At 44.4% G+C, this 70,173-nt stretch overlaps 3 protein-coding genes across 4 annotated transcripts in view; 2 read left to right on the plus strand and 1 right to left on the minus strand.

Moving 5' to 3' along the window:
* The window catches only part of LOC311121046 (pirin-like), a 12,179-nt gene extending 10,041 nt beyond the window's left edge, over positions 1-2,138 (plus strand). Inside the window, exons 7-10 of one of the 2 annotated variants that reach the window (XR_014612227.1) lie at positions 625-669; positions 774-1,574; positions 1,666-1,732; positions 1,832-2,025. Coding sequence is in view for 1 of the 2 variants with exons in the window: in XM_084195585.1 (XP_084051711.1) it covers positions 625-669; positions 1,492-1,574; positions 1,666-1,732; positions 1,832-1,950 (314 nt within the window). In the remaining variant the exon portion in view is untranslated. Of the gene's footprint in view, positions 1-624; positions 670-773; positions 1,575-1,665; positions 1,733-1,831 lie in introns of both variants that reach the window. The other variant, XM_084195585.1, reaches the window with a different exon arrangement.
* Positions 2,139-4,553: 2,415 nt separating this feature from the next.
* LOC311121052 (vascular endothelial growth factor D-like) lies at positions 4,554-13,661 on the plus strand (the record flags this gene model as incomplete). Its single annotated transcript, XM_084195590.1, has 6 exons — positions 4,554-4,655; positions 8,572-8,833; positions 11,017-11,207; positions 12,039-12,172; positions 12,653-12,771; positions 13,522-13,661. Coding segments are annotated over 6 exons (948 nt in total), but the record flags the coding sequence as incomplete, so codon positions are not given.
* Positions 13,662-61,848: 48,187 nt separating this feature from the next.
* LOC311121047 (gastrin-releasing peptide receptor-like) lies at positions 61,849-67,081 on the minus strand (the record flags this gene model as incomplete). Its single annotated transcript, XM_084195586.1, has 3 exons — positions 61,849-62,247; positions 62,401-62,752; positions 66,879-67,081. 3 exons carry the CDS (start codon positions 67,079-67,081, stop codon positions 61,849-61,851), a joined length of 954 nt encoding a protein of 317 aa, XP_084051712.1.
* Positions 67,082-70,173: the final 3,092 nt, after the last annotated feature.

The following is a 70,173-nucleotide window of genomic DNA, read 5'->3' on the forward strand; positions in this document are numbered from 1 at the left end:
AGCTAAGTGCTGTGTGGTTTGTATGACACAAGCTTTCTCATTCTGGGAACTGTACTGTACCTGACGTTGGTTTGTGGTGGGAGAGAGATGCTATCTACTGTCCGTGACAAACAGAAGTCCTCCAGGGGTTGGGAGTCTCCAGGGGTTGGTCACTCTGCCTGATCTCTATGGAGTCAGTGGTGCTGCGTGATTCTCTATGGAGTTAGTGGTGCTGTGTGGTTGTCTATGGAGTCAGTGGTGCTGTGTGGTTGTCTATGGAATCTGGTCACACTATACGTAAGGCGTTAAGTAGTCCTTTACTCAGTGTGTGTGTGTGTGTGTGTGTTGGTGTGTTGAATGGATGGCTCCCACGTCATCGTACTACAGGGCCATGTGGTGGATTAGATATTAGACAATCTCACTGTTACGGCCCACAGCTCACATGGCAAGACATTGGTGTACCAGACTCCCCCACCAAGAATATAACAGATTATAGATGTCATGACTGTGGCAGTTAACTTGTTAATGAGGCGACAAAATGCATTAGCAATGCCAGCCCAAAACAGCGTAAGGTCAGGGAAGATATGTTGCCCTTTGGTGTTTGAGTCTCTAGTTTTCTCTGTTTTTTTTAATCATCTCTGCTAGGATGGACCACGTTTATCTACACACTGGCAGGATCTGTATGTGTTGGTGAGTTACCTCTCTTTAGTTTCTCTTCAACAGTTTTCCATTAGGTCCTAACTGCCCTAAAGCCTCGTGTTGATGGTCATCCAGAACAGTGTTGTGTTTGGTAGTGTTTCAGAAACACTGCGTCTCGTTGCTGTCTCTCGTCCAGAGAGGGGGACAATCAAACAGAGCAGGTGCATTTATTTCATTATTTTCCCTTTCCTCCTCTCCTCCGTCCTCTCTGGGATGTCATGTCAAAGTTGGGAGTAGCCTTGTGATCTGAAGCCAATAGCAACTCTAGGAATGCATTAGGAATGGGACAAAATCACACTGGAACTCAGAATTTATTTCTACAGGAAGTTGCATTATGATCTGATTAAAGTGAATCGTTGCTTTGTAGGATCTCACGTAAAGCTCCTTTTAATTATAGTCAGATGTTTTTTCAAAACAGAAGAAAGTTGAACCGTTCGCTTTAACTAAGATTAAAGTGGGTTTGAACCGAGATGCCACTGAATCGACAGAGTGTAGTCTGAAAGGCAAATCAAGCACAGATGTGTCTGATAAATATATCCACCACAACTTGAAGCGTTTGGCATTTCAGCATTTCTTTTGAACATATTATTCAGACGAAGGAAGCAGACTTAACCAGGTCAGAAACGTATACGGAGAGAAAATGCACATTTTCTTTGGTTCTTGATTTCAGTTTTTCCCCTCAGGTTAAAATCTGAATTAAAGTTGCATTGTTTGCCATTTCATTTGAGGTAATAATCAATTTTTTCATCCCAAGCCATTTTCAGCCAGGGGCCATGTGTAGAGTTGTATTCTGTTTTTCCATTGCTCTTTCAGGCCCAGAAGCAGAGCAGCAGAAGGTGGAGTCACATCACACCATAGTGTTTGATGATGGAGACTGTATAGCAGTAGAAAACAAGGTAGGGTATCTGAGCTCCTTACAGTGGGTCTGACTCTTAACACAGTTTTCAGGAATTGCAAATTCACTACAACTCAAATTCCTTTCTCCAGACATCAGAGGTCTCCCATTTTGTCTTGATTGCGGGACAGCCGATCAATGAACCGGTGGTCCAACATGGTAAAGTCCTTCATTTTTTTACGTTACTGAACTCAGTTACCACAATATTGTATTGTTCTTGTGTGATGTGACACACTACACCTTCCTCTTTCTCTCCAGGTCCGTTTGTGATGAACACAGAAGAGGAGATCAACCAGGCAATCAGGGACTACAGCACAGGGACCAATGGGTTTGAGAGGGCTAAGGCTTGGAGGTCTAAGATCAGGGATTCCTTCTAAGAATCAGCAGGCACTTCTAATCATGTTATAGGTCATGTCTTGTTATGGTCACGTGACTAAAGTGTATTTTAATCATGAACTAGCTTGTTGTGTGTTTGTCTCTTTTTAAATCATTAAATTAAACTGAAATGTAAATGATGAAAAATACACTTTAATTGAACCTCAGTAAAACTATCCTGCCGTGATGTCTCCAGAAGATATTTAATGGAACCACTGATTAGTTCCTGATAGTTCCAGTCATTATGTCTTTAGACAGACCTCAGAGGAGATGCAAGTATCCATTACGGGAAGGAGGGGAAACCAACCACGTCTCACATTTCAAGGTCATTTGCATCTGGCAGAATGACGCCTCATACTGCGAAACAGTAGATCTCTCTCTCTCTCTCTCTCTCTCTCTCTCTCTCTCTCTCTCTCTCTCTCTCTCTCTCTCTCTCTCTCTCTCTCTCTCTCTCTCTCTCTCTCTCTCTCTCTCTCTCTCTCTCTCTCTCTCTCTCTCTCTCTATCACATCTCCCCTCCCTCCCTCCCTCCCTCCCTCCCTCCCTCCCTCCCTCCCTCCCTCCCTCCCTCCCTCCCTCCCTCCCTCCCTCCCTCCCTCCCTCCCTCTCTCTCTCTATCACATCTCCCCTCCCTCTCTCTCTATCACATCTCCCCTCCCTCCCTCCCTCCCTCCCTCCCTCCCTCCCTCCCTCCCTCCCTCCCTCCCTCTCTCTCTATCACATCTCCCCTCCCTCTCTCTCTATCACATCCTCCCTCCCTCCCTATCACATCTCCCCTCCCTCCCTCCTCCCTCTCTCACTCTATCACATCTCCTCTCTCCCTCCCTCCCTCCTCCCTCTCTCTATCACATCTCCTCTCCCTCCCTCCCTCCTCCTCTCTCTCTATCACATCTCCTCTCCCTCCCTCCTCCTCCCTCTCTCTCTATCACATCTCCTCTCCCTCCCTCCTCCCTCTCTCTCTCTATCACATCTCCCCCTCCCTCCTCCCTCTCTCTCTATCACATCTCCCCTCCCTCTCTCTCTATCACATCTCCCCTCCCTCCCTCCCTCCCTCCCTCCCTCCCTCCCTCCCTCCCTCCCTCCCTCCCTCCCTCCCTCCCCCTCCCTCCCTCCCTCTCTCTCTATCACATCTCCCCTCCCTCTCTCTCTATCACATCTCCCCTCCCTCTCTCTCTATCACATCCTCCCTCCCTCCCTCCCTATCACATCTCCCCTCCCTCCCTCCTCTCCCTCCCTCCTCCCTCTCTCACTCTATCACATCTCCTCTCCCTCCTCCCTCCTCCCTCTCTCTATCACATCTCCCTCCCTCCCTCCCTCCCTCCCTCCCTCCCTCCCTCCCTCTCTCTCTATCACATCTCCTCTCCCTCCCTCCTCCCTCTCTCTCTCTATCACATCTCCTCTCTCTCTATCACATCTCCTCCTCCCTCCCTCCTCCCTCTCTCTATCACATCTCCTCTCTCTCTATCACATCTCTCCATCCCTCCCTCCTTCCTCCCTCCCTCTCTCTATCACATGTCCTCTTTCTCCCCTCCCTCCTCCCTCCATCCCTCCATCCCTCCCTCCGCAGACAATCAACCCGCTGGGAACACACTGGTTGAATCAATGTTGTTTCCACGTAAATAGACGTTGAAATGACGTCTGTGCCCAGTGGGAAGTGAGTTTTGGATGGGATAGGGGTGGGGTGGGGTGGGAGGGTGGGAGCTTCAGTCCATTTTCCCTCCCTGGCCCATGTATCCATGCTGCGTAGCTGAGGTCTGGATCACATTTAAAACACATGTTCATACTGCTCCAGCTGAACTCTGTGGAAATACAGAGGCATTGGATTTAACAGCCAAGGCAGGGGCAGACAGAACAGACTTACAGACAGACAGAGCCAGGCAACAACAGACAGACAGACAGAACCAGGCAGCAACAGACAGACAGACAGAACCAGGCAGCAACAGACAGACAGACAGAACCAGGCAGCAAAGGTAGGGACAGAGAGACAGACAGACAGCGCCAGGGAGACAAGGCAGGGTCAGACAGACAAACAGCCCTCTCAACCCTGAAGGACAGGAACTAAGTGTGGGGCTGTGCTCGCTCGCTGTGACAAGCAGGCCCTTTATCACAGAGGCTGAGACACACAGTGGATAATGAGATCTGAAGAGGTCTGGACTAACTGGAGAGAAGAGAAGAGTGGGGATAGTCAAGACAGGCAACAGATAGAGAGACAGTCTTAAGAGTCGTTGCTTGTAGTTGGACCAATAGAGAGACAGTCTTAAGAATCCTTGAGGCAGTCTCAAGTGACTGAGTGAAACTTTGCTGTGTGTAGTTGGGGGGAGAGAGAGAGAGGGAGAGAGAGAGAGGTGTCTGTGACCAGGGGGACTGTGACAGGAGCTTGTGTGTGGTCTGAGGAGTCAGCGCCAGTCTGTCTCCTTCCTCTGGCACTACTCTCTATTATAGAGGATTACCCAATACAGAAACTGCTCTCTGTTATAGAGGATTACCCAATACAGAAACTGCTCTCTGTTATAGAACTTCTGTCCAGAGGCTGAAAATTGACCATAAAGAGACAGAAGGAGAACTTTGAACATAAAAGAGATTGAGATACAGCATTGAAACAGAGGATGCGGAGTATGCTTGCTGCCGGTGTTGGAATGATGCTGGTGTTGGTGAAGTTGAACTTGGGAATGTCAAAAAAGGTTCAAGATGATCCCAGCTCTCTCAGGGTAAGTGTACACTGTCTATGCACTTAATTCCTGTATGGCTTCAATGTCCAGATCAGGCACTGTTTCATCTGCAAGTCATGTTCTGCCTCTATATTCTGTGGATTCAATGTCCAGATCAGGCACTGTTTCATCTGCAAGTCATGTTCTGCCCAGGCGCTTATTCTGTGGATTCATCATGAAGAGGATATTTATTAATGACGACAAGTATGTCATGAAATGTGGACACGTGTCTCCCACTGCAGACACCAGATTTGAGTCCATCTTTCTGTTCTTATAAACTGAATCAACTCTTCTTACAACTCACCATGTGAGCTGATAAAACTAGCACTGACCAGTTGTCAGGGGGCGTAGAGAAACCTCACACACACCACCTGTGATCTGTCCATGAAGATCAGAGCTGACATGGTCTAATGAGCAGTGTGTGTGTGTGTGCAGTGTGTGTGTGTGTGTGTGTGTGCGTGTGTGCCTCTTACGTAGACAGTGCAAATTTATTGGAAGCGGAAGCACGCGTCGGCGGTAACAAGATCTCACTGACCTGGGGAGAGGAGCGTTTGAACTTCCTAAATGATCAATCACTTCTCTCTCTCTCTCTCTCTCTTTCTCTCGCTCTTTTTCTCTCTCTCTCCTCTCTCTTGTTCCCTGTCTGTCTCTCTCTCTCTCTCTCTCTCTCTCTCTCTCTCTCTCTCTCTCTCTCTCCTCTCTCTCTCTCTCTCTCTCTCTCTCTCTCTCTCTTCTCTCTCTCTCTCTCACTGTCTCGCTCCCTCCCCTCACTCACTCACTCACTCTCTCAATCTCCCGATCTCTCTCCCCTTGGGGCCCTGCTTTCCCCTGGGTCTAAAATGCAGAAGAACGAAAAGAAAACTTCCTGTCTGTCTGGTTTAAGAGGAAGTAGCCAGCTACACCCTAACATCAGAATCCTCACATAGAGGAAGCAGCCAGCTACACCCTAACATCAGAATCCTCACATAGAGGAAGCAGCCAGCTACACCCTAACATCAGAATCCTCACATAGAGGAAACAGCCAGCTACACCCTAACATCATAGTCCTCACATTGAAGAAGCAGCCAGCTACACCCTAACATCAGAATCCTCACATAGAGGAAGCAGCCAGCTACACCCTAACATCATAGTCCTCACATAGAGGAAGCAGCCAGCTACACCCTAACATCATAGTCCTCACGTTGAGGAAGCAGCCAGCTACACCCTAACATCATAGTCCTCACGTTGAGGAAGCAGCCAGCTACACCCTAACATCATAGTCCTCACGTTGAGGAAGCAGCCAGCTACACCCTAACATCACAGTCCTCACATATTGAACAGATCAGTGGCGGCTCATGTCGTTACAATGACTGGAAGAAATCAAAGCAAGCAGTTTCTGTTTGTCTGACAAGTTTTATATTGCATGACAGTCCTTTTCTCTGCCCCAGCCCTGGCCCGGGCCTCTCCTCTCCTCCTCTCTCCCCTCCTCTCCTCCTTCTCCTCTCCTCTCCTCTCCTCTCCTCTCCTCTCCTCTCCTCTCCTCTCCTCTCTCCTCTCCTCTCCTCTCTCTCCTCTCCTCTCCTCTCCTCTCCTCTCCTCTCCTCTCTCCTCTCCTCTCCTCTCCTCTCCTCTCCTCTCCTCTCCTCTCTCCTCTCCTCCTCCTCCTCTCCTCTCCGCTGTTTATTAAACTTTCCATCCGTTCTGTGGGTTTCCCTTCCCATCTTAGAAATGAATGGAAGTCCCTCATTCCCTCGCTTTTTGTCTTTCTCACTCAATCTGACCGCACCCTTTTATATTGTAAATGTTTAAAAGGCTGTTATGATTTTGAACTTTTACAATTGGCAACAATGGACAATTTAAATTGCGACACTTGGTAGTTATATTTACATTACACCAACACAGTCATAATGTAATGTCTTAGTTTTTTGGGGTAAGAGCGTGCAGAGAGTGAATTTAGTGTTAAAAATGATTTGAAGGCTATGAGTGGAGGCAGGGAAGAAGCCACAGCACCACAGGACTGGTCAGCTCTAATACCAGAGAGGCTTCCTCCAATGTGTTTGGAGTTGTACACGTGACTGTTCCCATTCTCCATGTCGGCCTGCAGGGCACTGAGAGAGATCACACAACACAAGTTTATGAATGATTGGGGATAGACAGAAAATGTGGTCAGATTTTCCTACCTGCTTGTTATCTGCAGTAGTACTGTATATTTGTTATTATAAACTGGATGGTTTGAGCCCTGAATGCTGACAGCTGTGGTATATCAGACCGTATACCACAGGTATGACAAAACATTTATTTTTACTGCTCTAATTACATTGGTAACCAGTTTATAATAGCAATAAGGCACCTCAGCAGTTTGTGATATATGGCCAATATACCACGGCTAAGGACTGTATCCAGGCACTCCGCATTGCGTCGTGCTTAAGAACAGCCCTTTGCCGTAGTATATTGGTCATATACCACACCCCCTTGGGCCTTATGGCTTATGTGACCTACCTGCTTGTTCTCTGCAGTAGTACTGTATATTTGTTAGTGACCTACCTGCTTGTTATCTGCAGTAGTATTGTATATTTGTTAGTGACCTACCTGCTTGTTCTCTACAGTAGTACTCTATATTTGTTAGTGACCTACCTGCTTGTTCTCTGCAGTAGTACTGTATATTTGTTAGTGACCTACCTACTTGTTATCTGTAGTAGTACTGTATATTTGTTAGTGACCTACCTGCTTGTTCTCTGCAGTAGTACTGTATATTTGTTAGTGACCTACCTGCTTGTTATCTGCAGTAGTACTTTATGTTGGTTAGTGACCTACCTGCTTGTTCTCTGCAGTAGTACTTTATGTTGGTTAGTTGGTGACCTACCTGCTTGTTATCTGTAGTAGTACTTTATGTTGGTTAGTTGGTGACCTACCTGCTTGTTATCTGTAGTAGTACTGTATATTTGTTAGTGACCTACCTGCTTGTTATCTGTAGTAGTACTTTATGTTGGTTAGTTGGTGACCTACCTGCTTGTTATCTGTAGTAGTACTGTATATTTGTTAGTGACCTACCTGCTTGTTATCTGCAGTAGTACTTTATGTTGGTTAGTGACCTACCTGCTTGTTCTCTGCAGTAGTACTGTATATTTGTTAGTGACCTACCTGCTTGTTATCTGCAGTAGTACTGAATGTTTGTTAGTGACCTACCTACTTGTTATCTACAGTAGTATTTGCAGCAGCAGTTGTAAGATTGTCTCTGTGGGAAACAGTAGCTAGCTCTCCTAATATTCTGTGGCTCTCCTGCATCCTCTGCTCCATGGGAAGGAGGAAGCTTGTCTTCTCAGAGCTCCTCAACAGTTGGTCCCTGGGAACCCCTGCCCCCCATTATCCCCCACTACCTCCTAATGCCACCCCAGCCAACTCCACATTCCCAGCTGTTATGTTGTCTGTGGGCTGATGCCAGGGGATCTACTGTGCATGTGGGGTACAATGGGTCTCTTCTCATCCAGCTATAAACAGTCATGGGAATGAGAAGAAGTAATGATTACACACGTAGTAATATAGTACTATAATACGCAGAAGCACCAAATGTTTTTGTATCTGTTGTGATCTAAATCATGATAGTCTTAAATCCCAGGACAGCTGTTGATGGTCTGTGTGACCTGGCCTTGGCCAATAATAGCCCAGTCAGAGGTGGATATGCGTGTGGAGAATCAGACTGACTTGCATATATCATCAACTCAGTCCAGTCCTTGTATGCCAGCCTCAATAGCATCTAAAGTTTATCCTGATTTGGATGTAAGAGTGCTGCCCTCTTGTGGTGAGACTTTTGACTCACAAACCGACTAACAATGTTTTCCAGCACTTTACCAGATGTGTTGGAGCTTATTTTCTCTCCTGTCTTTAAAACAACATATATCACTCTAAAGTCTTTGTCCTCCTCCTCTCCTCCCTGCAGGTGATCAACCAGGAGAAGTGGGAGAGGGATGTGCGTTCGGCCTCCAGTCTGGACGAGCTGCTCATGCTGACAGACTTCCCTGACTGGAAGCTGTGGAAGTGTCGTCTAAAACTCAAACACCTGGAGACGTCTCCCTCATCCTCTTCCTCTCAGCAGCCCGACCACCGTTCCTCCTCCTCCTCCTCCTCCTCCTCCGCTGGGTCTGGGTCACACCGCTCCACGCGCTACGCTGCAGCATCCTACAGCCTGGAGATACTCAAAGGTATATGGGTTCGAAACCTGGGTCTCCTCAAAACTGTGTTGGCTCTCTAAGCTAAAGCTTTGGTATTGTTCCTTGAGATATGCTGCTGGCTCCTACAGCCTGGGGATATTCAAAGGTATGTGGGTTCAAAATCTGCATCTACTGTGCGTTAGCCCTCTGAGCTAAAGGCTGGGCATTAGTTAATGCGCTACCTGAAGATAGTCATAAATTATGGGACAGACTGGTTTGAACACTGGGTCTTCTCAAGACTGTGTTAACCCTCCGAGCTAAAGCCTAGGCATTAATTCCAGGTAGCTAATGCATGTTTTGAGGTTAGAATGTGAGTGTACCCAGACGGTACCCAAAGCAAGTCTCTATAGTGGCTATTAGTTTTGTTCTGTGTGTAACTGGTGGTGTTGTGTGTAACTGATGGTGTTGTGTGTAACTGGTGGTGTTGTGTGTAACTGGTGGTGTTGTGTGTAACTGGTGGTGTTGTGTATAACTGGTGGTGTTGTGTGTAACTGGTGGTGTTGTGTATAACTGGTGGTGTTGTGTATAACTGGTGGTGTTGTGTGTAACTGGTGGTGTTGTGTGTAACTGGTGGTGTTGTGTATAACTGGTGGTGTTGTGTGTAACTGGTGGTGTTGTGTGTAACTGGTGGTGTTGTGTGTAACTGGTGGTGTTGTGTGTAACTGGTGGTGTTGTGTATAACTGGTGGTGTTGTGTGTAACTGGTGGTGTTGTGTGTAACTGGTGGTGTTGTGTATAACTGGTGGTGTTGTGTATAACTGGTGGTGTTGTGTGTAACTGGTTGTGTTGTGTGTAACTGGTGGTGTTGTGTGTAACTGGTGGTGTTGTGTATAACTGGTGGTGTTGTGTGTAACTGGTGGTGTTGTGTATAACTGGTGGTGTTGTATATAACTGGTGGTGTTGTGTGTAACTGGTGGTGTTGTGTGTAACTGGTGGTGTTGTATGTAACTGGTGGTGTTGTGTGTAACTGTTGGTGTTGTGTGTAACTGGTGGTGTTGTGTATAACTGGTGGTGTTGTGTATAACTGGTGGTGTTGTGTGTAACTGGTGGTGTTGTGTGTAACTGGTGGTGTTGTGTGTAACTGGTGGTGTTGTGTATAACTGGTGGTGTTGTGTGTAACTGGTGGTGTTGTGTATAACTGGTGGTGTTGTGTGTAACTGGTGGTGTTGTGTGTAACTGGTGGTGTTGTGTGTAACTGGTGGTGTTGTGTGTAACTGGTGGTGTTGTGTATAACTGGTGGTGTTGTGTGTAACTGGTGGTGTTGTGTGTAACTGGTGGTGTTGTGTATAACTGGTGGTGTTGTGTGTAACTGGTGGTGTTGTGTATAACTGGTGGTGTTGTGTATAACTGGTGGTGTTGTGTGTAACTGGTGGTGTTGTGTGTAACTGGTGGTGTTGTGTATAACTGGTGGTGTTGTGTATAACTGGTGGTGTTGTGTGTAACTGGTGGTGTTGTGTATAACTGGTGGTGTTGTGTATAACTGGTGGTGTTGTGTGTAACTGGTGGTGTTGTGTATAACTGGTGGTGTTGTGTATAACTGGTGGTGTTGTGTATAACTGGTGGTGTTGTGTGTAACTGGTGGTGCTGTGTATAACTGGTGGTGTTGTGTATAACTGGTGGTGTTGTGTGTAACTGGTGGTGTTGTGTATAACTGGTGGTGTTGTGTGTAACTGGTGGTGTTGTGTGTAACTGGTGGTGTTGTGTATAACTGGTGGTGTTGTGTGTAACTGGTGGTGTTGTGTATAACTGGTGGTGTTGTGTATAACTGTTGGTGTTGTGTGTAACTGGTGGTGTTGTGTATAACTGGTGGTGTTGTGTATAACTGGTGGTGTTGTGTGTAACTGGTGGTGTTGTGTGTAACTGGTGGTGTTGTGTATAACTGGTGGTGTTGTGTATAACTGGTGGTGTTGTGTGTAACTGGTGGTGTTGTGTGTAACTGGTGGTGTTGTGTGTAACTGGTGGTGTTGTGTATAACTGGTGGTGTTGTGTATAACTGGTGGTGTTGTGTATAACTGGTGGTGTTGTGTGTAACTGGTGGTGTTGTGTGTAACTGGTGGTGTTGTGTATAACTGGTGGTGTTGTGTGTAACTGGTGGTGTTGTGTGTAACTGGTGGTGTTGTGTATAACTGGTGGTGTTGTGTATAACTGGTGGTGTTGTGTGTATGTCTTCATCAGCCATAGACGATGAGTGGCAGAAGACCCAGTGCATGCCCAGAGAGACGTGTGTAGACGTGGCAAAGGAACTGGGCACCACGACCTCCATGTTCTTCAAGCCCCCCTGCGTGTCCGTCTTCAGGTGTAACGGATGCTGCAACACAGAGGGTGTCTCATGCAGAAACACAAGTACAACCTATATTAATAAAACAGTGAGCATTTCCTCTTTAAGTACCCTAAATATCTGCATTATTAGTATTATTATTAATAAATGACTGATTTATGGCAGGGGTCAGCAACAGTCGGCCCACGGCCAAAACTGACCCACAAGTTACTTTTTTGGGCCCCCCAATTATTTTTGTAAATAAATATATATTTTGGGGTCTAAAAAAAGACCGTAAAATCACCAGGTATTCAGCAAAAAATTGTTTAAATTTAGGAAATCTGTTCCCAATTATTCCCACTAATAGAAAAAGATGCATATTTAATCGTGTCTCAATATAATCAAGGTATGAAATTACTGTTATTTTCAAATGAAACCTCTTTTTGGTCTTAGTTGTGGTCAATTTGCAGTGTACAAATTATTATAATTATGTTCCGGCACCCCGACCATCCGCTCCAACAAAAATCGTCCTGCGGCTGAATCTAGTTTGGGACCCCTGATTTATGTTTTAAGACAATTGTAATTATTGATAAGTGCTCCTAAATGACAAGCACTTTGGAGAGTGTGAATATACAGTACGTACAGACCAGAGGAGGCTGGTGAGGGGAGGACGGCTCATAATAATGGCTGGCATGGAGTCAATGGAGTGGAATCAAACACATCAAAGACGGGGTCTCCATGTGTTTGATACCATTCCATTGACTCCGTTCTAGCCATTATTATGAGCCGTCCTCCCCTCACTAGCCTCCACTGGTACGTACTGTACATGCATGCACATCGTTGGGCCAACAATGAGTCAAATAAAATACAGCTCTCTCCACCAAGTGGATCACTGACTCCAGAAACGGACTAATGTGTTCTGACACTTTTCGTCCTGCAGCTGCTGAGTGTGATACCGTTCAAATACGGACCTGAGCCGGTGTTGATAAAGGTAGCCAATCACACAGTGTGTAAGTGTATGGAACCGCCCCTGATCCGACGGCAAGCCCATATACGCTCTCACAGGAGGAACGGGTGAGTCCAGAGATACAGATACACACTCAGATACACACAGATACACACAGATACACACAGATACACACAGACTCAGATACACACAGATACACACAGACTCAGATACACACAGATACACACAGACTCAGATACACACAGATACACACAGATACACACAGATACACACACTAACATAAACACACACACACTAACACACACACACACTAACAGAAACAGAAACACACACACACACACTAACATAAACAGAAACACACACACACACTAACACAAACCGGAACAAACACACAATAACATAAACACTAACACACACACACTAACACAAACTGAAACACACACACACACACTAACATAAACAGAAACACACACATATACACACACACACACACATTGACCCAAACAGACCCAAACAGACACACACACACACACACACACCCTCTAGTCATACCCTTAGCACTAACCAGCCTGTGTGTTTGGTTGCAGGTGCTCTCCGATGCGCCAGCTCTCTAAATCAGAGGACTCCAGGCGTCTGTGTGCCAGTGGGTTGATCTGGGACTGCATGGCCGACCGCTGTGTGCCCTACCCCTCCACTAAACAACCAGGTTAGTACCACTGTGTCCTACCCCTCCACTAAACAACCAGGTTAGTACCACTGTGTCCTATACCTCCACTAAACAACCAGGTTAGTACCACTGTGTCCTACCCCTCCACTAAACAACCAGGTTAGTACCACTGTGTCCTACCCCTCCACTAAACAACCCGGTTAGTACCACTGTGTCCTACCCCTCCACTAAACAACCAGGTTAGTACCACTGTGTCCTACCCCTCCACTAAACAACCAGGTTAGTACCACTGTGTCCTACCCCTCCACTAAACAACCAGGTTAGTACTACTGGTAGATATATCAGCTATCCAGCCCAGTAGATGCACACTGAGTTTGGGCAGTGTTTGCACTTTTAGGACCATTCCATTGTAATGCGCTGGGGATGCTAAATCAGGGTGTTATTCAGGATATTGTATAGCCTCTGTAGGAAGAAGTTATTCAGGATATTTTATAGCCTCTGTAGGAAGAAGTTATTCAGGATATTGTATAGCCTCTGTAGGAAGAAGTTATTCAGGATATTTTATAGCCTCTGTAGGAAGAAGTTATTCAGGATATTGTATAGCCTCTGTAGGAAGAAGTTATTCAGGATATTGTATAGCCTCTGTAGGAAGAAGTTATTCAGGATATTGTATAGCCTCTGTAGGAAGAAGTTATTCTGATGTTTTCTTTAGTTCTCTCTCCATTTTCTCTGGTCTGGCCCCTGTAGTAATATTAAGTCATTCCTATGTTTTCTCTCTGTTTGTTCCAGACTTTTCTACCAGTATGAGGCCGGAGGACTGTGAAATAGATGTTGACAGGTGTGACTGTGTCCCAGACCATGCTACCCTGTCCCCACGGCCCACCCTAACCCAGGACCCAGACCGCGATACCCTGTCCCCACGGCCCACCCTAACCCAGGACCCAGACCGCGCTACCCTGTCCCCACGGCCCACCCTAACCCAGGACCCAGACCATGCTACCCTGCATGTCACCTAAACCATACTGCATGTACTACCAACAAACAGCACTTCAACCATGGCTCTTGCAGGTAGATTGCAACTTGAGACACACCCCTTTTGACTAGTTAGTTAGATGGTTTGATAGTTTCGATAGTAGTTCATTGATCAATTTATGCCATTACTTGGCCAGAGAGTCCACTCACCTGATGTGAATGAATCAGTCCCTGATTAGAATGATGTAAATCAGAAATGTTTGGGCCTCATAGACCGTAGTTGAACAGCCATTTTACAACACATGTAATAACACATTTTCATTCTTTGATCCACAGATGCCAGTGACACTAAGAAGAAGAATATAACCTTTGACATCTGCTTGGCTTTGAAGTTTGAAAGCAGAGAAAAAGTTCATAATATATTTATATCGCTATTTATATATCTAACTTCAAATAAAATAGTTTCCCTTTCTAACCTACATACATGACCCTGTTAAGTTTTTAAAAAACGCTTTACAATTTTTATTTACATATGTAAATTATTAGTATTTCTATGCACTGAACAGTGTATTTCACGCTAAAGAATGATATTTTTGTAATTGCTTCAACATTTTTGTAAATATAATCAAAGTTTGTCTTTTTGTTGTATATCCTTCATATTTATATTGAAAGTTTTAACAGTTTTGTCCAAAGTTCTATCTCACCTTGTTGACACCAGTTATTTTGTTGTTTATTTAGAGATGACATAACAACCATTCAATGGTGTTGTTCACACCTCCGTGATACAGCGTTTATTATCTTTTATTAAATAAAAGGTTTTTTAAAAATTGAAGAAACATTTTGGTATTTGCTGTTGCTACGGCAACCAATAATTTCACAGAGACCTTGGGGTGCGTTCGTAAATTCACTCTGGCTATCTACTCCGATTTCAGAGCACTCTCGTCTGAGCGTGCCAGAGCGCAGAATAACTGATGAATTTACGAATGCTCAACACCCTTTGAATATGGCCGGTGTCAGCAAAGAAGCATAATAAAATTGTTGCCAGCAGCACAGTTACAGTCACCAACACTATAGATAACATGAAAACAGCCAAACCAGCTCTGCTAGGGTGAGTAAAACGGTCAGAGTGAGGTGTTCTCTGATTTGTGTCTGGAAGTAGCTAGCAAGCTAGCCAACGTTAGCCAGTTAGCTTGGGTGCTTGACTGCATTTACGAACACACCCCTTCTCTGAACAAATGTATGGAATGTTGCTCCAGGTATCTAGAAACTAGCCTGGGTACCAGTCTGTTTGTGCTAACATTCCACTCCTTGTACTCTTTGTCCTATGTCAAACATGGCTAGCTAGAAACCGAGGATCAGTCATCTCAATTGTTCAAATATAGTTCTAATGTCCCCCTCTGTTCAAATATAGGTCTATTGTCCTAGCCTGGGTACAAGACTCTAGGTAATCCACTCACTGTACTCCATGTCATGTGCCAAAGAGAACGGCCTTTCTGACATCTTGAAATATCAGCATTTTATCCTAATGAGCTCGAGGAGAACAGAGGACTTGATCCTGATTTGAACAGAAACGGACTCACAGCTATCCTCCAATCACAAAGATTATGCAAATATTGCGACCATATATTGCGACCAACCTGTCTGTCAAACTAAATACATACTACAATTCCAACCACAAAACATCTTAGTTTAAATTATTAAGCCTCAAAATACAACAACTTGCCTAGCTAATGGCTAAATGTTTGTTTTTGAATTTGTTATAAATTCTAATTCTATTTTCAAAGAAAATATGTATGTTATTTAAAACAACCAATGAGCAACTCTGCGGTAAATCCAGCACATATTGAACGCTGAGATTGCTGAAAGGCCAGTCTCTTTGCCAATGACAAGGAGTGGAAGGAGTGGAACGTTAGCTAAAGAGACTGGTACTCAGACTTCTAATATCCCCCACCCACTCAGTTCAAATATAGGTCAAATCAAATAAAATGTTACTTGTGTAGACTAACAGTGAAATGCTGACTTACAGGTCCTTTTCCAACAATGCAGAGTTAAAGATAACAACAAAAACAAATAAAAAAGCTAAATAGTGACGAGAAGTAAATACACACTGAATAACAATAACGAGTAAAAATAACATGGCTATATACAGGAAGTACCAGGTAATAACATGGCTATTTACAGGAAGTACCAGTATCAAGTCGATGTGCAGGGGTACCAGGTAATAACACGGCTATATACAGGAAGTACCAGTATCAAGTCGATGTGCAGGGGTACCAGGTAATAACATGGCTATATACAGGAAGTACCAGTACCGAGTCGATGTGCAGGGGTACCAGGTAATAACATGGCTATATACAGGAAGTACCAGTACAGAGTCGATGTGCAGGGGTACCAGGTAATAACATGTCTATATACAGGAAGTACCAGTATCAAGTCGATGTGCAGGGGTACCAGGTAATAACATGGCTATATACAGGAAGTACCAGTACCGAGTCGATGTGCAGGGGTACCAGGTAATAACATGGCTATATACAGGAAGTACCAGTACAGAGTCGATGTGCAGGGGTACCAGGTAATAACACGGCTATATACAGGAAGTACCAGTATCAAGTCGATGTGCAGGGGTACCAGGTAATAACATGGCTATATACAGGAAGTACCAGTACCGAGTCGATGTGCAGTGGTACCAGGTAATAACATGGCTATATACAGGAAGTACCAGTACAGAGTCGATGTGCAGGGGTACCAGGTAATAACATGGCTATATACAGGAAGTACCAGTACCGAGTCGATGTGCAGGGGTACCAGGTAATAACATGGCTATATACAGGAAGTACCAGTACAGAGTCGATGTGCAGGGGTACCAGGTAATAACATGGCTATATACAGGAAGTACCAGTACATAGTCGATGTGCAGGGGTACCAGGTAATAACATGGCTATATACAGGGAGTACCAGTATCAAGTCGATGTGCAGGGGTACCAGGTAATAACACGGCTATATACAGGGAGTACCAGTATCAAGTCGATGTGCAGGGGTACCAGGTAATAACATGGCTATATACAGGAAGTACCAGTACAGAGTCGATGTGCAGGGGTACCAGGTAATAACATGTCTATATACAGGAAGTACCAGTACCAAGTCGATGTGCAGAGGTACCAGGTAATAACACGGCTATATACAGGGAGCACCAGTACCGAGTCGATGTGTTAAACTATTTAAAGGTCTTACTCACATGTTGGAGTCAGTCCTGGTATTCCGTCGGGCCCCACGGCCTTGCGAATGTTAACCTGCTTAAAGGTCTTACTCACATCGGCTACGGAGAGCGAGATCACAGTCGTCCGGAACAGCTGGTGCTCTCATGCATGATTCAGTATTGCTTGCCTCGAAGTGAGCATAGAAGGAATTTAGCTTGTCTGGTTGCTGTGCAGCTCGCGTCACTGGGTTTCCCTTTGTAATCTATGATAGTTTGCAAACCCTGCCACATCCTTTGAGCATCATAGCCGTCGTAGTAGGATTCGAGGTTTGCCTGTTTGATGGCTCGTTGGAGGTTGTAGTGTGTTTCTTTTAAGCGTCCAAATTAATGTCCCCCTCCTTGAAAGTGGCAGCTCTAGCCTTTAGCTCAGTGTGGATGTTGCCTGTAATCGTTGGTTTCTGGTTGAGGTATATACTTATGGTCACTGTGGGAACGTCGTCATTGATGCACTTATTAATGAAGCCGGTGACTGATGTGGTAAACTCCTCAATGTTATCGGATGAATCCCGGAACATATTCCAGTCTGTGCTAGCGAAACAGTCCTGTAGCTTAGCATCCGCTTAATCGGACCACCCTCCGTATGTCACGCCCTGGCTCTGGGACTCTGTTATGTTGAGCCAGGGTGTGTTGTTTCTTTGTGTTTTGTGTGCTAGGGTGATAGTCTAGTTTTGTATTTCTATGTTGGCCAGGGTGGCTCCCAATCAGAGACGGCTGTAGCTCGTTATCTCTGATTGGGAGCCATACTTAGGTAGCCGTTAGGCATTCATTTGGTGTGGTTTCTTGTTCCGTATGGTGTGTATTGTAACCAAGGACTTCACGTTTCGTATCGTTTGTTGTTTTGTTCGTTCAATAAATAAGTATGTTCACATTCCACGCTGCGCATTGGTCCTCTCTTCCCGACGATCGTGACACCGTATTGAGTGTGTCACTGGTTTTTCTTGTTTGAGTTTTTGCTTATAAGCAGTAGTTATGATCTGATTTGCCAAAGGGAGGGCGAGGGAGTGCCTTGTATGCGTTTCTGTGTGTGGAGTAAAGAGATCTAGAGTTTTTCCGCCTCTAGTTGCACAACTGACATGCTGGTCAAAAAGAGGTTAAACGGATATCAGTTTACCTGCATTAAAATCACTGGCCACGTGTGTGTTTATGTGTGTGTCTGTGTGTGTGTGCTCAGTCGCACCTATTACAAATGTCTGTGATAGCTTAGAGAAACCACTGACCTTCCAGCATCCATTGCTGCTAAGGGTGTTTGCAGTTATAATGGGGGGGTAGCAGACATACATGTATGTACTGTATAGATTGTAGATATGTTCCTATACATTACTGATGTGTTCAGCTGTCTAAACCAGGTAACACATGGATTTCTAGGCCTACTGTATAGATTGTGTGTATTGTACCACATACGACTGATGTGTTTTAGTTGTCTGAACCAGATGAGACCTTTATGTTTACGGTAGCATTCTCTCTTTTCCTTAGATTCCTGGTAAGGAGATTCATGTTTAAGTCATAATCATGTCTTAATTACAGTATGTCATAAATTGACATCATTTGGGAAGCTAATTTCTTGTTTTTCGCAGTGTTTTCACCAGTCTTGGAAAATTAAAGCTTTACCCGGACCAGTCATTCTTATAACCTCCTAGAGTCAATTGACGCACTGGTGCGTTAATCTAAGTTACATAACAAAAAAATCACCATTAAAATCTGTCAGTTTAAACTAGTGATGTCACACCCTGATCTGTTTCACCTGTCTTGTGATTGTCTCCAACCCCCACCAAGTGTCTCCCATTACCTCATGTGTATTTATACCTGCGTTTTCTGCTTGTCTGTTGCCAGTTCGTCTTGTCCCATCAAGTCCTCCCAGCGTGTTCCTGTGTTTCCTGTGCTCTAGTTTTTGTTTTTCCTAGTCTTCCCAGTTCTGACCTTTCTGCCTGTCCTGACCCTGATCCTGCCTGTCCTGACCCTGATCCTGCCTGTCCTGACCCTGATCCTGCCTGTCCTGACCCTGATCCTGCCTGTCCTGACCCTGATCCTGCCTGCCGTCCTGTACCTGCCTGACTCTGATTTGGATTACGACTCTTTGCCTGCCTTGATTTACCTTTTGCCTGCCCTTTGTACTGTAATACACTCTGAGACTCGTACTATCTGCCTCCTGTGTCTGCATCTCGGTCTTAGCCTGAGCCCTGATAAGTGATATGTTTTTTGCATTGGATGCGTCTCAATCCACCGCGTCCGCCAGTATCGCACTTCCGTATCTGCGGTGAAAGGTGGCAGAGCTAGAGCGGTGTTTGTCAGACCATGAGACATCCCGAAAATCGTTCTTGTCATGTAAACGTCTGTAGCGTCCGAACGGTTTGACCTAGAAACTATTATGGAAAGGGACGACTCTCACGAACACGGTGGTGTTCTCCGTTTTGATCTACAAATCCCACAAGTGTCAGGAGACTCGTCTGAAGTCAGTACCGTCGATGTGCCAACTTCTGTTTGGTATCGTCCGAACCGTCTGGGCTGCAAACTAATTGGGCTACAATCCCCACTGTGGAAAGTTGTTCTCAGTTTTGCTCTACGACCCCCACAAGTGTCACGGGACTCGTCTGAAGGTAACCGGTACCGGATCAAAAAAACGAATGGAAATATAAAGGTAGTTTTGTGCCTACCCCAAAAAAGGGTTTAAATATGTGTAAAATAAATCCTAGATGTAGGACAGACACTTCAAAACCTTGTTTCTTATGATTTATTTTTTTACTGTCCTTTTTGCCATTTATGAATGTTATTCAATGTGTTTCTATGGGCTTTTGCCAAAATCAATATTTTATCCCCCCCCAAATATTTTGTTTTATACCTAAAGGGGTCCTAAAATTCAAAATGAAATAGCTAAATGATCCATAGTATGACCATCTTAAAACAATTCCATATGTCAGCTTAGCATCCCCGTGACCGGACCATCTAAAATAGTACTTGAGTACCCCTGGTGGACTCACTCTGTGTCAGCCAACATTAACACCACGTGGCAATTAATATGTTTCTGCTGTAACCAAACAAAGACACTGTCTACGTCCCAAATTACTCCCTATTCCTTATATAGTGCACTACTTTTGACCAGAGCCCCTCTCTCTATCTATCTCTCTCTCTCTCTCTCTCTCTCTCTCTCTCTCTCTCTCTCTCTCTCTCTCTCTCTCTCGCTCTCGCTCTCGCTCTCGTTCTCGCTCTCGCTCTCGCTCTCGCTCTCTCTCTCTCTCTCTTTCTCTCTCTCTCACACATTGTTCTGAGACCAGCTGTCAGCCAATGAGCAGTGACCTTCTCCTAACAAGCCCCTGCTCCTCTGCCCGGAGACCCCTACTGGCCATGGGAGGGTGCTTGGAGGTCACCAGTCAGACTGAAGGACAGACAGCACTGATGTACCGGGAGCTGAGGGCAGTGGAGATGGTGTGAGGGCAGTGAGACTTCACACCACTACCACCAACACTGTCAGATCCTTCACGTCAAACCCTCCATCCATGCATCTGAGTCACCCCATAAGCAATATGCTAGGTTTGAGGTGTGGGCTATGATACATTCAGCTAGGTTTGGGGTGTGGGTTATGATACATTCAGCTAGGTTTAAGGTGTGGGCTATGATACATTCAGCTAGGTTTGGGGTGTGGGCTATGATACATTCAGCTAGGTTTGGGGTGTGGGCTATGATACATTCAGCTAGGTTTGAGGTGTGGGCTATGTTACATTCAGCTAGGTTCGGGGTGTGGGCTATGATACATTCAGCTAGGTTTGGGGTGTGGGCTATGATACATTCAGCTAGGTTTGGGGTGTGGGCTATGATACATTCAGCTAGGTTTGAGGTGTGGGCTATGTTACATTCAGCTAGGTTCGGGGTGTGGGCTATGATACATTCAGCTAGGTTCGGGGTGTGGGCTATGATACATTCAGCTAGGTTCGGGGTGTGGGCTATGATACATTCAGCTAGGTTCGGGGTGTGGGCTATGATACATTCAGCTAGGTTTGGGGTGTGGGCTATGATACATTCAGCTAGGTTTGGGGTGTGGGCTATGATACATTCAGCTAGGTTCGGGGTGTGGGCTATGATACATTCAGCTAGGTTTGGGGTGTGGGCTATGATACATTCAGCTAGGTTCGGGGTGTGGGCTATGATACATTCAGCTAGGTTTGAGGTGTGTGAGATGTGTGCCTGCTGTTGCTAAAGGAGTGTGAGGTGTGATGAGATGTTTGCCTGCTGTTGCTAAAGGAGTGTGAGGTGTGATGAGATGTGTACCACCTTCCTCTCTTGGTTCCTGACCAGAGATGATACGATGTGGGCTGTAGCAGAGGTCACTTTCGAAGGATGGAAGGAAGGAGGGAGGGCGGGAAGCTGTGACAAGGGACTATGTGATCTTTATTCTCTGTCACACTGTAACAAGAGACTGGGTCTTTAGCCCCCACTCCTCCAGTCATCATAACCCCAGTTGTCAAAGAGAAAGTGAAAAGGTCATCGTCCAGTGTTTCTTCATTCTGGTGCTGAGGCAGTTGAGCACCATGGACAACATCAAATCAAATCAAATGTTATTGGCCACATGGGCCGAATACAACAGGTGCAGACATTACAGTGAAATGCTTACTTACAGCCCTTAACCAACAGTGCATTTATTTTTTTATAAAAAAGTAAAATAAAACAACAATAAAAAAGTGTTGAGAAAAAAAGAGCAGAAGTAAAATGAAATAACAGTAGGGAGGCTGTATATACAGAGGGGTACCAGTGCAGAGTCAATGTGCGGGGGCACCGGCTAGTTGAGGTAGTTGAATTAATATGTACATGTGGGTAGAGTTAAAGTGACTATGCATAAACAATTAACAGAGTAGCAGCAGCGTAAAAAGATGGGGTGGGGGGTGGGGGGTGGGGGTGGGGGGGGCAGTGCAAATAGTCCGGGTAGCCATGATTAGCTGTTCAGGAGTCTTATTGCTTGGGGGTAGAAGCTGTTGAGAAGTCTTTTGGACCTAGACTTGGCACTCCGGTACCGCTTGCCGTGCGGTAGCAGAGAGAACAGTCTATGACTAGGGTGGCTGGAGTCTTTGACAATTTTGAGGGCCTTCCTCTGACACCGCCTGGTATAGAGGTCCTGGATGGCTGGAAGCTTGGCCCCAGTGATGTACTGGGCCGTACGCACTACCCTCTGTAGTGCCTTGCGGTCGGAGGCCGAGCAGTTGCCATACCAGGCGGTGATGCAACCAGTCAGGATGCTCTCGATGGTGCAGCTGTATACTTTTTTGAGGATCTGAGTACATGTGCCAAATCTTTTCAGTCTCCTGAGGGGGAATAGGCTTTGTCGTGCCCTCTTCATCTGTAATACTGTTGCAATTGTCATTTTATATTTGCTCCTCCAGTGCATTTAATCAGCCAATAGAATTCAAGCTGAGATTCAAAGGACAAGAGAGTCATTTGTTTGCTGAGATGATTCTGTACCCTAGGTTGGTTAAAGGAAGTCCATCTGCTGAGATGATTCTGTACCCTAGGTTGGTTAAAGGAAGTCCATCTGCTGAGATGATTCTGTACCCTAGGTTGGTTAAAGGAAGTCCATCTGCTGAGATGATTCTGTACCCTAGGTTGGTTAAAGGAAGTTCAGACATGAAAATGAGTCATCCTCGTCAAGTAAAATGGCATTCAATTCATTTTCAGTTTCATTTCTTTTTGTAGGTTTTCTGTGCTTGAAAACCACTAGACCCTGACCTATTTCCATGAACAGCCCAGCAGTGCATTCCATTTGAAGTCATTTATTGACAGGATAGATTCATTCTTGGAAAACCTGTAGCTATAGCAACATACCTTTCTTTTTACAAATGGTACCGAATCAAAGAGACGTTGTTCCATTAATCATTCTCTTTGAGGGAAACTGTAGGGGTGGCCCAAATGTCTACCATGACGACAAATCCCAAATGGATGTAATCACCATAGGTGTAGGTTCTGTGAAATGTTCTACTCTGTCAAATTATTCACAGCAAGGTTTCTTTTAATAGCAATGAGAAACCTAATTAAAACACTGGTAGTTAGTCTGGACAGATACAGGATGGTTTTTAATGTGACAAATGTGCTACATCTTCAAAATGTGTTATATAATGAATACTGTATATCAATGTGCTCCCTCTTTTATATAATGAACGCTGTATCACAGAATGGTTTTAATAGTGGTTAAATAAGGATTTTAATGTTGTTTTATATGTATAATAATGAACAGTGAGAGAAGGCACAATAATCACATCAATGTGTTGAAGCTCCTGGACACTGCTGGAGCAGGACAATAGTCTGTTGTTATGGTCACTGAATATTAATCATGATATTAGCAAGCATCAAATCAAATCACATTTTATTTGTAACTTGCGCCGAATACAATAGGTGTAGACCTTACAGTGAAATGCTTACTTACAAGCCCTTAACCAACAATGCAGTTTTAAGAAAAACAGGAGTTAAGAAAATATTTACTAAATAAACAAAAGTTGTAAAAAAAGTTACACAATAAAATAACAATAATGAGGCTATATACAGGGGGTACCGGTACCGAGTCAATGTGCGGGGGTACAGGTTAGTCGAGGTAATTAAGGTAATATGTAGGTCAGTGGCGGTCAGTGCCATTTCAGATGAGGGAGGACGATTTTTCTTTCTCATGAGCATGGCCTTAATTCTATTACAGCATATTGGATGACTGTCATTCATATTCCATTCACCCAGTTCAATGTAACATCGATAGGTTTAGGCTACTACATGATACTCTACTTTTCCCTATACCCATCATGAGGTTGATAAAACCTAACATATGAATGAAAGTTTACAACGTAGGTGCAGACAGGTTGAGAGAAATTTGATGTGACACATGGACAGACAGTGACATTCAATTCCGCCTTGCACACTCTTGCCTGCATCTAGCTGATATTGGGTGTAACCATTAATCCAACAGTTGCAAACGAGAGTTTCTATTGGACAAATTCAGGTATGTTTATCCCCATGTTGTTTTCCGTTTGCATCTGTTTAAGAAACGTTTTTCAACAGAATCGGAGGAATGAATACACCCCTGATCACGCGTAAACACAGTTCACAGTTTCATAGCAGCCACGTTGTATTCCTTCTCGCATCTACGTTATGCGGTCTCCTCCTTTCACCTCTTCTCTTCACTTGTGGACTTCAGTGCACAACACATCCACTGTATGTGACCAGGTGAAAAAACCTTTCGAAGCCAAACCGCTACACACAGCCTACATCGTTGTCACCATATTAGCTAAAGTAACGTCATAGTCAGCATAGCTAATAGAACTAACGCTGTAGTAAACCCGCTACAATCATGCAGTAACGTTACAGTGTACAGTCAGTAAGCAGTAACACCTGCGGGCCTGGTGGCAATACATTTGTAAAACCAAAAGCTTACCTTGACTTGGAAGAGTTCCAGTGTTGTGATGGATAGTCATAGCCAGCTAGTTAACATAGCATCCCTCTGTTTGAGCAGGGTGTTTCAGTAGGCTAAACTAGCTAGCTGCATTTGCTAGCTAAGTAAGTGAAACTGAAAGTGAAAAAAAATGACAATCTCTCTCTATTTCTCCCTTGCTTCTCCTTCATTTAGGAAGAAATTGATTTGTTCAACTATTTTCTTTCTCTCTCTTTGAGTCAACTACTCACCACATTTGATGCACTGCAATGGTAGCTAGCTGTAGCTTATGCTTTCAGTACTAGATTAATTATCTGATCATTTGATTGGGTGGACAACATGTCAGTTCATGCTGCAAGAACTCTAATAGGTTGGAGGACGTCCTCCTGAAGTTGTCATAATTACTGTGTAAGTCTATGGAAGGGGGTGAGAACCATGAGCATCCTAAGTTTTGTATTGAAGTCAATGTACTCAGAGGAGGACGGAAGCTGGCTGTCATCCGGCTACACCATGGTGCTACCCTGCAGAGTGCTGTTGAGGCTACAGTAGACCTTCTTTGCAAAATAGTGTTTTTTAATAAATTAGTTGGTGACGTGATTATATTTAGTATAGTTTTATCTAAAAAGGATAACTTTTTTAATGTTTAAAAATATATATCTTTATGAAATTCACTGAGGAGGATGGTCCTGCAAATAGTCAGGGTAGCCATTTGATAAGCTGTTCAGCAGTCTTATGGCTTGGGGGTAGAAGCTGTTAAGGAGCCTTTTGGACCTAGACTTGGCGCTCCGGTACCGCTTGCCGTGCGGTAGCAGAGAGAACAGTCTATGACTATGGTGGCTGGAGTCTTTGGCAATTTTTAGGGCCTTCCTCTGACACCGCCTTGTATAGAGGTCCTGGATGGCAGGAAGCTTGGCCCCAGTGATGTACTGGGCCGTACGCACTACCCTCTGAAGCGCCTTGCGGTCGGATGCCGAGCAGTTGCAATACCAGGCGGGGATGCAACCAGTCAGGATGCTCTTGATGGTGCAGCTGTATAACTTTATGAGGATCTGAGGACCCTTGTCAAATCTTTTCAGTCTCCTGAAGGGGAATAGGTGTTGTTGTGCCCTCTTCACGACTGTCTTGGTGTGTTTGGACCATGATAGTTTGTTGGTGATTTGGACACGTTTCAGACAGCGACCCACCCACAGAGAGAACTGAGGCAAACCTTGAAGTGCAGACTGTCAGCTTTAACTTGAGGGTATTTTTGTCCATATCGGGTGAACCATTTAGAAATTACAGCACTTTTTGTACATAGTCCCCCCATTTTAGGAGACCAAAAGTATTGGGACATTCACTTATGTGTATTAAAGTACTAACAAGTTTAATATTTGGTCCCATATTCATAGCACACAATGACTACATCAAGCTTGTGACTTTACACATTTGTTGGATGCACTTGCTGTTTGTTTTGGTTGCGTTTCAGATTATTTTGTTCCCAATAGAAATTAATGGTAAATAATGTATTTGGTCATTTTGGAGTCACTTTATTGTAAATAAGAATATAATATGTTTCTAAACACTTCTACATTAACGTGGATGCTACCATGGTTACGGATAATCCGGAATGAGTCTTGAATAAAGATGAGTGAGAAAGTTACAGACGCACAAATATCATACCCCCGCCAAAAATGCTAACCTCCACTGTTATTGTAAGGTTAGCATGTCTTGGGGTTATGATATTTGTGCGTCTGTAACTTTCTCACTCATCGTTATTCACGATTCATTCCGGATTATCCATAGTGCATATTTCATATAAAATACCACGTTCCTCTCCAACTGCTTTTCTCTGAAGTCTATCCATGTTTTTCTAGATTTCTCTGTTTGACTGGGAACAGTAATCATTTTGTTCATTTTCTGGCAAATAGATCCTCAGGTCCTTGCTCTGTCGCAGCTTTTCCACTGACAGACACAGACAATTTATAGATTTCATATAAAACACGTCCATCTCCAACTGTTTTCCCCAAAGTCTACCTCTGTTTTTCTCTAAATTCTTTCTCCTAATTCTACCTCTGTGTTTACATGAAGGCATTCCAGATAAGATGTCCACAATGTGCTAATGCTTGAACTAGCTACATTTTGTATGTATCTTTACGACAAGCTATGCATATACAGCATGAATACTATCTTATCTGCCACTACCATATGTTCAAAAAGTACTTTAAACATAGCACAGATGATTGAAATATTCCTTATTTCTTCACCAAGGTGCTTTTGATAAAAGTACATCACAAAACATAAAGGAGATCTGGTGGATGTCTTCTCTTCTCTTGCTATTCATACCTATTAATGAGCTGCACTTCTCTATTAGGTCCCAAAGACTGAGGCAGACAGACATACCGCTTTTGTTTGATTACCCACAATCACTAAGTTTAGGCATTCACAATGTAAATGACGGCTAGTGTGCCTCCACATAGCTAACAAAACAGTCCTGTTACAATTCAACTTTGGGTGTGAACTCTTTCAAGTTATGGCTATTTTGCACATTTGTCCAATTACCATAAAATACATTGAGTTATGGTTGTGTTTTATGAAAAATATTTCATAAGAGGAAAGGAGAGGACGGTTCCCCTGTACTTACATTAAGGCATTCCAGATTACATGATATGTACAGCAGTAGATATATTCCAGATTACATGATATGTACAGCAGTACATATAGTCCAGATTAGATGATCTGTACAGCAGTAGATATAGTCCAGATTAGATGATCTGTACAGCAGTAGATATATTCCAGATTAGATGATATGTACAGCAATAGATATATTCCAGATTAGATGTCCACAGTGTGCTAATGCTTGATGTAGCAACATTTGCATTCCTATTTATGACAGCTATGCATAAATAAGACGCATCACCTCTAATCAGCCACTACCATATGCTGAAATGAGTGTCATATCAAGGTGCATTAGTTTAAAATTCGGCGTGTAGTGCCAGATTACAAATCAACAAAATGTCTTCTCCTGCTATTCATGTAAGAATCATTCTTAATAATTCTTAAAGGTCCAATGCAGTTGTTTTTATCTCAATATCAAATCATTTCTGGATAACAATGAATTACCTTACTGTGTTTTCAATTAAAATGGTCAAAAATGAGCAAAGAGCAATTTCTCAAGGATTACTTTTGCTAGGACTGCCTGGGAGTGGTCTGAGTGGGAAGGGGAAAACTGAAAATGAGCTGATATTGGCAGAGAGGTTTGGAACTCTCTTTCCTATTGGTCTATTAACTAATTTACCGCCTGGTGATGTCATCTGGCAGGCCGACGCTCCATCCCACCAAAACAGGCTGAAATTTCAGGCAGTCTTTTCAAACAGCTCTTACACTAAAAGGGCATTATCATAATTTTCACAATTTCACAGTATTATTCCAAACTCATATTGTGGAAATAAATATAAAACACAGGAAAATCAGGTTTGACTGCACTGGGCCTTTGAGAAGTAAGAAGTAATTGAAGATTAAATCGGGTTCTCTGCGTGTGGTTTGAAGGACGTTGCTAACTAGCGCAATAGCAGATACCCATAGACTTCCAGTCATTGTGCTAACGCTAGTTAGCATTGGCTTGTGAAACTACCTCTAACTTCCATCATACTGGACACAGAGACATAAAAATGGTCTCCACGAGTTCATCTGACTCTGGGGAAGTAGATAAAGGGCCTCATTGCCAACATCCTGAAGTATCCCTTTAAGTCCAACAGTAAACGATGGTCTGATTACCTACACCTGTCAGCTAACAGCCCTGTCATAGTCTGATTACCTACACCTATCAGCCCTGTCATAGTCTGATTACCTACACCTATCAGCCCTGTCATAGTCTGATTACCTACACCTATCAGCTAACAGCCCTGTCATAGTCTGATTACCTACACCTATCAGCCCTGTCATAGTCTGATTACCTACACCTATCAGCCCTGTCATAGTCTGATTACCTACACCTATCAGCCCTGTCATAGTCTGATTACCTACACCTATCAGCCCTGTCATAGTCTGATTACCTACACCTATCAGCCCTGTCATAGTCTGATTACCTACACCTATCAGCCCTGTCATAGTCTGATTACCTACACCTATCAGCCCTGTCATAGTCTGATTACCTACACCTATCAGCCCTGTCATAGTCTGATTACCTACACCTATCAGCCCTGTCATAGTCTGATTACCTACACCTATCAGCTAACAGCCCTGTTAAAGGTACCGTCCCAAATGGCACCCTATTCCCTATGTAGTGCACTACTTTTGACTAGTGCTCTGGTCAAAAGTAGTGCACTGTAAAGGGAAAAGGGTGCCATTTGGGAAACAAATAGAGTTTTAAGCTTTGGATATGATCTCTTTAAGTTCTTCTACGGGCTTCAGTTCCAAACGTCTGCAAGATGTTATTTTATGGACGTGATGTGAGCGTCCCCGTTAGTTACTGTGGAAGTAGAAGACTGACCTGATGATGATGAAACACTTTCCTTTCCCTTTGTTCTCTCCTGATTAGGAAAACGATAAATGGCTCTTTGTGTGGAACGCCACAACATTTGTGGAACGCCATTAAAAGGTTTGTGGAACGCCACAACGTTTGTGGAACCCCATTAAAACGTTTGTGGAACGCCATTAAAACGTTTGTGGAACGCCACAATGTTTGTGGAACGCCATTAAAAGGTTTGTGGAACGCCATTAAAACGTTTGTGGAACGCCACAATGTTTGTGGAACGCCATTAAAAGGTTTGTGGAACGCCATTAAAACGTTTGTGGAACGCCATTAAAACGTTTGTGGAACGCCACAACGTTTGTGCAACGCCATTAAAACGTTCTCGATTAGAATTGTCTGACAGTGACCCTCAGTTGAATCTACTTGCTGCTACTTCACTATTTCTATGGCCTATTATTAAAATGTCCTTCTTGTAAAACATTACTTGAATTCAACATTGTGTATGTAGTCCACAAGGCCCTTTCAGCCAAGTTCTATGTTTTCTATGCTTTTACAGTAAACTATAAGGGTTTTGTTTGGGCTCCGTGCTTTCAGAACAGACAGGGTATGGAGAGTTTAAGAGGAGCGAAAGAGAGAGAGGGAGGAGACTAGAGGAGAGGTTTATATTTCCCACTTGTGTTTTAACTAGAAATGCTGTGCTATCTGTTTCCTATTTGGTCATATCCACTCCAACTGCTTTCCCTGTAGCCTCTTTCCTCTTTTCTGATTGGGAACACAGTTACAACTTGGTTCCTTTTCTGGCACTAACATCCTGTGGTACATCTACTGCTTCACTGAGAGAGACAGAACATTTATACTACCCTGTCACATGAAAACATCTTATTGCCACTTTTCAGGAAATGGAAAAAAAACTATATTTTCTCATTAACGATCATACAATTACGAAACTTCAGAAGCTATTTTGAAAACATGTTCTTGGTCCTAGAGTCATGACATCAGTACATTGAGGGGAGTCACTTTATATAAGTCTACCCCTGTTTTCTCCTAACTCTTCCTCTGTGCTTACATGAAGTCATTCCAGATTAGATGTCCACAATGTGCTAATGCTTGATGTAGCTACATGTGTATTTATATTTACGACAAGCTATGCATATACAACATGAATACTATCTCATCTGAGCTAACAAAACATCCCTGTTATGATTAACCTTCGGATATGGAGTCTTTCAAGTTATGTCTATTTTGCACATGCACTTTATTACCATCTGTATAACTGGTTGTGTTTTATGGTTGTGTTTTGATGTGGTTGCGTTTTATGTGGTTGCGTTTTATGTGGTTGCGTTTTGTGGTTGTGTTTTATGGTTGTGTTTTAGGGTTGTGTTTTATGTGGTTGTGTTTTATGTGGTTGTGTTTTAGGTGGTTGTGTTTTATGGTTGTGTTTTATGTGGTTGTGTTTTATGGTTGTGTTTTATGTGGTTGTGTTTTATGTGGTTGTGTTTTATGTGGTTGTGTTTTATGTGGTTGTGTTTTATGGTTGTGTTTTATGTGGTTGTGTTTTATGTGGTTGTGTTTTATGTGGTTGTGTTTTGTGGTTGTGTTTTATGGTTGTGTTTTATGTGGTTGTGTTTTATGTGGTTGTGTTTTATGTGGTTGTGTTTTGTGTTTTGTGGTTGTGTTTTATGTGGTTGTGTTTTATGTGGTTGTGATTTATGTGGTTGTGTTTTATGTGGTTGTGATTTATGTGGTTGTGTTTTATGTGGTTGTGTTTTATGTGGTTGTGTTTTATGTGGTTGTGTTTTGTGGTTGTGTTTTATGGTTGTGTTTTATGTGGTTGTGTTTTATGTGGTTGTTTTATGTGGTTGTGTTTTGTGGTTGTGTTTTATGTGGTTGTGTTTTATGTGGTTGTGATTTATGTGGTTGTGTTTTATGTGGTTGTGTTTTATGGTTGTGTTTTATGGTTGTGTTTTATGGTTGTGTTTTATGGTTGTGTTTTATGTGGTTGTGATTTATGTGGTTGTGTTTTATGTGGTTGTGTTTTATGGTTGTGTTTTATGGTTGTGTTTTATGTGGTTGTGATTTATGTGGTTATGTTTTGTGGTTGTGTTTTATGTGGTTGTGTTTTATGGTTGTGTTTTATGGTTGTGTTTTATGGTTGTGTTTTATGGTTGTGATTTATGTGGTTGTGTTTTATGTGGTTGTGTTTTATGGTTGTGTTTTAGGGTTGTTATTGTCAAAGTATAAGAGTCCCAGCTGATGAGACAATCTTTTCTTATTTTCTCATGTTCTTATTTTTAACACAATTACAATTTTGTTCATTTTCTGGCACGAAGAACCTCTGACGCTGCTGCTCCTTCACTGACACAGACAATTTATTCGACATTTTCCTTCTTCGAAAACGTTACCTGAATTCCTCAGTGTATATTTACAGTACATGTGGCCCTTCAGTATGAGGAGTTCGTTCAGGCTTCTTGCTTTTCAGAACAGACAGGGTATGAAGAGCTTAAGAGGAGATAAAGAAGGGGGGGGGGGGGGGGAGAATAGAGGAGAGGACGGTTCCCCTGTACTTACATTAAGGCATTCCAGATTACATGATATGTACAGCAGTAGATATATCCCAGATTAGATTATATGTACAGCATTAGATATATTCCAGATGAGATAATATGTACAGCAGTAGATATATCCCAGATTAGATGATATGTACAGCAGTAGATATATCCCAGATGAGATGATATGTACAGCAGTATATATATTCCAGATTAGATGATATGTACAGCTGTAGATATATTCCAGATTAGATTATATGTACAGCAGTATATATTCCAGATTAGATTATATGTACAGCAGTAGATATATTCCAGATTAGATGTCCACAGTGTGCTAATGCTTGATGTAGCAACATTTGCATTCCTATTTATGACAGCTATGCATAAATAAGACGCATCACCTCTAATCAGCCACTACCATATGCTGAAATGAGTGTCATATCAAGGTGCATTAGATTAAAAGTAAGGCTGGAGTGCCAGATTACAAATCAACAAAATACAAGATTTGGAAGAAATGTCTTCTCCTAAGAATAATTCTTAAGACGTAATAAGTGATTGAAGATTTTATAGCGGTGTCTCTTTAAGTCCAACAGTAAATGACGGTTTGATTACCTACACCTATCAGCCCTGCCATAGTCTGATTACCTACACCTGTCAGCTAACAGTCCTGTTATAGTCCTCATCAGTTACTGTCAAAATAGAAGATAGAGAGTATCAGATCCTGTGACTCAGGCATTAATGGGGTCTGAATATGAAAGGAAAAGTGGATCCCTAGTCAGTTGGCATTAATGGGGTCTGAATATGAAAGGAAAAGTGGATCCCTAGTCAGTTGGCATTAATGGGGTCTGAATATGAAAGGAAAAGTGGATCCCTAGTCAGTTGGCATTAATGGGGTCTGAATGTGAAAGGAAAAGTGGATCCCTAGTCAGTTGCACAACCCAACCTCTCTGCCTTAATTGATATCCACATCATCGGCGCCCGGGGAGCAGTTGTTGTTGAGGGTTAACTGCCTTGCTCAAGGGCAGAATGGCAGATTTTTCCACCTTACCAGCTCAGGGATTCGAACAAGCGACCCTTCGGTTACTGGCTCATCACTCTTAACCGCTAGGCTACCTGCTACCTGAGGGAGCCAGAGGTCTCCAGGACCCTCTAATGGAGCCCACAGTGCCCAGAGAAGAGGTGCCGAGAGTGGGAAGCCTACCGCTGCACACTGACACCTGACAGTAATGGTTATTCTGATGTACCAACTGATAACACACCATACACAATTTAACACCCCATAATATTAAACCTCCAGGCATTGAGCCTCTCTCTATGAATTTAAAACAGACCTGTCACCCACAGCAAGTACCAGCCAGCAGCAGCAGAGCTGCAAGAAAATAAAAAATGCATACACCCATCCAACACAGTACCAAACGGCACCCTATTCCCTATATAGTGCACTACTTTTAACCAGAGCCCTATGGACCCTGGTCAAAAGTAGTGCACTACATAGGGAATAGGGTACCATTTGGGACGCAAACCATGGTCGTCAACATCACTACTGTCTTCATCGTTGTCACCGGATCTCAGAAGCACTTAGCAGGAACAGAACAGGGTGACACACAGACAGCATATTGCTGCTAACTCCTCAGTAGCATCCTGCTCTGACAAGGACAAGCTGTGCTGATGTGAACAGCGTGTTCGTCCCAAATGGCACCCTGTTCCCTATATCCTGCAGTGCACTACTTTTGAACAGAACCCTATGGGTAGTGCACTACAGATGGAATAGCGTGCCAATTGGGACGCATAAAAAGAGAGTTCACACTGCACGGCTCCAAGGTTTTTGGTCCAAATGTGTGATTGCACCTTTTAAACGTAGTCATCGCTGTTTAAGGTGAGAGTACGATGAAATGCCTCTAAAAAATTGGATTTTGTGACATTTTATCTGCTGCCAACACCTCTGCCTTGGCCTGTTCTGACCAGAACACAGAGTCTGCGTCCCAAATGACACCCTGTTCCCTATTTAGTGCCCACAGGGCCCACAGGTAGTGCACAATAAAACATAAACTACATGAATAAAAGTATGTGGTCACCTGCTCGTCTAACATCTCATTCCAAAATAATGGGCATTAATATGGAGTTGGTCCCCACTTTGCTGCTATAACAGCCTCCACTCTTCTGAGAAGGCTTTCCACTAGACGTTGGAACATTTCTGCAGGGACTTGCTTCCATTCAGCCACAAGAGCATTAGTGAGGTCTGGCACTGATGTTGGGCGATTAGGCCTGGCTCCACAGTCAGCGTTCCAATTCATCCCAAAGGTGTTCGATGGGGTTGAGGTCAGGGCTCTGTGCAGGCCAGTCAAGTTCTTCCACACCGATCTCGACAAAACATTTCTGTATGGACCTCGCTTTGTGCACAGGGGCATTATCATGCTGAAACAGGAAAGGGACATCCCCAAACTGTTGCCACAAAGTTGGAAACACTGATTTTTTACGTGCTGCGCTTCAGCACTCGGTGGTCCTGTTCTTTGAGCTTCTGTGGCCTACCACTTTGCGGCTGAGCCATTGTTGCTCCTGTCAGGACCCGGTGCGAGAAACAGTCACTAATAATTGTCAGAACCCAGAAGATGAGGCAGACACAGCAGTACTAGAGATGGTGGTTTAATAAAGAACAAAAATCCTCAGGCAAAGAAACTAAATCCACAATGTCCAAAAATAAAGCCAAGAGGCACAAAGAGGAAAACCTCCAAAAAACAAAGAAACTCCACAAAGTGGTAAAAATCCCACCAGAGAAATATCCATATAACACAAGGCTTGGGCTGGGGCTGGGTGCTAACTTACAAACACTGAGCAAGGAACTGAGGAACACACAGGGTTTAAATACTAACAGGGGAATGACCTACAGGTGCAAACAATAATTAGATCAAGAAAAAACAAAAGGTACAAAAAAGGTGCAATGGGGACATCTAGTGACCAAAACCCGAACAGTCATGGCCAAAATCTGACAGAATCCCCCTCCTAGGAACGGCTCCTGACGTTCCTACCAGCCTTCTCAGGGTGGAGGGCCCTGAACTGACGAATGAGGTCAGGGTCCAGTATGTCCTTGGCAGGAACCCAGGAGCGCTCCTCGGGACCGTAGCCTTCCCAGTCCACCAGATACTGCCAGGACCGCTGCACCCGGCGGGAATCCAGTATCCGGTGGACGGTATAAGCCGACTGGCCACCGATGACACGGGGCGGAGGGGGAGGTCTGCCTGCCGGAATAAGGGGAGAAAAAACAACAGGTTTTAATAAAGAAATGTGAAATGTTGGATTGATCTTAAGGGATCTGGGTAAGTGCAGGCGAAAAGTAACGGGATTGACTCTCCTGGCAATCTTAAAGGGACCGATGAACCTCTGGGACAGCTTGCGAGACTCCACCCGTAGCGGTAGGTTCTTAGTTGAGAGCCATACTCTCTGGCCGGGGTACAGGGTAGGACCGGGACGGCGACCTCTGTTGGCTTGTCGTTGGTACTGCTGAGAGGAACGCAGAAGATTAAGACGTGCCTTCTTCCACGTAAGCCGACAGCGTCTGATGAACCTCGAGGCTGAAGGCACTCTGACTTCTGCCTCCTGGTCCGGGAACAATAGAGGTGCATAGCCAAACTGACACTCATGCGGGGACATACCAGTGGAGGAGGAGCACAAGGTGTTGTGCGCGTACTCGGCCCAAACAATGAAGGATGACCAAGTGGACGGGTTGTTGGAAACCATGCATCTGAGGGTGGTTTCCAGCTCCTGATTCATCCTCTCAGTTTGGCCATTGGACTCCGGATGGTACCCGGAAGATAAACTGGCCGTGGCCCCTATGAGTTGGCAGAAGGCCTTCCAAAACCTTGAGGCGAACTGGGGACCTCTGTCGGAAACCATATCTTGCGGGATCCCAAAGACTCGGAACACATGGTTAATCACCAACTCAGCTGTTTCCTTGGCAGAAGGTAATTTGGTCAAAGGAACAAACCTGGCCGCCTTAGAAAACCTGTCGATGATGACTAGGATCGTAGTATTACCATGGGACGGAGGAAGGCCAGTAATAAAGTCCAATGAGATATGGGACCAGGGTCGGTGGGGAATAGATAGAGGGTGAAGGAGTCCTTGAGGGCGAAGGTGAGAAGATTTGCCCTGGCAGCACACGGAACAGGCCTTGATGAAAGTGGCAACGTCTTCCTTCATGGTGGGCCACCAGAACTTACGCTGGATGAACTCCAAGGTGCGGCCTATGCCCGGGTGACAGGTGAGGCGAGAGGAGTGCCCCCACCGAAGGACTTGGGACCTTGCTGCCTTGGGAACAAACAACCGATTAGCAGGACCTCCACCAGGGCCCGGTTCGATGGCTTGAGCTTGTTTCACGGTATCCTCCACTTGCCACGAGATCGGAGCCACGATCTTAGCGGCCGGAAGGACAGTCATGTCAGTATCTTCTCGAATGGCAGGAGAGTAGATTCGTGACAAGGCGTCCGGTTTGAGATTCTTCGACCCGGGTCTATAGGTGAGGATAAACTGAAATCGGCTGAAGAAAAGAGACCATCGAGCTTGTCTGGCGTTCAACCGCTTCGCCTGCTGGATATACTCCAGATTCTTGTGGTCCGTAAGCACTTGAAACGGTTGAGAAGCCCCCTCGAGCCAGTGTCTCCATTCCTTCAATGCCATCTTAACCGCTAGGAGTTCACGGTCCCCCACATCGTAATTCCTCTCGGCCGGAGTAAGCCGGTGAGAGAAGAAGGCGCAAGGATGAAGCTTCTTGTCTTCACCCCTCTGAGACAGGACAGCTCCAACCCCAACCTCTGATGCGTCTACCTCCACCACAAAAGGTTCCTCCGCCGTTGGTAGTGTCAGGATGGGAGCAGAGAGGATGCGCTGCTTGAGTCCTTGGAAGGCCGTCTCAGCTTCTCTTCCCCACAGAAACCTTGTGTTGCCACCCTTGGTTACCGCCGAGAGAGGGGCTGCCACCGAGCTGAAGTTCTTGATGAACTTGCGGTAAAAGTTGGTGAAGCCCAGGAAACGTTGAACTTCCTTAACGGACTTGGGGGTGGGCCAATCCGCTACCGCCTCTACCTTCTTGGGGTCCATCTGGACTCGTCCGGGTTCCACTATAAATCCCAGGAATTGTACTCGAGAGGAATGGAATTCACACTTCTCCGGCTTAACGTACAAATGGCTGTCTAGGAGGCGTTTGAGCACTTGTCTGACATGCTTAGTGTGTTCTTGAAGGGAGCTCGAAAAGATGAGGATGTCATCCAAGTACACAAACACGAAGATGTTAAGCATATCCCTAAGCACATCGTTTATGAGCGCTTGGAACACAGCCGGAGCGTTGGTCAGGCCGAAGGGCATCACCGAGTATTCGTAGTGACCAGTAGGCGTGTTGAAAGCGGTCTTCCACTCGTCCCCGGGTTTGATCCGCACAAGATGGTATGCGTTCCGCAGGTCAAGCTTAGTGAAGACAACTGCTTCCTGGAGCAGCTCAAAGGCTGTGGCCATAAGAGGTAGCGGGTAGCGGTTACGGACGGTTATGGCATTGAGTCCCCGGTAGTCGATGCAAGGTCGTAATCCGCCGTCTTTCTTGGCCACAAAGAAAAACCCTGCTCCCGCCGGCGAGGTAGATGGACGCATGAGGCCTGCTGTCAGAGCGTCCTTGATGTAGGTATCCATAGCAGCTCGTTCGGGAGGAGAAAGGGAAAAGATCCGACCCCTGGGAGGGCAGGTCCCCGGCAACAGGTCGATGGTGCAATCGTAAGGTCTATGGGGTGGTAGTTTGGTGGCCCTCTGTTTGCTAAATACCAGTTTGAGGTCATGGTAACACTCGGGAACTCGGGACAAGTCGATGGATTCTAGAGACTCGGAAGGAGAACTCTGGGAACTCGGGAAGATACAAGTGGCTTGGCACGTGGGACCCCACTGCTTGATAGTGCCCACAGACCAGTCGATGTGAGGGTTATGGCTGTGAAGCCAGGGATAGCCAAGGACGAGAGGAAACTCGGAACAGGCGATCAGATGAAAGTTCATCACTTCCTTGTGTTGGGAAACTGAAAGTCGTAAGGGGGTAGTGGCACGAGTGACAAGTCCAGATCCCAAAGGACTTCTATCCAACGTAGTAACCCTTATGGGGTCACTTAGAGGTTCAGAAGGAACGCCATTCTCCTTCGCCCAGATCCCATCCATGAAGTTACCTGCGGCTCCAGAGTCTACCAAGGCTTGAAGAGAAACCTCGTGGTCGTCCCAGGAAAGGGTAACAGGAATGAGCAGGCGGGAGTTGGATGGATGGGAGGAGGTTATGTTTCCCGTTACAGTCCTCCCAGGCCTGCACGGGAGAGTGCGTTTCCCTGGAGCCCGGGACACGTGGAGCGGAAATGGCCCGGTTTGCCGCAATATAGACAGCATCGCTCCCTCATCCGGCGGTCTCTCTCAGCCTGGGAGATGCGTCCAACCTGCATGGGTTCTGGTGGAGCCAGCGAGGATAAAGGTGGAGACTCGGAGTTGGAACCGATAGGAACTAGGGTGAGCGGTCTATGGTTTTGTTCTCTCTCTCTCAGACGCTGGTCTATGCGTGAAGCCAACTTGATAAGGGACTCGAGGTTGTCCGGTGGTTCCCGAGTGGCCAGTTCATCTTGGATGGTGTCAGAAAGACCCTTCAAAAAACACACTGTGAGCGCCTCGTCGTTCCAGCCACTTGCTGCTGCCAAAGTGCGGAACTGGATGGCATAGTCCGTCACGCTGCGCCGACCTTGGCGGAGAGTCAGGAGCTGTTTGGCTGAGTCAGGGCCGTTGGTAGGACCTTGAAACACTCGCTTGAATTCTTCAGCAAAGGTAGAGTAGCTGGCACAGCAGGGACTTTGGGCATCCCACACAGCAGTAGCCCAGGCTAGAGCCTTTTCCGACAGCAGGGTGATGATATATGCTATCTTGGACCGGTCGGTGGGAAACGACGATGGTTGCAGCTCAAAGGAGAGAGAACATTGGGTGAAAAACCCCTTACAAACACTTGGGTCCCCTGAGAACCGTTGAGGAGGCGGCAGACGAGGTTCCGCCAGGGGATTAACTGCCAGGAGCCCTTGAATCGGATGAACTGGAGCAGAAGCGGTTGCCGGGGAAAGTCGATCCGAAATCTGCTTTATGGAAGTCAGCATCTCTGACAGAAGTTGAGAATGTCTAGCCATTAAGGCCTCTTGCTGAACCAGAGCAGCTTCGTGGCGTTGGACAGTCCCCTCATGGTGGGACAGCATGGAAAAAAAATCCTGGGTACTGGCTGCCTCTGGGTTCATAATAAGGGCTCAGTGTTTCTGTCAGGACCCGGTGCGAGAAACAGTCACTAATAATTGTCAGAACCCAGAAGATGAGGCAGACACAGCAGTACTAGAGATGGTGGTTTAATAAAGAACAAAAATCCTCAGGCAAAGAAACTAAATCCACAATGTCCAAAAATAAAGCCAAGAGGCACAAAGAGGAAAACCTCCAAAAAACAAAGAAACTCCACAAAGTGGTAAAAATCCCACCAGAGAAATATCCATATAACACAAGGCTTGGGCTGGGGCTGGGTGCTAACTTACAAACACTGAGCAAGGAACTGAGGAACACACAGGGTTTAAATACTAACAGGGGAATGACCTACAGGTGCAAACAATAATTAGATCAAGAAAAAACAAAAGGTACAAAAAAGGTGCAATGGGGACATCTAGTGACCAAAACCCGAACAGTCATGGCCAAAACCTGACAGCTCCTAGACGTTTCCAGCTCTAGCAGGGCAGAAATTTGACGAACTGACTTGTTGAAAAGGTGGCATCCTATGACGGTGCCATGTTGAAAGTCCATGAGCTCTTCAGTAAGGCCATTCTACTGCCAATGTTTTACTATGGAGATTGCATGGCTGTGTGCTCGATTTTATACACCTGTCAGCAACGGGTTGAAGGGGTGTCCACATACTTTTGTATATATAGTGTGTATACTATATAGGGAATAGTGTGCCATTTGTGACGCAGCCATAGAGGTGTGAAGATTGAGGTCAGCAGAACAAAATACATTAGGCCACATTTAGGACTACATAAGTACTTTCTAACACATACTTAATAGACAAGGCCAATTAAAAGGTAGTTTTACTGTGACACATCATGTGAAATGCCTCTGAAAGGGATTTAGAGGTTAGCATAACTGAATGTACTTGTAGGTGTGTATGTTTGTATAGTTTGTATGTATGTATGTATATTATTTTACTGCTCTAGGGATATACTTATTGTTTGGATAACCTTATTTACTATTATGTATTGATTTCTACCTTCCATTTTTTCACTCTTTATGCGATGCGCAATGCAGAGAACACCGGAAGAAGAATGATCATTTAATTACCACAGTGAATTATTGTAATGTTTGTTTATGTGTCAATAAATCCCATTAGGGATGGGTTGCCAATTGGCGATTTGACACAAAAATGAAATGTCATTCATTCATTCATTCATCCTATGTCACATGTATTTACAGGGCTCATCTGTAAAAGAGACCTTGGTCTCAGCATGACTCCCTGTCAAAAGAAAAGAAAAGAAAAGGCCAACCTCCTAATAACAGAAACAGGGTCAATTGAGAGGTGAATATACTGTGACACTTCCAGGCACATCCTATAGGCAATCATTTCCACTGTTCTATCCCAATGCCATTAGATTGAGATGGGGCCATCGTGGCACAATTATTACACTGTTCTAACCATAGAGTTAGTAAGGGATATGCGTTCTATGGAAAATAATGAACGACGTGGAAGGTGTGTTCCACGACGTGCTAGCGGAGTGGAACTGACCTTCCACGGAGTTGCATTCTTTTCCAGAGAACGCATAGAGCCCCGAGTCGATTATCAGTTTATACCATAGCTATAATTTAACACATTTACCGCTATAAATGTATTCATTTGCAGGTAGAAATGTGTTCAACATCCACTGAAGTAGCTAGCAAGTTTACTAGATAGCCACAGTAGTTGCCTTGGTAACCAAATTATACCAAACTTCCTAGTTTAGCTAACCAAACCATCAGTCCTAGCTAGCTATTATGAAAATCGAATTCAACAATGCCAATAATGTTTTCAATTCGACATTTTTCTTTCAAAAGCAGCTCAATCATAGAACATGTAAGAATGAACAATAGCCATTGAATTCTACCATGCAAATATACGGGGAAATAATGCACGCTCTAGAATGCCCTCCAAGCCAATCAGAGACCAGTATTCAACCAGTACTTAGTTGGAGAACAAGGTACTTTCACAGTAGTTGGAGACCAAGGTACTTTCCCAGTAGTTGGAAAACAAGGTACTTTCCCAGTAGTTGGAGAACAAGGTACTTTCCTAGTAGTTGGAGGACAAGGTAGCAGCGGTGTTCCTTCCCTTCACACTATCCTGTTAACCTGAACCATACAGTGCTGACTCTGATCTGTTCTTACCACACTGTCCAGCAGGGGTCAAGTAACCAGGCCAGCTCAGGACAGGTACAGCTTGACATGGCTCGGTTTGTCTCTAGCTCAGTAGTGTGAACAGGGTTCAGTTGTTGGCAGTTGGCACAGAGGCCTTTATTTTCATTGCGTTCATTGCTTATTACTAACAGAGCCTAATAAATAACTTTGTTAATATGCTGTGTTGTGGACAACCGTAGGGACCATCTGGACCTTGTCATTCAGATCACTGCCGGCAGAGGGGATGGATGGCTAACTGTGTATATGGCTAATTATCTGCCAACCTGCGGAAAGAAAACATGAAAGATGATGAACAACGAAGCTTGAAGAGATCAATATAGAAGTCTTTTAGATTGAAGATTCAAGCCATTCAAATCAAGTGTACTTGGAGACTGTGACTGGGCTGTTGTTATAGTTCCAGCCATTACATTATCTCTGCATGGCCCTTAGAGACTGTGACTGGGCTGTTGTTATAGTTCCAGCCATCACGTTATCTCTGCATGGCCCTTAGAGACTGTGACTGGGCTGTTGTTATAGTTCCAGCCATCACGTTATCTCTGCATGGCCCTTAGAGACTGTGACTGGGCTGTTGTTATAGTTCCAGCCATCACGTTATCTCTGCATGGTCCTTGGAGACTGTGACTGGGCTGTTGTTATAGTTCCAGCCATCACGTTATCTCTGCATGGCCCTTAGAGACTGTGACTGGGCTGTTGTTATAGTTCCAGCCATCACGTTATCTCTGCATGGTCCTTGGAGACTGTGACTGGGCTGTTGTTATAGTTCCAGCCATCACGTTATCTCTGCATGGTCCTTGGAGACTGTGACTGGGCTGTTGTTATAGTTCCAGCCATCACGTTATCTCTGCATGGTCCTTGGAGACTGTGACTGGGCTGTTGTTATAGTTCCAGCCATCACGTTATCTCTGCATGGCATTGATCTTGCCTGCGTCCCAAATGGCACTTTATTCCCTACATAGTGCACTACTTTTGACCAGGGCACATAGGGCCTCTGGTCAAAGTAGTGCATAGGGTGCCATTTGGGACGCACTCCTTGTGTGTCACTTCCACACAGAATCGTCTGCCGAGGCAAAGCGCTGTCAGTGTCCAGTCGATGTTTACGCTTTCTGTCAAGCAGAGATAAAACAGAATATCTTGTTAATGCACTCTCTCTCGCTCTCTCTCTCTCTCCTTCTGTGGCTCGATGCCTGGTGTGCTCTTTGACTGTGACGTTTTTGCAAGGCTACTTCTGCTGTGTAATGGGCATAAATGCACCAACTCATTTGACACACCGTGCATAACATCTCTCTAGGGAATGGAAAAGGGAACTCATTAAATGCTTGTCCAACTAATTATAACACAAAGACATCGACAGACTTTTGCTCACGGATAATGTGGCATTTTACTGGATTCACTTGCCCACTTAACAAAAAAGCCTTTGAGTGTTGAGTTGGAAAAAAAGTCACCTTGAGAACTGTCAATATGTCCAAAAAAATGACACTCCTCTAGTCTGGAGGAAGTAGTCTGGAAGGTAGTTCCTGGAGACACACATCAATACAATGCTGAGCCAACATGTAACAGTTTGACACTAAAACCTTTTTATTTAGAACAACTTGGGTGACCTTCACACCCCTTACCGGACCTGAAAATGAGTTTCAGAAGTGTGGAAGCAAACGTTATGTTTTCTGGTTGTCTACGTTTCAAATGGCACCCTATTCCCTATATAGTGCACTATTTAGGGAATAGGACTCTGGTCAAAAGTAGTGCAATGTGTAGGGTGCCATTCGGGACTGATACGTAGTGACAACCAACCATAGAACTCAACTCCCCCCTGATCCTTAATAACAACGTGTTTAAGAGACAGCGGAGTCAAGCCAAGACCAGGGTCTGGTAAAAGTTAAACAAATATTGTTCCGACATAATTATACCAACATGTCACCCATCAGAGGTAGTGCCTTCTATGAGATACCTAATTTGGCAACCAAAGTTTGATATGTGATGACGGTAAATCCAGTGAATGGAATTGGCAGAGTATCATTGTCCAATAAATTATGTGAAACATAAACAGTTTGCTATAATATATAAACATGGACGTGTGTGTGTGTGTGTGTGTGTGTGTTGGTTAATGTCAAAAACCAAAGTTCTTTCAATTCCAATACCACAGATGCATGCAGGAGGCAGATAGTCAGTGTTTACGGTTCTTTAATATCTAAGTATTAAAATAGGTTACAAGATAAAAGCAACACAGAACACAAACCAGACCCGGGCATGCTCACACCACCACACACGCTGGTCCATAGTTGTTTTGCATGGAGCGTTCGTCGCCTCTGCGTTGGCATCATGGGGTTCCGATGTGGTAATCGCGACCTCTGCAGTCTCATCGTAGCAGGCCATGTCTGGCGAGGGTGGAGAAAGCTTCAACAGTAACATCATACTGGAAACCACTGGTTCATACATCGTCCGGTCAGCTCTTCCCGAGCAGGGTCCCACTCATCCAGTCCCCTCTCCCTGGACATAGCGTGGCTGTGTGGAGGAGAAGGTACTGCTCTGTTTCAGCTGTTATGATCAGCCTATTTGTGTGGAGGAGAAGGTACTGCTCTGTTTCAGCTGTTACGATCAGCCTATTTGTGTGGAGGAGAAGGTACTGCTCTGTTTCAGCTGTTATGATCAGCCTATTTGTGTGGAGGAGAAGGTACTGCTCTGTTTCAGCTGTTATGATCAGCCTATTTGTGTGGAGGAGAAGGTGCTTCTAATTTCCTTAAGTGTCCTCCTTTGAAATATTTGAATCCTATTTGATGTAATGAGATTTGTGGATTCAAATAAAGTCTTTAACGTGTGTGTGTGCATGTGTGTGTGTGTGTGTGTGGCATAGAGCATACAGAGCCAACCATCTACAGTCTACCCACTCAGGCTGAATAATGAAGAGGTGTACAACTGTCTACAGCCTACCCACTCAGGCTGAATAATGAAGAGGTGTACAACTGTCTACAGCCTACCCACTCAGGCTGAATAATGAAGAGGTGTACAACTGTCTACAGCCTACCCACTCAGGCTGAATAATGAAGAGGTGTACAACCGTACAGTCTACCCACATAGACCTTACAAAACAGCCCAAAACGCCAATGCCTCATAATAGAATGGGGGAATTGCTTTCGAATTTTAAGTGCTACCATCAAATAATAGTCTACCAACACCAAACAACACCTTTTAACAGAACCGTGTCTGGCAATTGCAAGCCCATTACTGAAGCTAGTAAGAGTTCTGTTTTGGTTACATGATGGCTGTCTTTGAGTTCAGTGTTTTTCTACAGAATTAGATTTGTTTTCCTGAACACAAGACACTACTAGACAAATTAGGGAGGAGAAACAGAAAACACATTTTAGAAAACACATTCTCCTCTCAGGCTCAACAGAATTCAAGTGCTGTCATTTCCTGCATGGATTAAAGATACACTATGCAGAAATCGCTCCAGCATTTCCTGGTTGCTAAATTCTTAAAGGTCGCCTAATTTCAGTTTATGTGACAATAATAATAATAATATGCCATTTAGCAGACGCTTTTATCCAAAGCGACTTACAGTCATGCGTGCATACATTTTTTTTTTTGTGTATGGGTGGTCCCGGGGATCGAACCCACTACCTTGGCGTTACAAGCGCCGTGCTCTACCAGCTGAGCTACAGAGGACAAAATAAGCAAGTATAGAGTAGAGAATCATTGTACCATGTAAACCGCTGTGAAATATATTTTCCATAACCAAAAATATTGTATTTTTTAGCTGTTTGAAGCCGGATGTAAAATACATAAAAACGAAACTTAAGAACTTGAAGCATAGAGAGTCAAGAGTCTCGTATCATATCATAGAGACTTGAAAAGCTGCAATATTATGTCTTACTAAAACGTGGTTGGTTGATGACTCTATGCACGTAGTACCCGGTGGATTCTCCACGCAGCGGCAGGATCGGACCGGACGCCGGCTTCGGGGAAATCCAGAGGAGGCGGAGTGTTTTTTCATAAATAACAACTGGTGTGCTGCTTCTAGAGTAAAGGAAATCTCAAGCTTTTGCTAACCTGATATACACTGCTCAAAAAAATAAAGGGAACACTAAAATAACACATCCTAGATCTGAATTAATGAAATAATCTTATTAAATACTTTCTTCTTTACATAGTTGAATGTGCTGACAACAAAATCACACAAAAATTATCAATGGAAATCAAATTTATCAACCCATGGAGGTCTGGATTTGGAGTCACCCTCAAAATTAAAGTGGAAAACCACACTACAGGCTGATCCAACTTTGATGTAATGTCCTTAAAACAAGTCAAAATGAGGCTCAGTAGTGTGTGTGGCCTCCACGTGCCTGTATGACCTCCCTACAACGCCTGGGCATGCTCCTGATGAGGTGGCGGATGGTCTCCTGAGGGATCTCCTCCCAGACCTGGACTAAAGCATCCGCCAACTCCTGGACAGTCTGTGGTGCAACGTGGCGTTGGTGGATGGAGCGAGACATGATGTCCCAGATGTGCTCAATTGGATTCAGGTCTGGGGAACGGGCGGTCCATAGCATCAATGCCTTCCTCTTGCAGGAACTGCTGACACACTCCAGCCACATGAGGTCTAGCATTGTCTTGCATTAGGAGGAACCCAGGGCCAACCGCACCAGCATATGGTCTCACAAGGGGTCTGAGGATCTCATCTCGGTACCTAATTGCTGTCAGGCTACCTCTGGCGAGCACATGGAGGGCTGTGCGGCCCCCCAAAGAAATGCCACCCCACACCATGACTGACCCACCGCCAAACCGGTCATGCTGGAGGATGTTGCAGGCAGCAGAACGTTCTCCACGGCGTCTCCAGACTCTGTCACGTCTGTCACATGTGCTCAGTGTGAACCTGCTTTCATCTGTGAAGAGCACAGGGCACCAGTGGCGAATTTGCCAATCTTGGTGTTCTCTGGCAAATGCCAAACGTCCTGCACGGTGTTGGGCTGTAAGCACAACCCCCACCTGTGGACGTCGGGCCCTCATACCACCCTCATGGAGTCTGTTTCTGACCGTTTGAGCAGACACACGCACATTTGTGGCCTGCTGGAGGTCATTTTGCAGGGCTCTGGCAGTGCTCCTCCTGCTCCTCCTTGCACAAAGGCAGAGGTAGCAGTCCTGCTGCTGGGTTGTTGCCCTCCTACGGCCTCCTCCACGTCTCCTGATGTACTGGCCTGTCTCCTGATAGCGCCTCCATGCTCTGGACACTACGCTGACAGACACAGCAAACCTTCTTACATTTTAGTCATTTAGCAGACGCTCTTATCCAGAGCGACTTACAGTTAGTGAGTGCATACATTATTTTATTTATTTTTTCATACTGGAATCAAACCCACAACCCTGGCGTTGCAAACGCCATGCTCTACCAACTGAGCTACATCCCTGCCGGCCATTCCCTCCCCTACCCTGGACGACGCTGGGCCAATTGTGCGCCGCCCCATGGGTCTCCCGGTCGCGGCCTGCTACGACAGAGCCTGGATTCGAACCAGGATCTCTAGTGGCACAGCTAGCACTGCGATGCAGTGCCTTAGACCACTGCGCCACTCGGGAGGCTACAGCTCGCATTGATGTGCCATCCTGGATGAGCAGCACATTGATGTGCCATCCTGGATGAGCTGCACTACCTGAGCCACTTGTGTGGGTTGTAGACTCCGTCTCATGCTACCACTAGAGTGAAAGCACCGCTAGCATTCAAAAGTGACCAAAACATCAGCCAGGAAGCATAGGAACTGAGAAGTGGTCTGTGGTCACCACCTGCAAAACCAGTCCTTTATTGGGGGTGTCTTGCTAATTGCCTATAATTTCCACCTGTTGTCTATTCCATTTGCACAACAGCATGTGACATTTATTGTCAATCAGTGTTGCTTCCTAAGTGGACAGTTTGATTTCACAGAAGTGTGATTGACTTGGAGTTACATTGTGTTGTTTAAGTGTTCCCTTTATTTTTTTGAGCAGTGTATATACAGTGGGGAAGAAAAGTATTTAGTCAGCCACCAATTGTGCAAGTTCTCCCACTTAAAAAGATGAGAGAGGCCTGTAATTTTCATCATAGGTACACGTCAACTATGACAGACAAAATGAGGAAAAAAAATCCAGAAAATCACATTGTAGGATTTTTTAGGAATTTATTTGCAAATTATGGTGGAAAATAAGTATTTGGTCAATAACAAAAGTTTCTCAATACTTTGTTATATACCCTTTGTTGGCAATGACACAGGTCAAACCTTTTCTGTAAGTCTTCACAATGTTTTCACACACTGTTGCTGGTATTTTGGCCCATTCCTCCATGCAGATCTCCTCTAGAGCAGTGATGTTTTGGGGCTGTCGCTGGGCAACACGGACTTTCAACTCCCTCCAAAGATTTTCTATGGGGTTGAGATCTGGAGACTGGCTAGGCCACTCCAGGACCTTGAAATGCTTCTTACGAAGCCACTCCTTCGTTGCCCGGGCGGTGTGTTTGGGATCATTGTCATGCTGAAAGACCCAGCCACGTTTCATCTTCAATGCCCTTGCTGATGGAAGGAGGTTTTCACTCAAAATCTCACGATACATGGCCCCATTCATTCTTTCCTTTACACGGATCAGTCGTCCTGGTCCCTTTGCAGAAAAACAGCCCCAAAGCATGATGTTTCCATCCCCATGCTTCACAGTAGGTATGGTGTTCTTTGGATGCAACTCAGCATTCTTTGTCCTCCAAACACGACGAGTTGAGTTTTTACCAAAAAGTCATATTTTGGTTTCATCTGACCATATGACATTCTCCCAATCCTCTTCTGGATCATCTAAATGCACTCTAGCAAACTTCAGACGGGCCTGGACATGTACTGGCTTAAGCAGGGGGTCACGTCAGACACTGCAGGATTTGAGTCCCTGGCGGCGTAGTGTGTTACTGATGGTAGGCTTTGTTACTTTGGTCCCAGCTCTCTGCAGGTCATTCACTAGGTCCCCCCGTGTGGTTCTGGGATTTTTGCTCACCGTTCTTGTGATCATTTTGACCCCACAGGGTGAGATCTTGCGTGGAGCCCCAGATCGAGGGAGATTATCAGTGGTCTTGTATGTCTTCCATTTCCTAATAATTGCTCCCACAGTTGATTTCTTCAAACCAAGCTGCTTACCTATTGCAGATTCAGTCTTCCCAGCCTGGTGCAGGTCTACAATTTTGTTTCTGGTGTCCTTTGACAGCTCTTTGGTCTTGGCCATAGTGGAGTTTGGAGTGTGACTGTTTGAGGTTGTGGACAGGTGTCTTTTATACTGATAACAAGTTCAAACAGGTGCCATTAATACAGGTAACGAGTGGAGGACAGAGGAGCCTCTTAAAGAAGAAGTTACAGGTCTGTGAGAGCCAGAAATCTTGCTTGTTTGTAGGTGACCAAATACTTATTTTCCACCATAATTTGCAAATAAATTCATTAAAAATCCTACAATGTGATTTTCTGGATTTTTTTTTCTCAATTTGTCTGTCATAGTTGACGTGTACCTATGATGAAAATTATAGGCCTCTCTCATCTTTTTAAGTGGGAGAACTTGCACAATTGGTGGCTGACTAAATACTTTTTTTCCCCAATGTAGAATAGCTCATGGTAAGCTGCAGACACTTTTATCTACCAAGAGAGTCCTCATCTGTAATTATCACAGCTGTCACCTCCACAAGCCAACACCACTCTGGTACTCAACTAACTGTATGGGGACATAAACAAACAGGAAACTGCTCACCCAGAGGCAGCGTTTCTGGCGGGTGGAGACTTTAACGCGAGGAGACTTAAAACACGGGGAGACAATGAATATAAGAACATATCCAAGGCCCTCAAAATTGTCAAAGACTCCAGCCACCCTAGTCATAGACTGTTCTCTCTGCTACCGCACGGCAAGCGGTACCGGAGTGCCAAGTCTAGGTCCAAAAGACTTCTCAACAGCTTCTACCCCCAAGCCATAAGACTCCTGAACAGCTAATCGTGGCTACCCGGACTACTTGCACTGCCCCCCCACCCCATCCTTTTTACGCTGCTGCTACTCTGTTAATTATTTATGCATAGTCACTTTAACTCTACCCACATGTACATATTACCTCAACTACCTCAACTAGCCGGTGCCCCCGCACATTGACTCTGCAACGGTACCCCCCTGTATATATAGCCTCCCTACTGTTATTTTATTTTACTTCTGTTCTTTTTTTTCTCAACACTTTTTTTGTTGTTGTTTTATTTTTACTTTTTTTGTTAAAAATAAATGCACTGTTGGTTAAGGGCTGTAAGTAAGCATTTCACTGTGATGTCTGCACCTGTTGTATTCGGCGCATGTGACCAATACAATTTGATTTGATTTGATTTGAAATCAAAAACCATGGATTAAAGACAATATCCACACTGGGCTAAAGGCTAGAGCTACCGCTTACAATGAACGAGACACGGACATGGACGCATACAAGAAATCCCGTTATGACCTCCGACGAGACATCAAACATGCAAAAGGACAATATAGGAGGACGGTGGAAAGCCTTTTATGCTCGCTTCGAGGAATATAACACTGTGCCTTGCATGAAAGCCCCTGTTTTTTCGGATGACTGTGTGATCTCGCTCTCCATGGCCGACGTGAGCAAAATGTTTAAACAGGTTAACAATCACAAGGCCGCTAGGCCAGATGGAATACCAGGGAGCGTTCTCAAAGCATGCTCAAACCAGCTGGCAGGTGTTTTCACAGACATTTTCATTCTCTCCTTGTCCAAGTCTGTAATAACCTGCCTAATGACTATCGCCCCGTAGCACTCACATCTGCAATTATGAAGTGCTTTGAAAGGCTGGCCATGACACACATTAACACCATCATTCCATAGTCTCCCGAGTGGCGCAGTGGTCTAGCTGTGCCACTAGAGATCCTGGTTCGAATCCAGGCTCTGTCGTAGCCGACCGGGAGACCCATGGGGCGGCGCACAATTGGCCCAGCGTCGTCCAGGGTAGGGGAGGGAATGGCTGGCAGGGATGTAGCTCAGTTGGTAGAGCATGGCGTTTGCAACGCCATGGTTGTGGGTTCGATTCCCACGGGGGGCCAGTATGAAAAAAAATAATTAAAAAAAATAATGTATGCACTCACTAACTGTAAGTCGCTCTGGATAAGAGCGTCTGCTAAATGACGTAAATGTAAATCCCAGACACCCTGTACTCACTCCAATTTGCATACTGCCCCAACAGATCCACATATGACGCAATCTGCCCTCACCACCTGGACAAGAGGGGAAATAACTATGTGGGAATGCTGTTGATATACTACAGCTCAGCGTTCTACACTATGGTCCCCTCCAAGCTCAGCACCAAGCTCGGGGCTCTGGGACTGAACCCTTCCCTCTGCAACTGGATCCTGGACTTCCTGATGGGCCGGGTCTAGGTGGTGAGGGTAGGCAACAACAGCTCAGCCACGCTGACTCCAACAGCACCATCAAGTTTGCTGATGACACGACGGTGGTAGGCCTGATCACCGACGGCGATGGGTCAGCCTACAGGGAGGAGGTCAGAGACTTAGCAGTGTGGTGCCAGGACAACAACCTCTCCTTCAACGTCAGTAAGACCAAGGAGCTGATCGTGGACTACAGGAGAAAGAGGGGAGAGCATGCCCCCATCCACATCAACTGGGCTGTAGTGGAGCTGGTAGAGAGCTACAAGTACGCCCCCATCCACATCAACTGGGCTGTAGTGGAGCTGGTAGAGAGCTACAAGTACGCCCCCATCCACATCGACTGGGCTGTAGTGGAGCTGGTAGAGAGCTACAAGTACACCCCCATCCACATCGGTTGGGCTGTAGTGGAGCTGGTAGAGAGCTACAAGTTCCTTGGCAACACTAACGACTTAACATGGTCCACACACACATACACCTCTTCCCTCTTCCCGCCTCTTCCCTCTTCCCGCCTCTTCCCACCTCTTCCCCCTCAGGAGGCTGAAAAGATTTATATCAAATGTGTGTGAAATTGTGCAGAAGATAAAAAGGTAGCTCCACTAATATGAGCTATATTTGTTAAACCGTTTGAGCTAGAGACAAGTTGTTTGCTTTGCTGTAATGGATGAAATGATATACAATGTATCAACTGCTAGCTCTGAGCCCTGCTACAATGTATCAACTGCTAGCTCTGAGCCCTGCTACAATATATCACCTTTGCTAGCTCTGAGCCCTGCTACCTGCTACAATGTATCACCTTTGCTAGCTCTGAGCCCTGCTACAATGTATTACCTTTGCTCACTCTGAGCCCTGCTACAATATATCACCTTTGCTAGCTCTGAGCCCTGCTACAATATATCACCTTTGCTAGCTCTGAGCCCTGCTACAATACATCACCTTTGCTAGCTCTGAGCCCTGCTACAATATATCACCTTTGCTAGCTCTGAGCCCTGCTACAATATATCACCTTTGCTAGCTCTGAGCCCTGCTACAATACATCCCCTTTGCTCGCTCTGAGCCCTGCTACAATATATCACCTTTGCTCGCTCTGAGCCCTGCTACAATATATCACCTTTGCTAGCTCTGAGCCCTGCTACAATACATCACCTTTGCTCGCTCTGAGCCCTGCTACAATATATCACCTTTGCTCGCTCTGAGCCCTGCTACAATATATCACCTTTGCTCGCTCTGAGCCCTGCTACAATATATCACCTTTGCTCGCTCTGAGCCCTGCTACAATATATCACCTTTGCTCGCTCTGAGCCCTGCTACAATACATCACCTTTGCTCGCTCTGAGCCCTGCTACAATATATCACCTTTGCTCGCTCTGAGCCCTGCTACAATATATCACCTTTGCTCGCTCTGAGCCCTGCTACAATATATCACCTTTGCTCGCTCTGAGCCCTGCTACAATATATCACCTTTGCTCGCTCTGAGCCCTGCTACAATATATCACCTTTGCTCGCTCTGAGCCCTGCTACAATACATCACCTTTGCTAGCTCTGAGCCCTGCTACAATACATCACCTTTGCTCGCTCTGAGCCCTGCTACAATATATCACCTTTGCTCGCTCTGAGCCCTGCTACAATACATCACCTTTGCTCGCTCTGAGCCCTGCTACAATACATCACCTTTGCTAGCTCTGAGCCCTGCTACAATACATCACCTTTGCTCGCTCTGAGCCCTGCTACAATATATCACCTTTGCTAGCTCTGAGCCCTGCTACAATACATCACCTTTGCTCGCTCTGAGCCCTGCTACAATATATCACCTTTGCTCGCTCTGAGCCCTGCTACAATATATCACCTTTGCTCGCTCTGAGCCCTGCTACAATACATCACCTTTGCTCGCTCTGAGCCCTGCTACAATACATCACCTTTGCTCGCTCTGAGCCCTGCTACAATACATCACCTTTGCTAGCTCTGAGCCCTGCTACAATACATCACCTTTGCTCGCTCTGAGCCCTGCTACAATACATCACCTTTGCTAGCTCTGAGCCCTGCTACAATACATCACCTTTGCTCGCTCTGAGCCCTGCTACAATACATCACCTTTGCTCGCTCTGAGCCCTGCTACAATACATCCCCTTTGCTCGCTCTGAGCCCTGCTACAATACATCCCCTTTGCTAGCTCTGAGCCCTGCTACAATACATCCCCTTTGCTCGCTCTGAGCCCTGCTACAATACATCACCTTTGCTAGCTCTGCGTGCTGCTCCAATGTATCAAATGTACAAATATAACAACAGAAGACTGATCAGGGTCTGCATCCCCCCTCGCCATCATGGCTACATTAGATTTAAAAAACTGATGGAGGAATAGATGCATAGGAAGAGCGGACAGAGAGAAGGTGAGTTATGGCTGGAAGGGGATGCAGCTGGCGGATTACAGCTGCCACACCTGATATGCCATGAAAGTGAAGTGGACATTATTGCCCATAAATAGACCAAGGAGCTGATCGTGGACTATAGAAGAAAGAGGGGAGAGCATGCCCCCATCTAAATTGATAGGTTCATTGTGGAGCGGGTCGAGAGCTTCAAGTTCCTTGGTGTCCACATCACTAACATGGTCCACACACACCCGCACAGTCGTGTAGAGGGCATGACAGTGCCTCTTCCCCCTCAGGAGGCTGAAAAGATTTGGCATTGGCAAGTTCTACAGCTGCACCATCGAGAGCATCTTGATTGGCTACATCACCGCTTGGTGTGGCAATTGCACCACCCTGGACCGCAAAGCGCTACAGAGGGTGGTGTGGACAGCCCAGTACATCACTGGGACCAAGCTCCCTGCCATCCAGGACCTCTATACCAGGCAGTGTCAGAGGAAGGACCGAAAAATGTACAAAGACTCCAGCCACCCAAGCCATAGACTGTTCACACTGCTACCGTCCTGCAAATGGCACCGGAGCGTCGGCTCTCAGACCAACAGGCTCCGAGACAGTTTCTACCCCCAAGCCATAAGACTGCTAAATAGTAAATGAATGATACCCAAACTATCTGCACTGACTCTATCTTGCACTGACCCTACGCACACTCACTAGACTTTATATACACACCATATACACACATACTACACTGTCACTCCCACACAAAACCCTCACACGTTCACATACACTATATACACACACACACACACAACACACACACGCATACGACACACACACTTTTACACTCATCATTTGCTGCTGCTACTCTGTTCTAATTTTTACTCTTATTATTATCTATCCTGATGCCTAGTCACTTTACCCTGCCTTCATGTACATATCTACCTCAAATAGCTCGTACCTCTGCACATTGATCCGGTTCTGGTACTTCCTGTATATAGCTGCACATTGATCTGGTATTGGTACTTCCTATATAGCTCCATTATTGTGTATTTTATTGTATTCTTCTTGTGTTAGTTACTATTTAATTACATTTTGTATTATTACTTTTTAAACTGCATTGTTGGGAAAGGTTCGTAAGCAAACATTTCACTGTAAAGTCTACACCAGTTGTATTCAGTGCATGTGATCAATACCATTTTATTTGACTTGAATAGCACACATAAAACATATCTACCACTTCTTAGACTTGCTTTCAATGAGAATGACAGATCTATAACTTACATTTCTATGTCAATTTAGTCGGGTTGCCCAAAAAGTCACATATAGCAGCTTTAACACAGACACACACACACTCTCTCTCCCACAAACACATACACACTGCTCCCAACTTCTAAAACGTTAGGCACCAAACAGAATGTAAGGAGCACCAGAAAGAGATTGATTTTTGATAGTTTAGTCTTACATTAGGCCTATAGCTATGAATCCTACCTTTGAATCACATCTCATGAGTAGCAGAGCATTTTCCTTTCTCACTGTGCCAATCAAATTTGCCTAGACCTACTGTCAAATTACCAGGTTGTTAACTAGCTAGGTAACATGACTGAAGAACGTTGTTTGTTACCGAAACAATCATAGTGGCGGGTTTAGTTTAAAACGGCCCGCGACATGGTTTCTGAAATTATATCAAATCGTGCAGAAAGACAAAAAGGTACCTCCATTAATATGAGTCATATTTTTTTAACCGTTTGAGCTAGCGACAAGCCGTTTGTTTGCTGTAATGGATGAAATGACATACAATTATTGGCCCGGCGCATACAACAGACTAGTCAAGTTCCTGTTTCTTAAAATATTTCACAGAATTTATAAACAAAACTGACTTTATAAACATTTTATAACAGGGGCCAGCTGGTTCTTTAGATCAGTAGGGACGAAAAATGTGGTAGTATCATATGAAATGGTTTTACGGTATTATAAAATGTTGGTATCATAAGTATCATAAGATTTTGGTACCTGATATTACCATGGTACTGGTATACCATGCAACACTAATCTAAACCAAAGTAGATCATTTGAAGATTGTTCTATACATCAGTTGGGGTCTCTATAAGCTTCAATATGAGGTCCTAAACCTAGCATTAAAGTGCATCCTTCTAGTTGTGTGGGCTAATATAGTCAAAATGATTGCCTTGGGGTAAGTTTAGCTAATGGCAAGTTGAACAAATTGAAACGTTTTCTTCCCAGGCATAATGCAAGGCATTATAGCTGTGATGTGAGGTAACAACAGGGCCTGTGTTAAAAATATGCTTAAAATGATCAGTGGTGTAAAGTACTTCAGTAAAAATACTTTGAAGTACTACTTAAGTAGTTTTTGGGGATATCTGTACTTTACCATTTATATTTTTGACAACTTTTACTTCACTACATTCCTAAATAAAATAATGTACTTTTTACTGTATACATTTTCCCTGACACCCAAAAGTACAAATTACATGTTTTATGCTTAGCAAGACAGGAAAATTGTCCAATTCAGACACTTATCAAGATAACATCCCTGGTCATCCCTACTGCCTCTGATCTGGCGGACTCACTAAACACAAATGCTTTGTTTGTAAATTATGTCTGAGTGTTTGACTGTGCCGCTGGCTCTCTCTCTCTTGCTCAAACGCTAGGCCTAGGTTCTATTACTGCCACATTCAAATGTACAAAAATGTATCTGAAATGCAGCCGTACACATCAACAACCGTCGTTTTATATAGCTTAATAACACAATATATATATTGTTCTCCACTAGGGTATGACATACAAGTGTCAAGTGTATCCGAATTGCAGGTGTCCAGTAGGCTACACCTAAATTATAGCCTACTGTAGCCTATAATATCAGATGGAAAGACAATATGAAATTGAGAATATGAGGTAGCTTACAGAATGGAATGCAATGGTGGATGAAAGCCTATGATTTTTTTGATCTTGTACTGAGTGTACAAAACATTAGGAACACCTTCCTAATATTGAGTTGCACCCCTTTTACATTTACATTTTTACATTTACGTCATTTAGCAGACGCTCTTATCCAGAGCGACTTACAAATTGGTGCATTCACCTTATAGCCAGTGGGATAACCACTTTACAATTATTATTATTATTATTTTATTTTATTTTTTTTGGGGGGGGGGGGTTAGCAGGATTACTTTATCCTATCCCAGGTGTTCCTTAAAGAGGTGGGGTTTCAAATGTCTCCGGAAGGTGGCGAGTGACTCCGCTGTCCTGGCGTCGTGAGGGAGCTTGTTCCACCATCAGAACAGCCTCAATTTGTTGGGGCATGGACTACAAGGTGTCGAAAGCGTTCCACAGGGATGCTGGCCCATGTTGACTCCAATGCTCCCCAAAGTTGTGTCAAGTTGGGTGGATGTCCTTTGGGTGGTGGACCGTTCTTGATACACACGGGAAACTGTTGAGCATGAAAAACCCAGCAGCGTTGCAGTTCTTGACACTCAAACCAGTGCGACTGGCACCTACTACCATACCCCGTTCAAAAGCACAAATATTTTACCTTGCCCATTCACCCTCTGAATAGCACACATACACAATATACACAATCCATGTCTCAGTTGCCTCAAGGCTTAAAAATCATTATTTAACTGGTCTCCTCCCCTTCATCTACACTTATTGAAGTGGATTTAACAAGTGACATCAATAAGGGATCAAAGCTTTCACCTGGATTCAATTGGTCAGTCTGTCATGGAAAGAGCAGGTGTTCCTAATGTTTTCTATACTCAGTGTATATGATGAAAAAATAGGACATCTTAAGCTTTCTAGAGAACCTAAGATTATGAATCAACTGTCAACATTGAGTTCAATCAGTGACCTGGGATGGTCTAGCGCAGAGCTCTCCAACCCTGTTCCTGGAGAGCTACCCTCCTTTAGGTTTTCAATCCATCCCCAGTTGTAACTAACCTGATTCAGTTTATTAACCAGCTAATTATTAGAATCAGGTGTGCTGGATTAGGGTTGGAGCGAAACCCTACAGGACCGTAGCTCTCCAGGAACAGGGTTGGAGCGAAACCCTACAGGACCGTAGCTCTCCAGGAACAGGGTTGGAGCGAAACCCTACAGGACCGTAGCTCTCCAGGAACAGGGTTGGAGAGAAACCCTACAGGACCGTAGCTCTCCAGGAACAGGGTTGGAGAGAAACCCTACAGGACCGTAGCTCTCCAGGAACAGGGTTGGAGAGAAACCCTACAGGACCGTAGCTCTCCAGGAACAGGGTTGGAGAGAAACCCTACAGGACCGTAGCTCTCCAGGAACAGGGTTGGAGAGAAACCCTACAGGACCGTAGCTCTCCAGGAACAGGGTTGGAGAGAAACCCTACAGGACCGTAGCTCTCCAGGAACAGGGTTGGAGTGAAACCCTACAGGACCGTAGCTCTCCAGGAACAGGGTTGGAGAGCCCTGGTCTAGCGGTTATTACAGCTGCGCACAAATAAACCTGCCGTGTCAGCGTGGATTCGATTCCAGCCCATGCTCTTCTGGCACAAATAACTAAATTCCCCCCTTTGACTTGATTTAGTTACACATTTCAAATATGGACAGTCCAGGGATATCTTGTAAGAAATGACTGTACCAGACACTTTTAAAGACAGTTGTCTTTAATGGATAACATCAATAGGAAACGAATTCAATAATAACAGTAGGTTACAGCAACATTAGTTTCCATTCATACAAAGTGTCAGGTAAATTGCCACAGATTTGCAGTGGTAAATGAGGAAATACTTTATTTAAATTGTGTGGAATGCTTGTCAAATAGATAAATCGCCCCTAGTCTGTCAAAAAGGACCAAGTTGTTCCGATGACAATACCACCCGAGAAGAACATCTACTTAAAATACTTTGGTTGCAAGCAGGACACCGACGTCATCTTTCAGGGAGCGGTGGAGGTGACCAATAATGGTTGCAATTGAGATCAGCTGTGTTGGGGAATTTAGTATTGATGGTTTAACGAGACATCAACTGACGATAATCTAGTGCCATGGAGGGTTGCAATAGGCCCGTTGTTATTTGATTATATTCCAATCGTAGGCTACCCGTTAGCCTATCCATTGTCACGTTCTGGCTGCGTTTACACAGGCAGTCCAATTCTGACCTTTTTTTCACTAATTGGTCTTTTGACCAATCAGATGAGCTCTGAAAAAGCTCATGATATTAAAGGTGTGATGTGATTGGTCAAAAGACCGATTAGTGGAAAAAATATCAGATTTGGGCTGTCTGTGAAAAACCTATAGTAGGCTACTGTTTGTGTTTCCCTGGCAGAGTTGATGAGTTGAGTTGAGCCATCAGTTGATTGACAGCTGATTGAACAGCTTGTTGAACAGCAGATTTTACCATCCCCGCTCCTGCAATTCGCAACCACCCCGTCTAATCATGCCGACAATGATTCGGTCATTATCATTCAAGAATTGTGGTCCTCTGTAGCTCAACTGGTAGAGCACGGCGCTTGTAACGCCAAGGTAGTGGGTTCGATCCCCGAGACCACCCATACACAAAAATGTATGCGCATGACTGTAAATCGCTTTGGATAAAAGCCTCTGCTAAATGGCATATTATTATTATAATCTGTTTTCCGCACCCATGTATTCCTGTTAAAATCCTCCCACTGCTAAATGCATATTATTAGGCCTAGCCTATATCACCATTATACTGTATGATCGTTATATTATAAGCCTATTATTATTTTTAAAGGTATTTTTTAAGAAGTGGGGCAGTCCCACTCCTTTCATAACTTTTAGCTTTTATGTAACCACTGGACCACACACACTGAGGCCAACCATAATGTATCCTGCCGATTGCTTACCTTAAAAATATAATAAAATAATCGATTTAAAAAACGGATTTCCCATTTAAAAAATTACATTTCCCCCCTACAAATATGTCAATTTGTTATAATCCACATAAGGATTCACACAAGACACACTGTAGCCTGAACGTAGCCTACAGCTACTTGAACTGACGCCCAGTAGACCTGCGGTTTAAAAATAGACTGCACAGCCTATAAACACAGAGAGACTGATGGAACAGATCGGAAAGTTTAGCTTAAAATGTTGATAAACTATTATTTCTTCACATTATAAGCGCAGCAATGCGCACATGGTAATATGCGCGAATGTTCCAAAATGCAAGTAGCGGGAAAACACTGGTCTAAAGCGCACAACACGTTCCAGCAGTTTCATGTGATAGAGATGTAAATACATATCTGTTAAAAAGAGGGCAAATATTTGAATGTGAATGTCTGGCTCAGTTGACAGCCCCATTCATCTATTAAATCACTGTCCTGCACACATCAATGGACCATCATCATGGCTTGTTCTCTCCCAGCTTCATAGTTTGAAGGAGGTGCGTAATTCCAGTCCATATAAAAGGACTACTGTATGCAATGCCACATCACAGACACCACCATCTTTTATTTAAGAGGCAGGCCCCCCGTTGGACTATAAATTGTACAAATTGCTAGTTGGGCCATGGGGTGGGTACACTCCAATGAGTTGGGTCCGGGGCTCTTGGAACATAATCTGTTGTATTTATACCCAGCTACAATGTAGGTAAGGTACTGTATTGAAAAGCCTACAAACAACGCATCCAGCTGTCCCCTGGGGGCGATTCTAAATATTAAGTATTCATTCAAATCCTCTTTCTGTAGGATAATTTTCCTCCTGCGACGAAATGGGTCAAATTAAGATCCGACATATGTAGGGTGCCATTTTCAGACGCGGCCATGTGAAACATTCGTAAACTATGGTGCGTCCGAAATGACACCGAAATGACACCCTATTCCCTATGTACTACACTACTTTGCACCCTATTCCCTATAGGGAGTAGGGTGCAATTTCAGACGAAGGCAATGACTTATTCCCAAAACCTCTAGGGTCTTACATTACAGACAACATCTAGCCAGTCAAGACGATACACAGCAGCAAAATTCTACAATAACATTGACATTTTCAATACCCAGATGAGGTGAAGAATTGTTGGCACAACACACTAACCTACTAATATGAAGGCACATCAACTGCATATTAACTGCACATATTGACAACATTACTGTACCACAGAGCTAGCTGTACCACAGAGCTAGCTGTACCACAGAGCTAGCTGTACCACAGAGCTAGCTGTACCACAGAGCTAGCTGTACCACAGAGCTAGCTGAACCACAGAGCTGAACCACAGAGTAACATTCTGTACAAAGAGTACATGATTGATTGATTTATTTTATTTATTTGTCATACACTAATTGGTATGGTCTTATAAGACACGATATCAAGTGCACGTGCACAAAATACTAAACGTTTTTATATTTAACAAATTAAATGCCTTTAACTTTTAAATGTATAATTAGCAAACATATACTGTTGATATACATAAAGATACATATACATAAAGATACATATACTGTTTTATATAGGTCACCTATATAGCTGCTGTGTGATCTTGATTAAGGGCTCAATACAATCAAACAGGCCAAGAAACACCCTCAAGTGATTCAAGATTAGCGGCCATTTCAAAGTGTGAGCAATTTTCCCTCTCCCACCCGACCCATCTCCATTCAGCACTCAAACCTTTGATACAGACATATGAAACGGAATTGAACATGTGACTTAAGCAACATTTACATAATCATGCTCTTCATCAAGTAAAACGCAGTGATTGTAGTGAGCTAATGTAGCGACATGTATGCAGCTAAGCCTTAGCATAGTACTTTCACCTAATAACTCATGTCATTTTGGTTCTTCCATCCCTTGGTCCTACGATCCGTCCACATGTCTGTCTGTCTGTCTGTCTCACATTCTCTCCTCTTGGTAGACTTGTCTGTCTGTCTGTCTGTCTGTCTGTCTGTCTCACATTCTCTCCTCTTGGTAGACTTGTCTGTCTGTCTGTCTCACATTCTCTCCTCTTGGTAGACCTGTCTGTCTGTCTGTCCCACATTCTCTCCACTTGGTAGACCTGTCTGTCTGTCTCACATTCTCTCCTCTTGGTAGACCTGTCTGTCTCACATTCTCTCCTCTTGGTAGACCTGTCTGTCTGTCTGTCTGTCTGTCTGTCTCACATTCTCTCCTCTTGGTAGACCTGTCTGTCTGTCTCACATTCTCTCCTCTTGGTAGACCTGTCTGTCTGTCTCACATTCTCTCCTCTTGGTAGACCTGTCTGTCTGTCTGTCTCACACTCTGTCCTCTTGGTAGATCTGTCTGTCTGTCTGCCTCACACTCTCTTCTCTTGGTAGACCTGTCTGTCTGTCTGTCTGTCTGTCTGTCTGTCTGTCTGTCTGTCTGTCTGTCTGTCTGTCTGTCTCACACTCTGTCCTCTTGGTAGATCTGTCTGTCTGTCTGTCTGCCTCACACTCTCTCCTCTTGGTAGACCTGTCTGTCTGTTTGTCTCACATTCTCTCCTCTTGGTAGACCTGTCTGTCTGTCTCACATTCTCTCCTCTTGGTAGACCTGTCTGTCTGTCTGTCTGTCTCACACTCTGTCCTCTTGGTAGATCTGTCTGTCTGTCTGCCTCACACTCTCTTCTCTTGGTAGACCTGTCTGTCTGTCTGTCTGTCTGTCTGTCTGTCTGTCTGTCTGTCTGTCTGTCTGTCTGTCTGTCTGTCTGTCTGTCTGTCTGTCTGTCTGTCTGTCTCACACTCTGTCCTCTTGGTAGACCTGTCTGTCTGTCTCACATTCTCTCCTCTTGGTAGACCTGTCTGTCTGCCTGTCTGTCTCACACTCTCTCACCTTGGTAGACCTGTCTGTCTGTCTGTCTCACATTCTCTTCTCTTGGTAGACCTGTCTGTCTGTCTGTCTGTCTGTCTGTCTGTCTGTCTGTCTGTCTGTCTGTCTGTCTGTCTGTCTGTCTGTCTGTCTGTCTGTCTGTCTCACATTCTCTCCTCTTGGTAGACCTGTCTGTCTGTCTGTCTGTCTGTCTCACATTCTCTTCTCTTGGTAGACCTGTCTGTCTGTCTGTCTGTCTGTCCCACATTCTCTCATCTTGGTAGACCTGTCTGTCTGTCTGTCTGTCTGTCTCACATTCTCTCCTCTTGGTAGACCTGTCTGTCTGTCTGTCAGTCTGTCTCACATTCTCTCCTCTTGGTAGACCTGTCTGTCTGTCTCACATTCTCTCCTCTTGGTAGACATGTCTGTCTGTCTGTCTCACATTCTCTCCTACCATCCACCTCTGTCTGTCTCTCTCCTACCGTCCACCTCTCTGTCTGTCTCACGCTCTCTCCCTCTGTCCACCCATCTGTCTCTCACACACTGTCCTCCTGACAGACCTGTTTACCATTAATAAAGCTCAGACTGGCCACTGAGTGGTTGGTTGTCCTGAGGGAGGTCATGTGTGTGTTGTTCCTGTTCCTCCCCGTGCTCTGGGACCTCTTCGCCAGGGCTCGACAACAACAACACAGCTGCTTGTTGAACTGCTTCTGGAAATTCTTGCTGAGCAGGTAGAGGGCGAAGGGGTTGACACAGGAGTTAGTGAAGGCCAGGACGCGGGCCCCCACGGTGAAGATGAAGTGGGCCATGGAGGTGTCGACTTCGGAGTAGTGGTAGGAGCGGTTTAGGTAGATCACATGACTGGGGAGCCAGCACACGGCGAACAGGCCCACGAACACCAGGACGGTCTTGGCCAGGCGCTTCCTGGACTCTATCTGTGATGTTGTAGAGAGAGAGAGAGAGAGAGAGAGAGAGGAGAGAGAGAGAGAGAGAGAGAGAGAGAGAGAGAGAGAGAGAGAGAGAGAGAGAGAGGTGAAGATGGAGGAGTAGAAAATAGAAGAAGAAGGAGAAGAAGAAGAGTGACCCACCTGTCTTCTGATGTGCACGTTGCCCTCCACCGGCATATTATAGGCGCTCCTGTTCAGGCTCCTGGCGATGAACAGGTAATAGACTGATATAACCGACAGAGGAATGACATAGAAGATGAGGAAGGAGGTCATGGAGTGGATCTTGGGGTGCAGTTCCCCAGCGTGGGGATAGGGGGCGCAGGTGATGAAGGTCTCATTGGTGCTGTGGATGCTGAACGTGCGGAGGTCTGAGAAGACAGCCTCGGGGACAGCCAGGGTCATGGAGAAGAGCCAGATCACCGCAGCCCGCAGGACGATCCTCGCCGTGGCGTTGGACGCCTGGATGTCCATGGGCTTCACGATTGCCTTGTACCTGGAGGATGAGGAAGAAGAAGAAGAGAAGAAGAAGAAGAAGAAGAAGAAGAAGACATGTTCTCCTCAACGTAGGCCACCTGTTCAGAAATATCATGTGTGACATATGATTCTTCATCTCTGCTTGCCTTATACCGATGTCTCTCAATGGCACTTTATTCCCTATGTCTCTCAATGGCACCTTATTCCCTATGTCTCTAAATGGCACCTTATTCCCTATGTCTCTAAATGGCACCCTATTCCCTATGTCTCTCAATGGCACCTTATTCCCTATGTCTCTCAATGGCACCCTATTCCCTATGTCTCTCAATGGTACCCTATTCCCTATGTCTCTCAATGGCACCCTATTCCCTATGTCTCTCAATGGCACCTTATTCCCAAGTCTCTCAATGGTACCCTATTCCCTATGTCTCTCAATGGCACCCTATTCCCTATGTCTCTAAATGGCACCTTATTCCCTATGTCTCTAAATGGCACCCTATTCCCTATGTCTCTAAATGGCACCTTATTCCCTATGTCTCTCAATGGCACCTTATTCCCTATGTCTCTCAATGGCACCTTATTCCCTATGTCTCTAAATAGCACCTTATTCCCTATGTCTCTCAATGGCACCTTATTCCCTATGTCTCTAAATAGCACTTTATTCCCTATGTCTCTAAATGTACTATAAAGGGAATAAGGTGCCATTTGGGACACAGCCAGTTTTCCTCTAACCATCTGTATTCTACCAAACCCAGTGTTCTCCAGTGAACTCTACATTCTGCTGTTGTTCCTTTTTCATCACTTTCAACCCCTCACTTCCTTTGACTGTTTGGTAAAGAGCCTCATGTCTGCTACCTGAATGAACATCTTCTATTGACATCAGACGGGACCATAATGTGTTGATTGGGCATCAACGTACCTTCCATTCTATTCATTCTATTCTATTCATTCTATTCTATTCATTCCATTCTATTCTATTCATTCTATTCTATTCATTCTATTCTATTCATTCTATTCTATTAATTCTATTCTATTCATTCTATTCTATTCATTCTATTATATTATATTCACTATATTATATTCATTATATTATATTCATTATATTCTATTCTATTCTATTAATTATATTATATTCATTCCATTCTATTCTATTTATTATATTCTATTCTATTCTATTCATTCTATTCTATTCATTTCATTCTATTCATTCTATTCATTCTATTCATTCTATTCATTCTATTCTGTTCATTCTATTCTATTCTATTCTATTCTATTCTATTCATTCTATTCATTCTATTCATTCTATTCATTATATTCATTCTATTCATTATATTCATTATATTCATTCTATTCATTCTATTCTATTCTATTCATTCTATTCTATTCATTCTATTCTATTCTATTAATTATATTCTATTATATTCATTCTATTATATTATATTCATTCTATTCTATTCTATTCATTCTATTCATTCTATTCATTCTATTCTATTCATTCTATTCTATTCATTATATTCTATTCATTATATTCTATTCATTATATTATATTATATTCATTATATTCTATTATATTCATTATATTCTATTATATTCATTATATTATATTCTATTCATTCTATTCTATTCATTCTATTCTATTCATTCTATTCTATTCATTCTATTCTATTAATTCTATTCTATTAATTATATTCCTTTTATCTAGCCACACAACAGATTATACAGAAGACACATTCTACTTTCAATAGGAGGTATCAGACCTGCATTCAAATACTATTTGAAATCTTTTAAATACACTACATGACCAAAAGTATGTGGACACCTGCTTGTCGAACATCTCATTCCAAAATCATGTGCATTCATATGGAGTTGGTCCACCCTTTGCTGCTATAACAGCCGCCACTCTTCTGGGAAGGCTTTCCACTAGATGTTGGAACATTGCTGCGGGGACTTACTTCCATTCAGCCACAAGAGCATTAGTGAGGTCAAGCACTGATGTTGGGCGATTAGGCCTGGCTCGCAGTCAGTGTTCCAATTCATCCCAAAGGTGTTCGATGGAGTTGAGGTCAGGGCTCTAAGCAGGCCAGTCAAGTTCCTCCACACCGATCTCGACAAACCATTTCTGTATGGACCTCGCTTTGTGCACGGGGGCATTGTCATGCTGAAACAGGAAAGGGCTTTCCCCAAACTGTTGCCACAAAGTTGGAAGCACAGAATAGTCTAGAATGTCATTGTATGCTGTAGAGTTAAGATTTCCCTTCACTGGAACTAAGGGGCCTAGCCTGAACCATGAAAAACAGCCCCAGACCATTATTCCTCCTCCACCAATTTTTACAGTTGGCACTATGCATTGGGGCAAATAGCATTCTCCTGGCATCCGCTAAATCCAGATTCATCCGTCGGACTGCCAGATCTTGAAGCGTGATTCATCACTCCAGAGAACGTGTTTCCACTGCTCCAGAGTTCAATGGCGGCGAGCTTTACACCACCCCAGACGACGCTTGGCATTGCGCATGGTGATCTTAGGCTTGTGTGCGGCTGCTCGGCCATGGAAACCCATTTTAACCCGATATTAATTATATTCCTTTTATCTAGCCACACAACAGATTATACAGAAGACACATTCTACTTTCAGAGGCAGTTTGGAACTCGGTAGTGAGTGTTGCAACCGAGGACAGACAATTTTTACGCGCTACGCGCTTCAGCACTCGCCGGTCCCATTCTGTGGGCTTGTGTGGCCTACCACTTCGCGGCTGAGCCGTTGTTGCTCCTAGACCTTTCCACTTCACAATAACAGCACTTACAGTTGACCGGGGCAGCTCTAGCAGGGCAGACATTTGACAAACTGACTTGTTGGAAAGTTGGCATCCTATGACGGTGCCACGTTGAACGTCACTGAGCTCTTCATTAAGGCCATTCTACTGCCAATGTTTGTCTATGGAGATTGCATGGTGGTGTGCTCGATTTTATACACCTGTCAGTATTTTGAAGGTTTGTCCACATACTGCTGTATATATAGTGTAGTTTTAGTGTTTGCTCCTGCATGTCTGGAGGGCCAGGTTCCATTGTACATTGAGACAAGCTCAACCAAGCACAGATAAAGTATTAGAAATGTTCTGAAATAGTATTTTAAGCTAGGTGTTGTAAGTATATGGGTAGGATTTAAAAGGAGGAAACTTTGGGAAGCTAGGGAGGAGAGGGGGCTATCTGTCAGTTATTCATTCATTCTTATCTGCTAATGGGATAGTAGGCAAAATGAGAGACATTAGAATGCACATTATGATAAGAACATTTTCATAGGCTAGCTAGAGACTATATAATTATATGGCTGACATGGTGACGGTCAGTCTATCTAATGCATGTCTTCTCCTCCCACTCCACAGTGATGCACACTTTATGGTTGCGTCCCAAATGGCACCCCGAATGGTACCTTATTCCCTAGTGCACTACTTTTGACCGGAGCCCGAAGGATACATAGGGAAAGGGTGCCATTTGGGATGCAGACTATATCATCCCAATTAAAAGGTTGGTTGTGGGAAGTTGTGTGGGAGGGATATAGCCTATGACCCCCACAACACACAGACACGCCCATGCATGCAAGCACTGTCACCCATTTACTTACTCACTCATATGTCAGATCACATTTCTATGACTCTAGCACATCTCATATCTCACATCAAAGTATGATCCCATTGAACCGAATGCGTAATAACGCGACACAGTAAATCAGATTGTATCTGCATTGTCTCATTAGTAGCATGCCTCAGTAGCAGCATGTTCTTGTCAGGTTGTACCCATACCGTTGTTTAAATTCATATTATTTCCATCTCGATAGACTTTAGCCGAAGAACCTCTCGCCCGCCAGAGAAGCGTTCGGAGAGAATTTTCGATAAGGTTGGCAAGCTATCCTGTTTTCATCATTTTACGCAAAACGACAATATGTTGAGATAAAAGTAACTATAGGCCTACAACCATTTAACCATATAACTCTACATTCAAATACCAGCTCAGTTGGCAATGGGATGTGTAGCCTATCCATGATCCACTATTCATTACTATTGGATTTGGAAATATTGGATAAGTTGGATAACTAAACGTCCATGTTGCAATATGAGTGTAGGCTATAACATAAAGTGTAGGTTATTTACCTATCAGCGGACAACGCAGTCAGGGTAAAAACCGACACTCCGACCGAGGTGAGTTGGATGAATGGTATGAGTTTACATCCTACTCTCCCGAAGAGCCACTCGTCCGCGAGGTACCGACTGGCGTCCACTGGCGCGCAGGTAACCAGGAGGACCAAGTCCCCGAGCGCGAGACTCGACATGAAGAGGTTGGGGACATTCCGCATGGACTTAGCGGAACAGAATGTCTTGATGAGGGTTATGTTACCGATTAGTCCCACGACTATGATGACTCCATAAACGGCAGTGATGGCGATGCTGATGTAATACATGGATTGTTCCGAGGTGGCCCCTGCGTGATTACCGAGGTGCGTCCCTGTGTGATTACCGTGGTGCGCCCATTTGGACACATTCTGGTATAAATCCACTTCTTGAGTAATATTAAAAGGTTCTTCGAAAGACATTCTCTCAACGTCCCATGTTTTCTTTATGGAGTCTATAAAAGTTTAAATGCATTTCCACTTTGGAGAGTTTTACTTTGACATAATAGGCTATATTTGTATTATCCGATTTTAAAGTGTTCTCTCTTTGACGTCGTGCGCGGTCTACCTATGGTCCCCAATCCAACACTGATTGAGGTGCTGTTGTATTGAATAGACCACGCGATTTATACTGTCCTTTAAATGCGCGTGCGCAAAATGCGGTCTGTCCTCTTGCGTGCGCTGTGGGTCTGCGCTCTCTGTCAGCAGTGTCTCTCAAGAACGAATAAACCTTTTTCCGGGGACAGTCTTTTAATTAACTGAATTTTAGCCCATTTGTTTATGAAGATACAAAAGACAATTGTCTAAATTAAAATGCAATAAATATTGTAGTGTAGTTAGTAGTTGGGGGTTACCTGTGCTGAACTTGCAACCTGCAACCTTGCAGCCTGCCACTAATTCAACACCACAAAATTGACCATTCAGCCAAAGAACCTATGGGAGAATCTCAATTGTATTTCCTTGATTCCTCACATCCTCTCTCCTCTGACCTCATCCAATGGGTTTTGAGAAGGAGGTGAGGAGAAAGGACGTGAGGAATCAAGAATCGCAATTGAGATTCTCCCTTAAGTGTTGTACCAAGGCCGTGGCGCTACTGGAATGCACTACTATAGCGCTTATATAGACAACATGAGTGGCGCAGTGGTCTAAGGCACTGCATCGCAGTGCTAACTGTGCCACTAGAGATCCTGGTTCGAATCCAGGCTCTGTCGCAGCCGGCCGCGACCGGGAGACTCATGGGCGGCGCACAATTGGCCCAGCGTCGTCCAGTGTAGGGGAGGGAATGGCCGGCAGGGATGTAGCTCAGTTGATAGAGCATGGCATTTGCAACGCCAGGGTTGTGGGTTCGATTCCCACGGGGGGCCAGTATAAAAAAAAAAAAAAATATGTATTCACTAACTGTAAGTCGCTCTGGATAAGAGCGTCTGCTAAATGACTAAAATGTAAAACATATTGTATGTGTGTATGATGGATTATGTACAGTATGATTGATTGTATATGATTGAGCTCATCATCCTATCCCCAGGGACATTGATATAGGAGCTATTCACCTTCCACACCACTGGTGACACTGATTTTATATCAATTGTGAGCTGGCAGCAAAAGCCTAAAAAAACTGAAAAGTGAAAAGTGCCTCCTGCTTTATGGAGAAGTGATAATACCCAACCATTATTTTTATTGAACCTTGTTTCATACAGGTTATACTCAGTGACAAACAATCTCTTTTACAAGAGAGAGCATTAATGGTTCTAGGAAAAAATATGTTTACCCCTGTGGATGTGATAATGTTGGGGATTAATGTTTTGTGAACAAGAGAGAGAGAGCAAGAGAGGGGGGAGAGAGATGGAGGGAGAGAGAGAGAGCGAGAGCGAGAGAGAGAGAGAGAGAGAGAGAGAGAGAGAGAGAGAGAGAGAGAGAGAGAGAGAGAGAGAGAGAGAGAGAGAGGGTGGGCGGGAGACAGAGAGAGAGAGAGAGAGAGAGAGAGAGAGAGAGAGAGAGAGAGAGAGAGAGAGAGAGAGAGAGAGAGAGAGAGAGAGAGAGAGAATATGATTAGAAAATAAACAATCAACCATCAGGACATCTGCCATACCTCCTGCTGACACAGTGAAAGTCTCAAGTGTGACATCACATCTTCTCAGAATGGAAGAACTGAAAACCTTGGAATCAATACCACAGCATGTGGGACCTTCAAGGAGACCATCTCTTTCTGTCTCCATCTCCCCATCTCCCCATCTCTCCATCTCTTCTTTAACCCTTTCCGCTGCCCACCATTAAAAGGTAAAACCACAATCCTTATTTTGATCAAATGGGTATACATACATATTGTTAAATGAAATGACAATTGAGCATCCCAGATTGTGCCTTTAAGGAAGAGAGTGAGAAATATCCTTCCCTCTGCCCTCCATTAAAGAGTAACTGCTGTAAAGCTTGGTGGGCATTTGCCCTTGAATTCATCCTCCTGGGATAAATACAGAGATGAGTCATCATAGACTTTGGTTGGATTTAGTTTTGGGGACAAGATTGATGGATAGATACAGTTTATGCTGGGGACTGGGGACAACAAAATGTAGTCCATTCTCAAAACCTAGAATTCAGACTGAGAAAAGGAGAACTGTACAAAAATGTTGCTCATTGTCTGTAAGAAAGGGTAGAGAGCACTTTTGAAAATGACATTTTTTTCAGACTGAGACTGTCCAAAAAATATTGATTATTGTCTGTAACAAATGGCCTCTTGAAAACTGGCATTTCAAATGAGAAAAATAAACATTCATAAATGGATTATTAATTATTTTGATCAACTTTAATGAATGGACTGTTCATTATTTTGTCATTATCCAATCAGAGACATATGCAAATAATTTTCAGACACACAGACACACACCCAGACAGACAGACAGACAGACAGACAGACACACACACACACACACACACACACACACACACACACACAGACACACAGACACACAGACACCCATTATTCTTTCATTCATTGACTGTGTTCTTCATTGAGGAGTCTAAATGTCATCCAAATGTCATCTATCCTGCATTCTGGAAGGCTCCTTCCTCTAGCACTACAACTAATGATAGGAGTTTGAAAGTGTAAGTCACAATTCAATTTTACCCCAATTATCCCCACCCATCTTAGCCAGCCTTTTCAAATAGTTGCAACATGTTGATTAATTGTCAACTGTGTTGTCAATTCAGGAAGAACGTTCCTACACAAACGGCCAGCACTGAAGGAAGACAAAAAAACACTGTTATTATGCATCATTTATTTG

Source organism: Coregonus lavaretus (assembly GCF_964263955.1).
Source record: "Coregonus lavaretus genome assembly, contig: HAP1_SCAFFOLD_1012, whole genome shotgun sequence".
NCBI lineage: Eukaryota > Metazoa > Chordata > Actinopteri > Salmoniformes > Salmonidae > Coregonus > Coregonus lavaretus.